At 37.6% G+C, this 55033-nt stretch overlaps 2 protein-coding genes across 2 annotated transcripts; both read left to right on the top strand.

Annotated features, from left to right (window-relative positions):
- Nucleotides 1-853: 853 nt before the first annotated feature.
- On the top strand, nucleotides 854-34260 carry LOC121423200 (neurogenic locus Notch protein-like). The gene is made up of 28 exons (XM_041618520.1): nucleotides 854-914; nucleotides 1330-1413; nucleotides 2340-2438; nucleotides 3246-3365; nucleotides 3844-4131; nucleotides 4288-4411; nucleotides 5109-5239; nucleotides 5647-5766; nucleotides 7828-8121; nucleotides 19590-19713; nucleotides 20381-20502; nucleotides 21011-21307; nucleotides 22118-22241; nucleotides 23141-23271; nucleotides 23982-24278; nucleotides 24934-25057; nucleotides 25932-26062; nucleotides 26600-26896; nucleotides 27560-27683; nucleotides 28230-28360; nucleotides 28760-29056; nucleotides 29547-29670; nucleotides 30140-30270; nucleotides 31035-31331; nucleotides 32031-32154; nucleotides 32497-32630; nucleotides 32942-33226; nucleotides 33946-34260. Exons 2-28 carry the CDS (start codon nucleotides 1353-1355, stop codon nucleotides 34071-34073), a joined length of 4659 nt encoding a protein of 1552 aa, XP_041474454.1. The 5' UTR covers nucleotides 854-914; nucleotides 1330-1352; the 3' UTR covers nucleotides 34074-34260.
- An 8241-nt stretch (nucleotides 34261-42501) lies between these two features.
- On the top strand, nucleotides 42502-49661 carry LOC121423230 (serine-rich adhesin for platelets-like). Its single transcript, XM_041618550.1, has 7 exons — nucleotides 42502-42612; nucleotides 44563-44655; nucleotides 45702-46331; nucleotides 46902-47156; nucleotides 47509-47671; nucleotides 48179-48291; nucleotides 48578-49661. Exons 2-7 carry the CDS (start codon nucleotides 44592-44594, stop codon nucleotides 48829-48831), a joined length of 1479 nt encoding a protein of 492 aa, XP_041474484.1. The 5' UTR covers nucleotides 42502-42612; nucleotides 44563-44591; the 3' UTR covers nucleotides 48832-49661.
- The last annotated feature ends 5372 nt before the right edge of the window (nucleotides 49662-55033 follow it).

Here is a 55033-nt window from a genome sequence, read left to right as displayed (position 1 = left end):
AGAAATAGCAAAGAACGGTGTCACTGTTACCTTGTTCAGACTATCTCCCGCTTACCTGGATCGACATCCTCCGGAAAACACAGTGTGAACGCTCGAGAGAAAAATCCACCGTCTCCTGTTTTCTTTACCCGGGATTTTAGAAAGATAGGCGACAAGAGAGATATGTCTCGGTAAGCGGGAGATAGTCTGAACACTATACTTGTTTTTTTTTTCTTTTCATAAAATCCACAGGACGACAACAATGAGTCCATTATAACGAAGGTATTTAACAGTTGGCCAAGTGCGTTGTAAGAGCAACGTCTCAAAATGCTTCCAAGGAGAACAGAAAGGCTATTAGCTCTATAACAAAGATAACGGATTCCAATGTCAACTTTTGATTAAAAAAAAACGCGCTGTTTGGACATAAGGTATCGTGACATGGCCGGTTTTGATCTGTATATGCCTATATGCACAGAAACGCTAAACACGTTTCTATGCTGCCGGTACTGGGGCCCGTTGCAGAAAGAGTTGCCACCAACCGTAACTCTAAAAATCATGCGAACTTCATTTTCAACCAATCAACAGCGCGCATTTGGGACTTGCGATTGATTTTGGGCTTGCGTTTTAACGCAACTCTTTCTGCAACGGGCCCCTGGTCAAAGCGATATCTGTATCCCACTATTTCCTGATATCTGGAATGCTCACGTAATTTCTTGCTTTGAAATCTCAATTGAATATCAGTTTCATTGTTCACTTTGAACGCACAAGAAAATGCATTTATTTTTGTAATGCATTTGCTTTTATTCTTGGTTGTATACCAATTTAACAACTATTCAATTAGATATAATAAAGATGTTATTATCATTTGCCTCTACCATTGATTTTGCCTATCAAGGACACACCAGCAATTATCATCGCCAGCCTGATCTGTCTCCGTAAGTTAATATTCATTCTGGTTGTTCTTATTTGAATGAATGCGTTTTACATATTGATATAGCAATGAGTGCATTATGATGCTAAATGCTTAATTAAGCTTACGCGAATATTCCTTATTAATACTTTTAAAAGTAATTATAATAGCAATCTATCATGTCTATCATGTCTATGAGTTCCATGCGGCTTTTAAAACATCCACGTGAACATGGTGAAGAATTCCATGTTTTGGTATCACTATAAGATGCTAAGAATCGATTCATAAACAGATATATTTATCGTTTTGTGACAGAAAATAAAATGCATAATTTAAAAGTAAGCTTAAATATCTGACTTAAGTTCGATCTATACCAGTGACTGTGTGAAAAATAATGGGTGTGATCGAATCTATGACAATTTTTTTTTTTTACCTTAAAGTATTTGGATTATCGGTATCTGGAATGTCAGAAATCACGTGTTACGATGGTGAGACTGGAGGACGTCGAAAATGTCAATTTTCAGGTGAGAAATTATTATTGCTTTTCTTCAAGCTTTGCACTTCCGTGGTGAAGTCGAGTTTTTTAATCTAATAAACGCATGTTTCAATTTCTATTTATTTATATTATATAATAGAATATATTTTGCAATCTCTCCAGGATTTTAGTTGAAATTTTTGACAAATTGAGGAAATTACTTCGTTCTGCCCCGATCATGTCACTACGTCATAGGCCTATATATATATATTTTACATCGGTAACAGATTTACAAGACCAAATACCTCTCTTTATGTATCATTGTTTTCGCTTTTCCTTTTAATTCTTCCTTTCTCCCACAACCCCCCCCCCCCCCTCTCTATCTCTCTCCCTCTCTCTTTCGTTAAGACTCGAAATCGTCTCACCCCTATCAAAATACCCTAGCAGTAGCACCACTCCTGATTTCACATTCAATATTCAACCTTGCAGAAACTGTCTGAAGTTGATAGATAGTAAGCCAACGTGGAAACAGGCCTGCTTAAGTGTGTGTGCGGGTGTGTAAGAACGCCCATGGGAAAACTTCAATCGGGGGTGCAATTTTCATCAAAATCCATAAAAAGAAAATTTTGTAACATATCCTTTAATCTTACTATTGCATAATGCTTAAAGAAAATCCATCATGACAAGGTCCAAGGTGGTGACAAAAAATTACTCGCTAAACCCTTTCACTCCAGGAAGGTGAACCCTCTAAGATTTTATCCCCCATCCAGACGTTTTACCTTCACACTGTGTTTTCAAGTTATGTTCCACTTGTCAATGTCCCAGTGGTACGTTTTAAATTAATTTATGTGTACCTGTCAAATCCCATTGCCACTCAAAGTGCATGAATTTAAATTACTATACATGCATTGATATTTTGTACGTACTAGAACTATCATGTACATTTTCAATCTAAATATATTTTTATCATATTAGATTGCCTGAGACGTAAATGCAAAAGTACTTCATGTGAGAGGACCAAAGATGCTTCTGTCATGTCAAGGTTTGGCGAACAATCAATCAACTGTGGACGAAGTAAGTATTTCCACGCGATCCACCTCATGAATGAATGTATGTAGTGCCTTTTCATTATGAAACGCAATGCGCAATGATGATGAAAATCAATTCTACGAATCGATAGGGATGGTTTTCTGAAATATAAAAAATCGATATACATAGTCAAGACGAGAGGTGGAAATAATGTTCAGATTGTGATAAAAATAATAAACGAAATAAATGAATGAAACTTGGCACACATGATCAAACAACATTCTAAACATTCAGGGGGTGCCAAAATTAACTCTAAAAAGTATAGCAAGGGTTTCTAGGAAACATTTTTATTAGCAACCAGCACATAGGATAGCTATAGACCAAAAATATTCAACAATTAAGATGCGTTTTGGCATTTAAAACTAACGATATAGGGCGGGAGTATTAGTCATCTTCCCTGATATTTCTAGTTCCCTTGGCAATTTTCTTTCGAGCATAATTGCACTTGAATAAGATCCATATACATTTTTTCTCTATAACATTTCTCTTATTAAACTGACTCCACACAATAATCAATTGCTAAATGTCATAGTTCCATATTAGTGCCATCTGATCAAGCCCCTCTTGCTTTGAATATTTGATAAATGGCGTGTGTGTGACTGATGATATTGCCCCTTTTTTTCTTTCATTTTCTGAGCAATAATTGCTGTATTTTGCACCCTTCGCCTAAATTTACACAGGAAATGGGGGAAATGAACTGCTTAAAAGTTCAATTTTCAAATAGTATTCACCTTGTTTATATCCAATCTCCGACAGAGACTTCTAATGTATGAATTTGTGTTTTTTTAATAGCCGTTCTAGCTTGTGACAGTAACCCGTGTTCTCACATGCTCCATGGACGGTGTGTCAACACTGTCGATGGGTATATCTGCGTTTGCGAGGACGGATGGACAGGATCTAACTGTGATTTGGGTAAATCCTGTTGCATTTATCAATTTTCGCCATGGCTTTCTCACCCTTTTCCCCATGTTTTCTTTGCTCTAACACTTGTAGGAGGAGGAAGAGGGTCAAAGTGACCCAGATCCGTTAGACTATATGACTTCTTCAAAACCACAGAAGATTTGAAGTACGGGTGCTTTCAAGGGCCATTTACTTGATAATATACTTCTTATATTGAAACATCCAGGTACATTATCCTCGCAAGTCGATAATTTAGATTACGTGTTAATTATGATTTATAATTTTGTCTTAATAATATAATGATATCAATAATTATAATTCTATCTTGCGTACAAGCAAATGTAAGTAACTGGGAACACCAATCGATCTCTTTTTTGTGTCGATCAGGCTCTTTTTCGTTTGAGACCATCTCGGACTAACACTGATTGTAAAATCAATAATTACTCATGTATGATTGCTCATCTGTGTTCTCCAAATGATCCACTTTTAGATTCGTCACAATGGATATGTTCTAATTCAACTGCTAGATGCTACAATCACTCACCTGCAAAGCTTTCTTACGAAGCTGCACTTGCCTACTGCGACGGTAAGAACCCAGTGTCACCTATACCAGAGACAAGAGACGCCTCATTGCTGTTTGTGAACACAGAGATCGGACAAGTCGAAAGCCTTTTAAGCATAACTGAAGATTACGTTTGGATCAATTGCAATGACAATATCACCGAGGGCGAGTTCATCTGCGTAATCGATGCTGTTGGCACCACGACACCCACAAGAAGTAAGACAAATTTCATGCTCCAACTTGCATTATTTTTTTATCATTTGGTTGTGTTTTGGGGCAGTCATTCTGCTCTGAGAGTATAAATCTGAATGTTAATATTTTTATTGAGACGGACCTAAATCAAAATAATTATTGCATACTCTATTGCTTCAGACTGGAAATCGAACCAACCAGGCGGTGGTTTGTCTCAGCAGTGTGTTGCTGTGAGTACTGTTCACACTGAATGGGAGGATAAAGCATGTTCAGAGGTGTACGACACAGTCTGCCAGATACATATGTAAGTATGGTTACAGTTCAAAGTAAAATGATATCACACAAGCAGATTCTGGATTTCCAAAATCTCTACAAAAGATTCGTTTGTCAAATTGCACATCATACCACTGATTGCGATATTAAGGGGAATATTTCAAAACAGTTTTTCGACTTTAGGAAGATATGCTCTTCAGTAATTCATAAATAGGTAGTTTATGAAATACTCTCTTTTCTGGACTAAATATATAAAATTTTCAGCCTTCGCTCGGATTATTATGTAAGTGGAATATAAAGGACTATCCTATTCATGATTACGAGATCTGCTTGAAGTGATCTGTTTTTTGTCAAATCTTTTATATGTCAGCTTGAGCTTTGCATGGTCATTAATTAATTGGAGAGCTATATCTGTGCTTTTAGTGAATCCCGAAAGAAATAATCTTTTAATGACCCCATTTTGTATCAATTTATAGAGAATTTTCAGCTCGCGCGTTATGCTCGTATTGTTTGTGTAGTGAAATACGTAGCATGATTAGAAATGGTTGTTTTACTTGTCCTGTTTTCAAGTGTGAGTGTAAAATTTAAAATATAAATATGTTTCAATTCTGTTACTTTTCGAAAAGTTGAATGAAATAACTGATTGCCGGCAAAGCTAACAGTGTACTTGTATACTTATCAAAAGTACATATAGAATTCACAAGCCGAGCATTTGATTTTAACTGCAGCTCTTCTCCGCTGGATATCGACGAATGTGCAAGCAACCCATGCCAGAACGGGGAGTGTACAGATGACGTTTACTTCTTCTCTTGCTCCTGCGATGCAGGGTGGGAAGGAGAACTATGTGACCAACTTATTCGTAAGTATGAAAAGGGGAAGTTAACCCTGAAGAAGTTGGTTTTAATGAAAGCAGACCAAAAAACAAACGTTTTATATCCCGAGAAAAATAGTCAAAGAAAAACGAATTCATGAATTTTTACAAAAATGTTGATCTTGTGACGTCACAGACGAGCAGGTCCTCCATATATCGTGTGATTTAATTTCTCCCAAATTACATTTTCTCAGACAATTGAAAGCGATTTTATTTATGAGGGGGGATGTTACATCTGTCCATCCCTTTGGTCCCATTGGTGCTTTGCTTGTGTGCCCCCCCCCCCCTCCACCAAATTGACAAACGCAACTGGTTGAAAAGAAATAATACAAAAGAAACAGCCTTCAATTATCAGTTCGCATACATGGTAAACATAATATAATCACACTCCTCAGCTGCCAGCGTTTGTGACAGCAACCCTTGTTCATACATGTTGAATGGTCAGTGCACGGAAATAACCAATGGATACACATGTGAATGCAACACTGGATGGACAGGAGTCAGATGTGATTTAGGTAAGTGATTTCATCAACTACCACATTAAACTACTCGAACATTTAAGAAACACAAAAGCGTGGAGGAGCCGTGGTGTAGTGGTTCTGACTCTCGCCTTGTAAACAGAGGGTCTTGTGTTCGAATCCCACCGCGGTCTGGCGTCCTTTGGCAAGGCGTTAATCCACACTTTGCCACTCTCGACCCAGGTGCTAAATGGGTACCCGGTAGGATGTGAAAGTCATTGTAGCTTGTCCAGTATTGTGTGCGCCTCACAGGCGACTGACTGGAATACTCCCCAGTGAGTGGAGGATGTGCACACATTGTGTGCGGGAATGACTGATTGAATCCGATGACCGGGGTAATAATATATCTGTAAAGCGCTTAGAAACGTCGTTCCGATGGATTAAGCGCTATATAAAAGCGGATTATTATTATTATTAATAAGATCTGAAGCAACATGGTGTACATTAAACTCATAGCTCCAAAACTGGAGCTTTAGATTTCATATATGATGCATGTTGCTCCCTTATAAAAACAATTACATTATCAAAGCGTCATTGCAATCGAAAAAAACTACAGCACAAGCGTTTCTTTTTTCACATAGTATTTTGATCTCTTCCATGAGATAGTGCTATAATTGTTGTCCTATCTTTTCTATGTTTATGCTCGCAGGTGAATTCCGAAAAAACCTGTCACGTTGCGTTCGAGGGACAGGGGAATGAAAAAAACTTGAAAAAAAACGTTGCTTATGCCGAGTGGATCTGCGGACATTAAATTAGAAAAAAAATTATATGTTTTTCCTCTAATAGACATATTAAGCATAAGCGTGATAAACAATAATAGGGAGCTCACTTTTTTCATACATGTTGCTTTTTATTTTCACAACTTGGCGTTGTATCCCTTAAAAGGATAAAAGAATAGATAAATTCACCCTAATCCATTCCGTGTAACATGTAATACAGGTACAAAGCTAGGGAAACATGTTGAGGAAAAAGGTTAGAAATGAATCGAATCAATCTTTTTAGATAAAGTTCATTTCATCTTAATGAAAAATGTCAATATTTATCCATCCAAGTTTTACACGGGTCATTTTATACAAACTTTTGTAAAGATATTGTTGCTCACTCAGGCGCAAGATTCTCAATAATCTTTTTGTCATTCATTTACCAATATTATGAGGAGGATAGCTTCACGATATTACACATATATCATTTTTCATAGAATTTATTCAAACTTTTTGGGGGGAGCACTGAAAAACAAATAGTAACATGGGCTTTGTGTTTCTTTTTTTTTTCAAATAAAGTCTTTATTCAATATTTCTCCACAACACATATAAACAAATGCAAAATGAATGTGATACATCAAATTCAATATCATACATATACACAATACATAATTTAAATAAGCTCGATGTGCCTCGATTCATCAAGATATACAATAAACTTATTTTGTTGCATATGCATTGTTCGTTCTATCTCATGCTGATACTTTAAATTCTTTTGAAATGATGAGAATGATAAGTTTCCTTTTAAACATTTAGTTGAAAAGATATAATATTTGGCATGTAAAATATCAAAATTAAAAGAAGAATTTCCAGCTGGTATGCCAAATACAAAGTCATTAAAAGATAATTTTATTTCACTTTTAAGAGTGTATTTTTCAAAATCATCTAAAAATCGACGAGTAAGGGGACATTCCCAAAATAAATGAGCAATAGTTTCCGTGTTTTGTGTTTCTTAATGAGCTTGGTGCGATTCCAATATATCAATTTTTGTTCTTCCTTAAGAAATAGACGGTTTAATTCAATTCCATATGCCATGCATAAATAATTAAGTCATTGCATTACAATAACTTTCAAATCAGACTAGCTTTTCAAAAAGTGGCTAATGAAGAAAATCAAGATATTCCTGATTAATGTCCCAACTTTTTTATGTGTATAAGACTGTAGCAATTAGTTTCTTTAAACTTATGTGAACAGCCTACTGCTAGATTATGCATCACTACCGATCTGTCTACAAGGGATTCCATTTTATTTGTAACAATCATCTTTATTTATTCCGTTTTTCCTGTGTGCTTTCTAGATGAGTTACAGTGGCAGTGCTCTGAAACAACGGATAGGTGTTATAATCGTGCAAGTTCAAAGTTTTCTTACGATGGTGCGCTGGCCTACTGTGATGGTATGAACCCAGTATCGCCTATAGATAAAACAGGAAATACGTCACTGCTGTTCGTGAGCACCTCGGCGGAGATCGGAGATGTTCAGACTTTATTTGGTATTACAGAGGAGTACGTATGGGTCAACTGTAACGATCGGTCCGTCGAAGGCCAGTTCGTCTGCGTAATCGACGCCAATGGTACAACCACCTCTGACACTAGTAAGATTTTTATTTTTATATTTATGATGAGTTTGGCACGTTTTTCTCCCTTTTTTCATTGGGCTCCCGTAACACGAAGGTTAGCGATCAATGTACGTTTACGCTTGATTTTTACGTTCAATTATACATTATAGTCCATAACTATACATTATAGTTAATCAATCGTAGAATAATGTTCTACGATCATTGCTAACGTTTGTGTCAAGGGCCCCAGGTTTGCAATTGATCTCACAAGTTAAAACAAAACTGTGTAGGCATACTGAAGAATGTACAGGTCATAATGTGTATATGCATATATCATCACCATCATAACTACTAAAGATAACCATCACAATGTGAATATTTAGAATAGCTTAAAACACCTCAAATAAATCAGACACAACATGAGTGAAACCACAGGTGGGTCTACGGGGGGGCACAGCCAGCTCGTGACCCCCCCCCCCTTTTTTTTAAAGTGAGGACTTTTTCCTTTTTTTTTGCTTCTCAATATTTTTTGTGGACGAAATGTACTTAATTTTTGTTTGAAATGCTTTTGGGGGGATTATCCAATTGTTCCTCCCCCTTTGGGAAAATCCTGGATCCGCCCCTAAGGGAAATTACGTAGGAAACCGCGCCTAACACACACATATTCACTTTGTACGATAACCACAAATCACAAAAATTATCAACATTTCTGTTGAAACTGGTAATTTTCCTCATGATTTCAATAATAATAATAATAATAATCCGCTTTTATATAGCGCTTAATCCATCGGAACGACGTTTCTAAGCGCTTTACAGATATATTATTACCCCGGTCATCGGATTCAATCAGTCATTCCCGCACACAATGTGTGCACATCCTCCACTCCCTGGGGAGTATTCCAGTCAGTCGCCTGTGAGGCGCACACAATACTGGACAAGCTACAATGACTTTCACATCCTACCGGGTACCCATTTAGCACCTGGGTCGAGAGTGGCAAAGTGTGGATTAACGCCTTGCCAAAGGACGCCAGACCGCGGTGGGATTCGAACACACGACCCTCTGTTTACAAGGCGAGAGTCAGAACCACTACACCACGGCTCCTCCACAAGCAAGCACTTGTCACTCCTCTCTTGAAAAATCCATCATTAGACTCAGAGGAATCAAAAAAATATAGACCTGTCTCAAATTTAAAGTTTGTGTCAAAGATATTAGAAAAGGTTATTTACATCAATAACTGGGATATACCCATTTGATTTGCTAGTTCATTACGATGAACCTGCGTGCCGAATATAGAGTACACAATTTTTCCTGCGCGCGCGCTGCATCTCCCTACCAACGCACTATCCCAAGATCGTCGCGCAATTTGGCGTCCATTTCCTCTTTTACTTTCGCCTGCGGTCGAGTGCAGTCGCAAGCTAAGTACACTCTCAAAATTGCATTTCTGTTTTCCGTTTGGATACTTTATTGTGCAATTCTTCCCTTATTTCAATCTTATTTTCTCTCATCTAAGATTGTTATAGGATTATCACGTCGCGCGGAGCTTCCGTGATATTATTTTAACGTTTCTTGTCCCTCTTCGTGAGTTTGTTTTTTTAAAGATACGTTTCTCACAGGCGGGTTGTCTTCACCTCTCCGCCCCATAGCTCCGCGCCTTCCTGCTCGGGCGTTGTCTTCGCTCCTTTTTAATCCTTTTAATTCTTTTTATTCACTGACTTCTTCGTTTATACGACTCGTCGTGAATTTAATTGATTTATTTCTCCACAGATAGGTTCTGTAGGACGTTAGGAGCGTCGTATTCCAGCCTCGTTTCAAGTTCTTTGTCTCTTGTTTCGAGTTAGTTGATTGTTCTTTTGTTTCAATCAATCCTTTGCTCTTGTATTTATTAATTGAATTAATTGGTTAATTGATTAATTAATTAATTGATTGATTCTTTTAATTCTTGACTTGCTCCTTTGCCTCGATTCAAGTTCTTTGTTTCTTGTTTCGAGTTAGTTGATTGTTCTTTTGTTTCAATCAATCCTTTGTTCTTGTGTTTATTAATTGATTAATTATTCAATTAATTATAAAAAAAAAAAAAAAAAATATTTTCTTTCCTTCACAAGAATACTTAGAATTTTTTTTAGGAAGCCGTCTCCTGTCAGCGTTCGTCGCCTTTGACTCGGCCTTCCTTCTCGGGAAAGCTATCTTTGTTTTTCCCCCCTTCCTTTTCAAGTCAGCTACCGGTCTCTGGACTTATAATTTTTTTTTTCTTAAACTTCTTGTTTATAAAAAAAAAAAAAAAAAAAAAAAAGAAAGGGAATCTTGCTCCCCTTTTTTCCTTAGCTGATCCTCACCTCAAGAAAAATTATTATTTTTTTTCTTTTGAACAGGTGGACACAACAAAACAACAACAAAAAAAAAAGAAGAAAACTTAGTGTTTTCTTCTTTTTAGATGCTTCCCCCCTTCCTTCTTTTCAGAATTTTGGCGGAAGCAGATTCTTGTTGTGATAATCAAATAATTAATTTTTCTAACGGACTTCAGGGACAGTGTCTCTTAATAATTCTCAATTATTACTGTTTCCTTTGTTCTGGGATTTTACCTTGTATCATCCTTGTGAGATCCGTTTTTGACTCTCAAAAGTCCGCTTTTTGAGGTCCTTGTCTTCTGGGTTGGGGTTTGTTCCCCCCCCCTACCCCCTTTGCTTCTCTTTTTTTTTCTATCTTACTACTAGATCACCCTACGGCAATAATGAGCCTTTCGGACTCTCTTTCTGAAGAGCCTCAGGCGGCTGCTGTTTCGGGGCCCGACACCGGGGTCTTATCCCCCACCACAGGTAGTATAGATAGCGAGAACAGAGTCAGAGCCCCGTGGGCTCTCAAAGGGGTGGAACCGTGGACGCGCGTTCACGTGTCCCGCTTAATAAGGGTGGAACCGTGGATTTGCGACCACGTGCCCGCACGGTGATGGCCAAGGCTTCCGTCCCGGAACCTGAACCTTATTGGGGAGCGTCGCACTAGTACAGAAAACGGCGACTCCTCTAGGGCTGTCAGACCCACCGGCCATCGGGTCACCTAAAGTCCGGGGGGAGAGCACGGGTCTCTCCACCCGGCAAAGACTAGGCTCGATGCCGTGTAAGACCCCTCTAGGGAGCGTCGGCAAAGGGCTACCAGCCCCTAGTCGGAAGAGGCACCTGAGTCCGACCGTGTCGGACTCTCAATTCAATCTGACGCCGTCAGATTCGGCCGACGCCTCCTCTCGCTCGGCTAGCTCTCCCCGTGGGAGAGCTAAGGAGAGGAAGACAGGCGCAGCCCAGCCTCTTGTCCCTTCTTCCGCTCCGGCGCCGGAGCAACCGAAGAAGAAGAAAAGAAGAAGAGGAGAACCACAGACGTAAGCCCCGCTCCGTCGGGCGGTCTGTCCTCTGATTCTTTTGATGGCCAGGCCTCTCAGCTTCTCAAGCTAATCTAGAGTGCCCTCCAGCACTGCGGGTTTTTACCCCCAGGCTTGCCTGCTTCAGCCGACGGTACTACCAACCGAGCGGATCAAGCAGACACCGGCCATCCAACACACCTCGGAGAGTCACCGGCAATATCATGTTTCGCCGGCTCACGCACCTGCAAGGGAAATTCCCGCTAATACACAGGTGCTATCGACATACGGGCGTCGCCCGCCATTATGTCACCAGACTCCCAATCATTATACCCTCTTCTGCCCCCCGGGGGGGCCGCATAGAAGAGGAAGAAGAAGAAATTCTAGGTCGCTAACCCCGCTGTGCGGGTAGACCTTCCCTTCTGATTCTTGTGCCGACGGCCAGGCGTCGTAACTTCATGTTACAACAGAACGCCCTCGAGCACCACGGATCTTCATCCTAATGCTCTCTGTCAGCTAAAACCGCCGTGTCGAGCACCAGGCAGGTCAAGCAGACAGTCGCCGTCTCGCACCTCGGAGAGTCACCGGCAATATGATTCGCCGGCCCACGCACCTGCAAGGGAAATCCCCGCTAATACACAGGTGCTATCGACATACGGGCGTCGCCCGCCACTATGTCGCCAGACTCCCGATGATTGTTCCCTCTTCTGCCCCCCGGCGGGGGCCGCACAGAAGAGGAATAACAAGAAGAAAGTCTAGGTCGCTAATCCCACTTTGCGGGCAGACCTTTCTTTCTGATTCTTGTGCCGATGGCCATGCGTCGTAACTTCATGTTACAACAGAACGCCCTCGAGCATCACGGATCTTTATCCTCATGCTCCCTGTCAGCTAAAACCGCCGTGTCGAGCACCGGGCAGGTTAAGCAGACATTCGCCATCTTGCACCTCGGAGAGTCACCGGCGATTTCATGATTCGCCGGCTCACGCACCTGCAAGGGAAATCCCCGCTAATACACAGGTGTTATCGACATACGGGCATCGCCCTCCATTATGTCACCAGACTCCCGATATTTGTGGGTCAGGCGTCGCACATACTCCCATGAGCAGTGCGGGTAATTCACCCACGCTTCATATCAGCTTCAGCCGCCTTGCTAAGCACTGTGCGGCTCAAGCAATCACCTGTCCTCTCACACCGGGCATTTATTGAAACGCTGTTCACCTACACGGTGACCCCCGTTTCTATGCAGGTGCTTCCGACATACGGCTTTCAAGCATCAATATGTCGGCAAGCTCTCGGTGACCGACGGCTGGACTTTGCATCCGTTCAGGCTGCATCTATGCGTCCCCGAGCATTACGGGTTCTTATCCTCGTGTTCTCCGTCATTATAAGACCGCCGCGGTCTTATTGCTGGCGTCGGGTATTGAGCGGATTGAGACTTCTCTCGCCAACCCGCACTCCGGGGAGCCATCGGCGAGTTACCTGCATGGGTATTCCCCTTTTTATGCAGTTACTCCCGAATTCGCCCTCTACGTCAAGCCCACGTACGGCGACGACTCCTTCAGCGGTAACTCTCTCCATTCTACCCCCTAAGCGGGCCCGTAGATTGGAGGTAAGAATCTCTTACATACCGCATGCCGCACTTCTCTCGTGAGAATGTTTGGCTGCTTTGAGGGGGCAACCTATCACGTCCGCGGTCCGTCCGCCCAGGCGACGGGACCGTCGGTTTCTGGCCTGAACCTCACTTTCTATTCGAAAGTAAGGGTGCCCTGTCTTACTTAGCTCCTACCCTTGCAAGGCCAGAGTCAGGGCTAGTACAGACACCCGTCCTCCAGCGATCGCCGCTGAAGAGAGGGCGACTCCGATATGAGCACCATCACCGCTCAGCGGTATGTCTCACTACCTCATAGCTCTCCGAACTTATGAGTATGTATATCGGATCTGAATGTCACGGCGATTTAAAGTTCTCCTGTGCTTAGTAATCGCTACGCCTTCACCACCCGGTGCATTATGGTTATGTTAACCTATTGTCTCGTATTCGGGCGGCTCGTTCGAGCCCTGCCCGAGCTGCCATCACCGGTCGTCCAGCCGGACACCGCCGAAAGCACCCGCACCGAATACCTGGAGGGAATCAGCTTTTCATATGCTAGATATCCCTCCTGTTGACATTCACAGCTGTTCCCCGAGTCCTTCCCGGTCGGGTAAGCATCATCTCGGAGGAAAGAAACCGCCGTACATCTCATGAGATTATTGGCTATGTACGTGCGTTCAAGCTTGTTTAAAGCCCCAGACTTCTCTGTCGGCATTCTATGCCTATTTTCTGGGCACACCCACCGTACCGGGTCGGCGAGTTTACACCAAACAGTACGCCTTCAGACCATCGGTCGAGCTCTAACAGTCTATGTTATAGACTGCTCTCTATGTGGGTCAAGCTTGCGGGCGTCTCCGCCGTTTCCTCCTTGTGTGGAGTGGTCTACGGTGGATGTCTTACCGTGCCCATTTGTCGAATCGTCTTCTTATTTAGAAGCTTTTTCACTCGGCACACTCGAGTCACCTCGCATGCTGCTTTCATCCTCCCTCCATGCAATGCATGTGGCCATGGTCACCGCACGACCGAGGATGATGTAACCGTGGATGCATGTATGCTTATGCCTACCTAACCACAATCACTACGACCCGCTTTTTCTCGGGCCGACTGCGGATGAGTCTCTCCATGTAAGTGATTTACTTCACTGGAGTTCTTCTTTTAGAAACTTAGATGCTCATCCCCCACTGCTTAGGGCGTCATTTTTGCCGCCCCCCGCAGCTTTTTGGAACTCCTTATTCTCCGATATCGGACTGTTCCACGCTGCCGCAACCGGCGCCGGCGGTGCTTGCTCTTACGATCACCTGAGAGACCAGGCCTTGTGGCTGTTTTCATAAACAACTGGTTCTCACCGCAGACTGATGGAAATTTTTGTGTTTATTTTCCTCAAGTCTCCCTCCTTCGCTTGTTTCTTCAAGCGAGGACATCGACACTCTTAGCCAGTTTCCGTCCCTAACTTGATAGGACAGGGCCGTTGCTACCTCATTCGATTCCGTTGGGAACGTACTGTTGAGGTATCATATCTGGCGATGTCTGTTCGTTAGAACATCTCTTGATTGTCGCCTTCACGTATGATCATGACAGAGACTTTTCGCCAGCTCCCTCTGGCGTACACTTGCTGCTGCTAGGGATTCCCCCGCCCGGCGGTCATCCATCGCAGCCTAGCCTCACGGGCTCTCTCGGCAATGGTGGCTTGAGCCAAGCCACCTCTTCCACCGCGGGCACTGCACCCTCAGATGGGTGCTTCGATCAGTACGGGAGAAAGGGGATCCTGAGTTCTCTCTCGATCACTCGGTCTATCACACTTTTGTCGTGATGTGTACCGCGCTGTTTCTCTGACACGCCCGGTTGAGCTATTTTAACCAGACTGCTTTATTCTACATAGGCAGCAGGTCCGCGGTATTTCTTATTAAAAGGATGGCACTCAGTCGCTTTCTCGACCCTTGACTGCCTTACGAGTGGTTTTCTTAAATCCCTACTCTCCGTCGTTCCTAGTCCCCTTCGGACCGCTAGTAACTTTCTGCCACAGCTCTCTATCAGAATTCTGCAGATGTTCTGCCCTCACGCATTTGAGACGGATATCGAATTCTGGGCGCTTTCTCCCACGCGGAGGCTTCTGAGATCTCTCGCCTTCTCAGATTGTTCGATGGATCACTTACTGAGCCTTAAAGCTACAGTTTTCCGATCACGATTCTTGTTGAAAATTTCAACAAATTCCGAATTTTACGCTCTAGTCAGCTGGTGATGTTGTTCTCCTGACACTAGGCCGAGGGCCCATGATACTTAGTATCATTCTTCTTGGGCTCTTTCTTGGAATCGTCGTTCACGACTTCTCGAGGTCCGTCTATTGACGCCCCTCTTTCCTTCACTCCTTGCTCTTAAGGACTTCTTCACATGAGGCTTTATCGCCTCCCCTGTCCGTAAGGCAACGGCCTTTGTGTCTTCATCTCCCTATTTTAACGCACTTCTTAGTCTAGACATGCCTCCCTTCACGTTGAATCCGTGTTGGTCTAGCAAATCAAATGGGTATATCCCAGTTATTGATGTAAATTATGAAAATACTTACCATGATTTTCTTATTTACGAGATAACTGGATATACCCATTTGAACCCTCCCTCCTACCCCTCGCCTTGTGTGACAACATGTCTTGCCCGCAGGCTCATGAGAGGAAATGGACGCCAAATTGCGCGACGATCTTGGGATAGTGCGTTGGTAGGGAGATGCAGCGCGCGCGCAGGAAAAATTGTGTACTCTATATTCGGCACGCAGGTTCATCGTAATGAACTAGCAAATCAAATGGGTATATCCAGTTATCTCGTAAATAAGAAAATCATGGTAAGTATTTTCATAGTTGCTGTGCGTCTCACAAACTATTTCTTGGATAATGAATTGTTTGAACCTTTCCAATCTGCATATAGGAAATGTCATGGGGTAGAAACTGCTTTGGTTCGTGTATCAAATTATATTCTTCGTGCTGTTGATGACAAGAAGGCTGTTTTCCTCCTTCTCCTTCATCTTTCGTCAGCATTTGATACTGTTGACCATGATTTGCTATTGGATCGGTTGAAATATTGTGGCATAGAAGGAGTTGTTATTGATTGTCTTTTATCTTATCTTCATGATAGATCACAGGTTGTCAAGATTGGTGAAAATATGTCGTCTCCTGTTAAACTTCCTTTTGGAGTGCCCCAAGGTTCAGTCCTCGGGCCATTGTTTTTTGCCATCTATTCCAGTCCTCTTGCAAAAATTGCGCATAAACATGGCATAGACATTCATATGTATGCGGATGATACACAGTTGTATGTGTCGTTTGATCCAACTGACCCTGCTAATGAGTTGTCTGCCAGGCTTCGTTTACAAAATACAATAGATGATATGCGGTCATGGATGCTAAACAATAAGTTGAAATTAAATGAAAGTAAAACAGACTTGTTGATTATTAGTTCTAAATCACAAAGTCATTTGATTAAGGACCGGACTATACAGGTTGGGGACTCCTTGATTAAAGCCTTGTCATCAGTTCGAAATCTCGGTGTCGTATTTGACGAACATATGTCTATGGATGCACAAGTAAAGAAAATATGTCAATCAGTATACTATAATATTCATAATGTTAACAGCATGAGGAAAGTCCTTGACCATAAGTCTGCTGCTATGCTTATACACTCATTTGTACTATCTCGATTAGATGTTGGAAATGCTCTTCTTTTTAATATAACCTCACGCAATGTTAATAAACTTCAGTATGCTCAGAATACAGCTGCCAGGGTTTTAACTGGTACATCAAAATATCAACACATCTCACCAATTCTCCAAAAGTTACATTGGTTGCCAATCCGGAAGCGTATAGAATTTAAAATACTTCTTCTCACTTGGAAAGTGTTTAATGGTTTGGCACCAAAATATCTACAAGACCTTGTCACGCCTTATGCACCAGCTAGAAGCCTGAGATCATCACACCAGCAACTTCTTAAGACTCCCAAGACACGTGTAGCATATGGTGCACGAGCTTTCTCTGCCTCAGCACCTTCTCTCTGGAATAATTTGCCATTAAATTTAAGAATTATACAATCACTGGAGACCTTTAAATCCAAACTGAAATCTTATCTTTTCTAACAGTATTAGTTATTGGCACTTTGACACTCATCCAAACTTTCTCATTCTTTCTTTTCTTGTGCGCCTCGGAATAGAATATTTCTAGATAGATGGCGCTATATAAATGCCTATTATTATTAACCTGGGTAACATGTTGCGTTAAGGTCTGAAGGAAGAATAGTCATTCCGACGGTTCGCTGAGGCATTCGTGTGTATAAAACCTGACATGGCCATACCAGAGTTAAGATTCGTCAATGTATATAGATAAATATTAACCATGAATTATCTTTATTCAACAGTCATGGACATAGATGATGCATCAGTACAGACATATTTCATTCGAAATGAAAGATATCAAACAAAGCTTGCGATTAGTTCACATCTTCACAAGACAGAAAAACCAACAAGTCATTCTAAATGGATACACTTACATCAATGTCCGTGACAAACTCATCAACAATTATATTAATTACAAAAACCATTCAGAGAATGATGATGAATATTCAAACTAATGGAAGATGTATAGATACAATCATAGATTCTTTTGAATAGTTTGATATCTACGCATGATAGCACTATATGTAAGAGACTGACTAATTCGAAGATGTGCTCTATAAAGCTGATGTTGGAAAGAAAAAAAAACTCCCAGACAGATACACACACATGCGTGTGTACACATTCCCTCACACGCACCCCCCCCCACACACACACACACACAAACCCACACTACTGTCCACCTTGGACGATTGACATGAGTAACGGGTTGCGTTTATGTCTGAAGAATTATTTTTCTCTTTTGTGTGTATGAAACTGGTCATTCCAAATTATTTTCATCACTGGCACAGATGATGCATCCGTAAAGACATATTTTATTCAAAATGAAAAATGAAAAACAAAGCTTTTGGTAAGTTCACATCTTCACAAGACAGGAAAACCAACAAATCATTCTAAAGGGATACACTTACATCAATGTCCGTGACAAACTCATCAACAATTATATTAATTACAAAAACCATTCAGAGAATGATGATGAATAATCATACTAATGGAAGATGTATATATACAATCAGATTCTTTTGAATAGTTTGATATCTACGCATGATAGCACTATATGTAAGAGACTGACTAATTCGAAGATGTGCTCTATAAAGCTGATGTTGGAAAGAAAAAAAAACTCCCAGACAGATACACACACATGCGTGTGTACACATTCCCTCACACGCACCCCCCCCCCCACACACACACACAAACCCACACTACTGTCCACCTTGGACGATTGACATGAGTAACGGGTTGCGTTTATGTCTGAAGAATTATTTTTCTCTTTTGTGTGTATGAAACTGGTCATTCCAAATTATTTTCATCACTGGCACAGATGATGCATCCGTAAAGACATATTTTATTCAAAATGAAAAATGAAAAACAAAGCTTTTGGTAAGTTCACATCTTCACAAGACAGGAAAACCAACAAATCATTCTAAAGGGATACACTTACATCAATGTCCGTGACAAACTCATCAACATTTATATCGTATTATAAAAGGAACCCTTCAGAGATTAATGAATACTGATAGCAAGTAAACTGGATAAATATCAAAATAGATTATTTTGAATAGTTTAATATCTACGCATGATAGCACTCTATGTTAGAGACTGACGGATTTAAAGATGTGCTCTTTAAAACTCATGTTGACAAAGATATCAGTCAACCTCCCCCCACCCACACACACACACCCTCACACTCACGCATGCGCGCCCAACTACCCTCTAAACATCACACACAATAATGTCCACTTTACAGGTTGCGTTAACGTACACACATAAACCCACACCTACACACCCACAGTGCTATAGTTATCAAACTGAGAATGAATTCAGCCTCTGAAGTATAATAAGATGGAAGTTTGTAGTCAATATAATGACGAATTCCTTCAAGAACATAATTATGTTTTTTCTTACACTTTTGTGCATTATATTTTACAAACATGGATTATTCTAATTGTCAATCATTGACACAGATATGATAGAGAGAACCTTTCCCAGAATAATGATGAATATTGATTACAAAGAAAAGATGTATACATGTCATCTCATATTCTTTTAATTAGCTTCATAACTACTCATGATAGCACAGTACGTAAGAGACTGACTGATTTGAAAATGTGTTCTATAAAGCCCCCCCCCCCACATACACACATGCGCGCACAATCTATGAGGTCTGTCTCTCCCGAGATGCAAAAATTTATCTGTCTAAACTCCACTCACATACGAATCCAACTCAGTTCCATTGATACAATATTCTTGTTCTTTCTATACCTTCACAAGATTTCCATCAAAATTACCTCTTATTATCTGTAAACACCAATACAAATGTCAAAAATTAGACGTTTATTTTAATCCCTTTTCAATGAAATTTATAATGACACACCCTTCAACCTTTAGATGATTTCTGATAAATAAAAAAATGTTGTTTTTTTAGATTGGAGATCTGGACAACCTGGTGGTGGTTCATCCCAGCAGTGTGTTGCTGTGAGTACTGTACACACTGAATGGGAGGATAAAGCATGTTCAGACGTGTACGAAACAGTCTGTCAGATACATATGTAAGTTCACTCAGTAGAAGAACAAAAATTATAACGCATTTACTAGTTGATGTGCGTCTGGGCAGGAGTATAACAGATATAAAATATTAATAATGCTAATAGTGGCTATTATAGCTGGGCATAGGGCCACCTTTCGATGGCTCATAGCGCTTAATAATTTTCTTACATTTATCATTTATCCTTCTATATAATCATATAGATGAACCGTACAATGATGTATATTATAATGAAATAGCCTAAACGAATTTCAGTAAACTACCTCATAGCTCAGTATTGTACTTTTTTCACTTTGTTTCACTTGCTGACGTCCTATATGTGATTACAACTTTATCATATTCATCCAGCCTTTTAAGTGTGTACTAAGGACACAGAATTAGAATGTGATTTTTATTCAATTGTCGGTCGGTCAAAATACCAATAATAAGAGCAATAGATCAATCGAGCAGCAATTATCTTACTGAGAAAAACAGCTGATTTTTGCTTTACAGGTAAATAAAAAAATCCGATCAGATTATCGTAGTTGAGGACTTAAGGTAGTTATTTGCATGGCTGCTGGTTCGTTTACTAGCTTTGAAAGATGAAGAGATTCATCACTTTATTCTTGTTGAATGACTCTCTAAGAGTAAATAATATTAACATTTATTTATTATATCTTCACCTTTTACAGACCTCTTACAGACTTGGATCCATGCACAAGCAGCCCATGTCAGAACGGGGACTGCGTCGCAAGTGAGGGAATATTTACATGTACATGCCATGAAAGCTGGTCAGGGAATCTTTGTGACAAAGGTAAATTTGAATTAATGTGGTCCTGTCACCAACACTGCTCTCACGATTCCGCTTATAAACAGTATTACCTTTCCAATACCTATCCAAAATGTTTCCTCAGCTGGTTTACGATTACATACCTTCACATAATTGGGTCTGCTTTATTTTTGGTATGGTTCAATGTAATTGTCGGTAATATATGTCCTTCAGTCGACAATCAATAGGGACTTTTCGTTTTGCATGTTTGGACTGCAACGTGTGTACGCCATAATAATCCACGTTTGAGAAATTTATGGATATGTTGTGTAGTTACTCTTGTACATCAGCTTCGTTGTGGAAAGAAAGCTTTTTTCATATCGCCTTGGAAATTAGTTGTTTATTAATAATTATTCATTATTTACTAACATTAAATAAATGTCATCAGAACCATTGTCATTTCAAATTATCAGATTCGAGCATTCTCATTTTGAAAAAGGAAACAAAATTCAGAATTCTCACATTTTTTCGCCCTTTTTTTCCTCTCGTCTAGAATGGAAATGCACAGCGAGCAAGTGTTTTCATCTTTCCACCGAAGACATCATTTTCAACGATGCAGTTGCCTACTGTGATAGTCTCAACCCTGTCACTCTAAACCAAACCATCGTAACTGGGACCAGGAACGCATCTGTTCTCTTCGTTGGTTCCGACGCAGAAATTGCCGAGGTTGAGGGTCTATTCGATTATTTCTCATCAACTCGTCAAGTCTGGGTGAACTGTATTGATGAAGACTCAGATACAAATTATGTCTGTACAATGGATGACGTAGGAACATTGACGAGTTCTAGAAGTAAGTGAGAATTTTATTTGTTAATGATTTAGATTATTACATTCCATTTTTTTTGTCGCTAGTATATTTATAGATAGATGGATTGATTAATGGTATTTATCATAATGAATTAACTTCGCAGCCAAATTAACATTTTCAACATAAATATATAGTTGAGCAATATCGAAAGATTGGATTGTATGAAATAAAATTACATTTTCCTTTCCTAGGGTTAGCATGCGTCTTCAATCCTTTTACCACTGTTTTTTTTTTGTCTTTCTTACATCTTCTTCCCTTTCACTCTGTAGCTGCAACTGCTTCTTTTCAAATCGTATTCCAAGTAAAGCCATTTTACTGTATTTATGCGTTTAATGCGGTATGAAAAATTTATCTAATATGGCAGCTTTGTGACTGAATTTAAGCACACCTTACATCGATGATAATTTATAAATACTACACACGCAATCACAGGTAGCATTTAAAGCAATGACATCCCCCCCCCCTCAATATTCAAGATATCCTATTCAAAGCATGTTGATTGAAGGATAAAGAACTAGTGATTTTATTATATGAGTAATAATTCATTCTTTTTTCCTCTATTCTCTCAAAGGTGCTATCTAATTTTGTCTATTATCCTTCATACTTATATCTCGTTTCACGCTTTTCATTTTGATACTTAACTATTTGATTACCTATATTAACTATTTTCTTGTAAATGATTAATATTTTGTGGTATATCTTACATAGTATATCCAGGAACCCAACGAATACGTGTTAATCCAACCGATAAAATCACGATTGGCTGATAACACGTTTTTTCCTCATTCTCAGACTGGAGGTCTGACCAACCAAACGGTGGTGGTAGTCAAGACTGTGTTGCTGTGGAAACAGATGATAATAAATGGCAGGACAAACGGTGCACTGATACCTATAACACAATATGTCAAATATACAGGTGCGTAGGTATGGCCATTTAAAGGACAATAATTTTTTTTTTAAGATTACAAAATGGATATAGTGTGAAATAGATAGACAGATTGATAACTAAAGGCCTGGTCCCACTGACCGACGGACACAAAACGTACTCATAACGGATACAGCGGACAAGCAAAATTTCGGGGTGGCTCCATCCGTTTTCATCCGCTTCAGACAATGGACAAAATTGGCGAACAATGAATTCACAGTGTACGGATGCTCGATTGATATAGAGCGTATGAAACACGTTTGCAAAGAGTTCACAATGGATACATAACGTTTTCCAATGGATGGCAAGGTTTTTTCCCGTTTTACATCCTCTCTGCATCCGTAAGTGCAGTGGGACCAAGCCTTAATGAAAGAGTGTTAATACATGTGCATGTATATCATCAAATTGGTTATCTTATCATCGTCGGCCTGTTTACTAGACACATCAAACTCTGCAAGCTGGATGAATCCTCTAAGGTTTTCAAGGTTAAGTATTGTCATTGGTTGTTTGAAACAATCGATGGCAGATGTGTGTGGGTGTGTGTGTTGGGAGTTTGTGAGGATGTGTGGTTGTCTGCAGGGGTGTATTATGCGTAGACGGGTGATCTCCGTAGGTCGTAAGGATGTGAATGTGTGAGCGTATGATTATGTGCGTCTGTCATTCTGTAGAGAGGAGTGAGTGGCGTTGAATAATCAGGGTAGATTGTGTTTATTTCATAACGTGTATTTGCATTTCTTAATTGCATAATAATGGTTATTGGGCATAATGAGTGTTATTGGGTATCATGAAATACCTCGACTGAATTTACTGGTTCTGTAAGTAAAGACATAGGATGAAGAGGTCAACATGGTCAATGAAAATACTGTTTGTTAACAATTTGCTATTTAAAGAGTGCCTGTTGCCGATATTGACGAGTGTTCCAGTAACCCCTGTATAAATGGAGTATGTACAGACGGTCTTGGGAGTTTTACCTGTACTTGTGATGAAGGATGGAGAGGAGAACGATGTGATACCATATTTGGTAAGTTTCAGTGGCGTAATGAACAAAAAAAAAAACGATGAAGGGCCAGGCAATGGGTATGGAGAGAATTCATAAAAGCTGCGAGCGAGCAGAACGAACGAGTATAAATTTTGTACTTTCTAATGCAGAAATCTAACTTGCGATAGATTTTGGCATACTTTTTAGAAACCGATATCATATTCCTCCGACCAAGATACTCCTATAAACCAGTGGGAGTATCTTGGTTGGAGGAACGTCGGAGTAACTCTGTCCAGACTGGCACTATTCTGACCTTTCCTTCAATCAAAACAGTCCACGTCTGAGTCGTGATAAGATAAATATCGTTTAATTTCAATCCGTGTTAATTGAAATCTTTCTCCGACCAGGATCCGACGCGTCTGAACAAGGCTACTGCTAGTCTTCCGCATGAAAACATTTTTTGTACATATTTTTTTTGTTCGTGCTTGTTTTTTTTTCCTCAAAAGTGAGCTTTTTTCTCTCGAAGACCGCATTGAAGATTTTAGACAGACCTATAAGTACATGAGTCTTTGGTTATATTCGTTGTCTTGTGATAAGTTTTAATCAGTCTGATCATTCCGAATAGTGATGGTTGTCATTAGTAATATAAGTTATAGTCGTTATTGTTATCATTATGTTACTAGTATTATTGACCTAAATGCACTATTATCATCGTTCGTATTATGGTACTACGTTAATGCTTGTTTTAACAGAATGGAAATGCACAGCGACAAAGTGTTTTCATCTGTTCACCGATGACATCATTTTCAACGATGCAGTTGCTTACTGTGATAGTCTCAACCCTGTCACTTTAAACCAAACCATCGTAACTGGGACCAGGAACGCATCTGTTCTATTCGTCGGTTCCGACGCAGAAATTACCGAGGTTGAGGGTTTGTTTGACTATTTCTCATCAACCCGTCATGTCTGGGTAAACTGTATAGATGAAGACTCGGATACAAATTATGTCTGTACCATGGATGACATAGGGACACTGACGAGTACTAGAAGTAAGTTAGCGTTTTATTTATTACTTTTTTTTTCTTTATTTATCGTTTATCTTTTTTTATGTCTTTAGATATTTATTTCCGTCATTTGGATTGACATGTATGTTGATTTCTTAATGACAACTGTTCTTTTTTTTTCTTACATATTTTTCCCTTCGCTCTGTAGCTCTATTCGCAACTTTGTAAATCGTATTTCAACTAAAGCCATTTTTACTGTATTTGTCGGTTTATTGAGGTATGAAAATACATCTCACACGGCATCCTTGCGACTGAATTGGGCACACTTTACTTTGATGATAACTTATACAAACTACACGCAAAATACACAAGTAGCATATTACAAAAGACACATAGCATTTAAAGCATTGAAATAGTACATTTATAACACCCCTTCCATATTCTAGATACCCTTTTCAAAGCATAATGATCATGAGATAAAGAAATAAAGATTATATTTTAAGATTAATGACTTAATCTTTCTTCCTCTATTCTCTAAAAGGTGCTAGATTTTACATATGTTAACTCATTCCTTGGTAAATGATTAACATTTTGTGGTGTATCTTGCGTAGTACTATATCAAGGAACCTAACGAATACGTGTTAATTCCAATCGATAAAATCATGATTATGGCTGATAACACATTTTCCCTTATTCTCAGACTGGAGATCTGACCAACCAAACGGTGGTGGAAGTCAAGACTGTGTTGCTGTGGAAACAGATGATAATAAATGGCAGGACAAAAGTTGCACTGATACCTATAACACAATATGTCAGATATACAGGTGCGTATGTATGACCATTTAAAGAACAACAATTTTTTTTAAAGATTACAAAATGGATATAGTTTGAAATAGACAGATTGATAACTTAATGCCTGGTCCCACTGACCGACGGACACAAAACGTACTCATAACGGATACAGCGGACAAGCAAAATTTCGGGTTGGCTCCATCCGTTTTCATCCGCTCCAGACAATGGACAAAATTGGCGAACAATAAATTCACAGTGTACGGATGCTCGATTGATATAGAGGGTATGAAACACGTTTGCAAAGAGTTCACAATGGATACACAACGTTTTTTCAACGAATGGCAAGGTTTTTCCCGTTTTACATCCTCTCTGCATCCGTAAGTGCAGTAGGACCAAGCCTTTTAATGAAAGAGTGTTAATATATTATTAAATGGGTTATTTCATTATGGTCGACCTGTTTACTAGACACATCAAACTCTGCAAGCTTGATGAATCATTCAATGTTGTCAAGGTCAAGTATTGGCATTGTTGATTGAAACATCGATGGCCGATGTGTGTTTTGGGAGTGTGTGATGATGTGTGGGTGCCCGGTGTGGGGGTGTATGTGTGTAGACGGATCTCCGTAGGTCGCAAGGATGCCACAGTGAGTGTGTGAGCGTATGATTATGTGGGTCTGTCATTCTGTAGAGAGGAGTGAGTGACGTTGAATAATCAGGGTAGATTGTGTTTATTTCATAACGTGTATTTGCAATTCTTAATTGCATAATAATGGTTATTGGGCATGATTGTTATTGGGTATCATGAAATACCTCGACTGACTTTACTGGTTTTGTTAGTAAAGACATAGGATGAAGAGGTCAACATGGTCAATGAAAATACTGTTTGTTAACCATTTGCTATTTAAAGAGTGCCTGTTGCCGATATTGACGAGTGTTCCAGTAACCCCTGTATAAATGGAGTATGTACAGACGGTCTTGGGAGTTTTACGTGTACTTGTGATGAAGGATGGAGAGGAGAACAATGTGATACCATATTCGGTAAGTTTCAAGGCCTTATGAGCCAAAAAAAACCCTTCAAGGTCCAGGCAATTTAGGTATGGAGAAAATTCATAAAAGCTACATGTATGAGCGAGCAGAACAAGCGAGTATAATTTTCAACTTTTTAATGCAAAAAAAATAGATCTTGACATGCTATTCAGAAAATGATGTCATGTTTAGCCTTTTCTCTTTTTTTTTCTTGGCATAGTGAACTTTTGTGGAGCATGTCCCCAAGCCTCCCCCTGTGCGCCGTTGGTTAGTTAGGCTCATACAGAGGAATTTAACCTTCTTGCGTTCATTAATATTAATTCAGTCAGCTGATTCCAGACACTGATGGCGTACTTTCATCGATGTTTAATGCTCCCTTGAACAGTGATGTTGAAAAAGAGTTATTATTTGGTTGCGGTTTTTTGTAAATCTCTTGATTTATGAACAATTAAATGAATAAAAATAATCCTCTTGCAATTCTTCTTTAGTGTAATATTTTTGTGAACGTTTCTGTAATTTTGTCATCGCTCTTGTCATTATGATTAACAGAATGGAAATGTACAGCGACCAAGTGTTTTCATCTGTCCACCGAAGACATCATTTTCAACGATGCAGTTGCTTACTGTGATAGTCTCAACCCTGTCACTTTAAACCAAACCATCGTAACTGGGACCAGGAACGCATCTGTTCTATTCGTCGGTTCCGACGCAGAAATTACCGAGGTTGAGGGTCTATTTGACTATTTCTCATCAACTCGTCAAGTCTGGGTGAACTGTATAGATGAAGACTCAGATACAAATTATGTCTGTACCATGGATGACATAGGGACACTGACGAGTACTAGAAGTAAGTTGACATTGATTTTTTTTTGTTCTTCATCGCCATTTTTTTTCTATCTTGACATTTTTCATTTCTTAGGGTTGACATGTTAATCCCTCTGTGACCTCTGTTCTCCCTTTTTTTTTTACATCTACTACCCTTCACTCTGTAGCTCCATTTGCTTCTTTTTAAGCTCCTATCTTAACTTAAACCTTTTTACTATGTGTATATGTTTATTGCGGTATAAAAATTCATCCCGCATGGCAGCCTTGCCTCTGGATTGAACACACTTTGCTTGCTTGCTTAAGGGTTGCTTCTGCCGGGATCTCACATGGGTCCTCCACACTTTCTTGTCAACATCAAGGTCGCCAGCTCGCTGGTGCTTGTCACTCCCGTGTTCCTCTTCAGCACGTCCATGTCCAATTTACATCGATATCAATTTATACAAACTACACATAAAATAAACAAGTAGCATTTAGCAAACACAAATGGCATTTAATCTAAATACCCTTGTTTACGCTTTGCATTTGCTTACTTAATAATTCCTATGCTATTTTCTTGCTGAATGATTAATATTGGGAAGTGTATCTTGAATGGTATAACAAGCGAACTCAAACAATAGCCTATGTGCCGATTCCAGATTATCACGTTCATGGCCGATGAACAGTTTTTTTATATTACTCTCTTTAGACTGGAGGTCTGACCAACCAAACGGTGGTGGTAGTCAAGATTGTGTTGCCGTGGTAACAGATGATAATAAATGGCAGGACAAACGATGCACTGATACGTATAACACAATATGTCAAATATACAGGTGAGTATGTACATTATGTATTTTCATTGTATATCAGGACATAAAGGAAAAGAGAACAAATGGATATAGTTTTGAAATTGACAGACACGTTGATAGGTATTTATATATTAGACAGCTTATTTTGGTGAGTTTACTATTGTGAACCCGTTTACTTGAAACATTAAACTCTGCAAGCTGGATTAATCATTTAAAGTTGTCAAGTGATGGAAACAACCGATGACCGATGTGTGTGAGGGTGGGTGTGTGTATGTGTGTGTGAGACAGAGAAAGGGTGTGTGTGTAGTTGGGTGTTCTCCATAGGTCTGCAAGGATGTGAGTTTGTGAGCACGCATGACTCTGTGCGTTTTTCATTCTCTGTAGACAGGAGTGAGGTTGAATTATCCTGACAGATTGTGCTTATAATTTAACAAGTATTTTCATGGGGAGGGGTTATCATGGTTATTGAGTATCATGAAACACCTCGATTGAATGTACTGGTTCTGTAAATAACGACAATTTATGATGAGGTTAATGACATACTTAATGTTAATCATTTGCTATATAAAGAGTACCTGTTGCCGATATCGACGAGTGTTCTAGTAACCCCTGTATAAATGGAGTATGTACAGACGGTCTTGGGAGTTTTACTTGTACTTGTGATGAAGGATGGATAGGAGAACAATGTGATATTCTAGTTGGTAAGTGATAGACCAACTAGGTGCATAAAGGGGAATTTTTGAACTTACGAGCGAACAAATCGTGCGACTATAGATTTTATTTTTAATTCAAACATGTAGATTTCTCATGCTATTCAGAAAATTATATCATGTTTCGCCTTTTTCTTTTTGTTCTTGAAACTTTGGGGATCATGTCCCCAACTATCCCCCCCACGCCATTGGTTTTTCAGGCACATACAGAGGAATGAAACTTTGTTACTTTCAATCATAATTTAGTCAACTGATTCTAGACATTGATGACGTCCTGTAACCAATGATTAATGCGTAATGATGTTGTTGTGTAATAATTGCTGTTATCATTTTATTAGTATTGTTAACGTTTATGTAATTTTATTATCGCTCTTTTTATCATTTTAACAGAATGGAAATGTACAGCGACCAAGTGTTTTCATCTGTCCACCGAAGACATCATTTTCAGTGATGCAGTTGCTTACTGTGATAGTCTTAACCCTGTCACTTTAAACCAAACCATCGTAACTGGAACCAGGAACGCATCTGTTCTATTCGTCGGTTCCGACGCAGAAATCACCGAAGTTGAGAGTCTATTTGCACATTTCTCATCAACTCGTCATGTCTGGGTGAACTGTATTGATGATGACTCTGATACGAATTATGTCTGTACCATGGATGACATAGGAACTCTAACAGATACTAGGAGTAAGTGGGCTTTTAAGGCAATTTATTCAGGGTTATTTTTACTGGAAACCTGAACACATCTTTTTCGTCGGTTGCGACGCAAAAATCACAGAGATACCTGTTTGTTTGTTTTTTAAATCGTTATGCCTGGATTTTCTGCTTCAATGAAGAGGCGAATAACTGTCAGATGACTGTACCGAGGATTAATCAAAGAAACTGACCTGAAGAATACAATGAATTTCCTAAGGGTGATGACATTATAGAAGTCAAGAGCTTTGCCAATAAAGTCAGAATCCTCTGAAATCCTGATTCAATTACAAGTGCTTATAACACAACGAACAAAATATTGAATATAAATTTAAAAAATGAAGCATTCTGGCCTTTGTTTCTTTCCTTTCGCCTTCCACTCAAATAGAATATTTTGGTAATGTAAATGTACTTACAAGCCGTTCTTAAGCACAAAATCCGCCTTAACTTACAAATTAGAGCTTAATTACTTTTCACTCACCAGACTTCAGATATGACCAGCCGAATGGTGGGGGGAGCCAGGACTGTGTTGCCGTTGTAACGAACGACAATAAATGGCAGGACAAAAGTTGCTCAGAAACTTACAACACCGTGTGTCAAATATACAGGTATGTCCATGGACCTGGCTACGGAGGATTTCTATTGTAACTGGGGTGCAATGAAAATTTTCAATAGAATAATCATCCTTGCACAGAGCCCTGGGTATGTCATATCTTGTTCGTGTGTTCAGCTGGAGGTAGCGCATTTAAGACAATGGGTGACTACTTTTCATCCTTATGTTCATCAGTAGTATCATTTAACGAAATATGATTCTTTTTTTTCATATTGAAATAAAATTTATATGAATCCGGTCTTGTTTGAATTGTTATGAAACTTCGTTTTGCATTAATTGCCCCCCTCCCCTAAAATACGTCAGAATTGAGGAGTCTTTATATTTGTTGTAGTTAAACTCAATACATCATCTAAAATAATTGATCTGACTTGATCTGAATATGTTTTCTAAAAGATACACACTTTCTGTGATCAGTACATTCTTTTAATATTTTTTCATTATACTTGTTTCCCCTCGGTTTACAGAAATCCTGTTGCTAATACTGATGAGTGTGCAAGTAATCCTTGTCAGAATGGCGTTTGTAACGATGGTCTTGGATTGTATTCATGTACGTGTAATGAGGGATGGCGCGGAGATTTCTGCCATATCGAAGTTGGTAAGCCTTTGGTCAATACTTCGAAAACAATGGCCCGTAATCTGACCTCGTGTTTAATCAAAACTCTGGGCTATAGTTGTGGTTTAACTATGGATGTGAAATTGTTACACAAGTCTTTAACAGATGGTTCACTTTGTATTTTACTGTATACTCTTTATTTAATCACGGTAAAACTTGCATTCGGTCATAACAGACTGCTTTTCAGCAAGTCCATGAACATTAAAAAACAGGTAAAAGTGAGGCAATACGAAAATATTCAAACGTATTACAAGTAACATATACGTACATTTTGGGGGTAATTTTACTTATTAGTCACATTTGGTGCTCAATTCTATTTTAAATGTGTGGGAATAATAAATGAAATGGTTTTCTCTGCCATTGAAGTGTGTGGAAAGAACGCAATAATTATGTTTGATATTTGCGTTGATCTTTTAAAAGAACCCGTCTTATAAAATTATGTCCTGATTTTTATAATATTGATCTAAATCTGTTTGATGTCAGAATTGTATGATTAAAGTGGAAATTCACACTGACATTCAATTTGGTTCTAAGAAAAGCAGAAAACTAGATTATAATGAATATTGACTGAAGTTTAACGAAAATTCTTCAAAGAATGACAAAATTATAAATTGTCAAGTTTTTTGACGTCACATTTAGGCAGATGCCAATGTGTCGATCATGTTTTAAAGCTACCAAGTTTGACTCGACGGTAGACTTCCCTTTTGATAGATATATATGTTTCTGTGGTTATTTCATTCTCCCAGAATGGAAATGCACCGATACAAAGTGTTTCCATGTCTCACCTGAAGAAATCACCTTTGATGACGCTGTTGCTTACTGTGACAGTTTTAACCCGGTTACTCTAAACCAGACCATTGTAACTGGTACCAGGAATGCATCTGTTCTATTCGTCGGTTCCGACACAGCCATTACCGAGGTCGAGGCTCTTTTTGATTTCTTCTCATCAACTCGCCATGTCTGGGTGAACTGCATTGACGAGGATTCGGATACACGGTTTGTCTGTACGGCCGATGATGTAGGGACACTGACTGATATCAGACGTACGTTCCACTCCATTTTAAATGAAGATCTTGCTTACCATGCCTAATGTGATACGTAAAACATTAGAACATTAAACACATAAGATTTTATCTGCGAGTGTTGTTTATACCTTAGGTGTTCTGATGGACCTATATACACTCTAAATTCCAAGGATTTTATATAAATCCATATCGGGTGTGAATAGCGACCAGCCGAATATTATATTTAAACCTTGTTGATTCAAATATAAATCTAAAAGATTCGAATTATTGGGAATAAACACGTATTCGTTGGGTTCCTGGATATAGTACTACGCAAGATCCGGGCGCAAGATGCACCACAATTATTGTAACTTTGGCATTATGGCAGCTACCGTAGTAATATGAATCAGCAGCCATTCACCATGAAGATTTCCAAAGAAGTTACAAGAATGCCAAATTTAGGATTCTTCAACGTCATCATGAAACTGGCCCCTGATCTAATGTTTGGTCACACGTATGAAAGATCATGACTCATTGTCACTATGACTTAATAACTACAATTCCATAAATGAATTAGAATTTAACTTTATTCATGAATGCACATGAACATGATGACAATTACAGAAGTTAGGTGTACAATTATTATATTTCGGATTTGGTGGTAGTAGTGGAGGCATGAATCTCGACTCTGCTTGGTCAAGATTCCATCTAATCTTAATTACTATCTTGTATTAATAGATTGGAGATACGACCAGCCAAACGGCGGGGGCAGTCAAGACTGCGTTGTTGTAAAAACAAGTGACAACAAATGGCAAGACAAAAGTTGCACTGGACCATACAACACTGTGTGTCAGATATACAGGTAGGTATGATTTTCGATGATTGCCCCGTTACACTTCAGATCCAAAAACATAAAGACTATAAAGAAGAGTGGTAGTGAGATGTATGTTTGTTGATAAATAAGATTGGTGCTGAAATGACTCATTATGTAAACATAGGCCAATGTAGCCGACTTTGTAATATCTTTATTTGCTTTCGAATGAAGAAAACAAATCGTTTTTTTAGAAGTCATGGCGATATATCCCGATATTTCCTAAGAGCTGCCTACAACTGCAATATTTACAATTTATTTTTTAAAGTTACAGATCATGCGGTTGAGATTGATGGTGAAGTAAGTAAATCATTAACATTTTTCCAAAATTAGAGTTCCTGTTGAAGATATAGACGAATGCACTCCCACAAACCCGTGTGTAAATGGAAATTGTGTAAATGGCATAGGAGGTTTCAACTGTAGCTGTAGCCAGGGCTGGATTGGGGATATATGTGATGAAGCTGTTGGTAAGTAAATTCTTATAATAAAAAGAATAAATAGAAGTGGAAACGCCCCCTTCCGCATCCAATTTTCATACATGTGTTCACGTGCTGGATTTTGTACTTAAACAACCTTTGAATCTGGAATTTGACATTAATAACGAAAATATACTATACTTAAACACTTATCTATTTCATATCATCCACATTAAAGTTACATACGCATTTATCGTCCGAAAGAAAAGGATATAGAGTTGGAGTATGTGCCTAGGAACTTAGGAAGTTCTTTCATCGAACATTTTGAAATATCTGCTTCCTCTGTTTTTACTTCATATAAGAATGGAGATGCTCGCAAACCAAGTGCTACCACCTGTACCCTTACTACCAACGATTTGACGAGGCTGTTAGCTACTGCACCAGTCTCAGCCCAGCGACAGTGAATGCAACCATCACGGGGGACTCCTCACTCCTCTTCGTTGGCTCTGATGACGAGATAGTCGAGGTTGAAACTTTGTGGGGAATATCATCTACTCTGTTCATCTGGGTCAACTGCAATGATAGGCAGACAGACGGGGACTTTGAATGTTTCTCAGACGCGGAAGGTACACTTACCGGAGAACGGAGTAAGTTGTGCGATAGTACTATGCCCTATCCATTGGCGAGCTTACTTTTGGAAAGCCAGCACCTAAAATTTGAAACGTCCTCCAGGGGAGTGTTTCATGAAAGGACCTGTCGGACGTTTTATCCGACAAGTCTTGTTTTATCCGACAGTTACCATAGTAACAGTGCTTCTCAGCCAATCAACATCAAGGAAAGTTGTCAGATCTGGGTCCGTTGCAGAAAGAGTTGCGTTTAAATGCAAGTCAAAAAATCAATCGCAAGTCCCAAATGCGCGCTGTTGATTGGTTGAAAATCAAGTTGCGCATGATTTTTAGAGTTGCGATTGATTTCAACTCTTTCTGCAACGGGCCCCTGACTTGTCGGACGAAAGTGTTGATGAAACGCCCCCCCTTGTTCTTTTTTGTCCATTATTTAATTACATTTCCCGCCAGCTATCTTATATCATGTATATTTCTCGTTTGCAGTCTCCATTGTTATTTTGTTTCAATTGTCTTCCAGTAATGTTTGATAATGATTTTTTGTTCCAAATGTATTGAGTCCAAAATAACGTTCACATGATCTATGTGAAGCTAGTTTTCATATTGCATGGTCCTTCGCTTGCTTGGGGCTTTCACTTGATATCAATCCGACTAAGTTTAATAGTTTATTAATTTCCTGTTTAAAGTAAATTGGTTGATTAAACACAGTCATAACCGTTCGTGTTGGTGATTTTATCATTCAGATTGGCTGTCTGGCCAACCAAATGGAGGGGAGAGCCAGGGATGCGTTGCCGTGGAAACAGACGACAACAAATGGCAGGACAAAGAATGCCATAATCTCTACAATACCATCTGTCAAATACTAATATAATATATTCAACACATGCATAATATATAAATATGTTTGTACATTCTGGTAAATAATCATTTAAAACAAGAATAAACATAACTTTCATTCTGTCTAATATTAAGAATATGACAAAACATCGAATGGTGACCCGACCCCTTAATAAAGTAGTACAAAGGCAAATGTATGCAATTGTTTATCATGAAGTCTCACATCTCTCTCTTTCTTTTTTTTATTTCGCCATATGCGCTGTGTTTTATAGGGCAGATGGACTCCGAAAATATCAAAATACTTTTTATCTTATTTGATTTATTTCTGCATTCGCATCAGTATCAGAATTACAAAATGCATATATACAATATAAAAAAGTAATACATATAACAAAATAATAATAGTCGTATAGTATAAATATTGTAAATAAATATCAAGAAGATGTGTTATGCATTTTTTTTCAAAACAAGATTATTTAAATGAATGCAGGAGACCGCCATCGTGAGCGATTAGGCTTGATGATGATGGAGGCCTCGTAAAAGGTACATAATAGTTCTTCATTGATCAAGTGGGTGCGGTGCAGGTGTAGGCCTAGGTGCGGTAGAGAGCAGTTGAGATATTAACTTAAAGAGGGGGCTGCATAAGATGCAATAATGTTACGTTTAATGTTAGCTTTCAAGGAGTAAATTGTTGAACATGATTTAATATTGTCTGGAAGATTGTTCCAAATATCGGGACAATAATGTCGAATGGATTTATTAATAATTAGGGGTTACTTTTAGCATATTTTTTACGGGGTAAATAATCATAGATATTTACGAGTTGGATTAGGGTAAATAGTTGAATATATGTTTTCAAAGTATGAGGCAAACACTTTGTCATAAAACTCACCACAGAGACAAGTACTTTCATGAACAAGTTTGAATTGATGAATATGTTATTACTCCTAGTTTACTAAACTCACCCACACATAATTTTACCCCAAGAATACGAAACGCTCCTAACCCAAATTTGTGATTTAGAAAATAACGACAGGACAAATTCAGGAGGAGCACCATGGCTAAGTGGCAAGACGACCTGAAAGTGACGTAATTTCTTTAATTGCATAATAGGCAAGGTTTATTTCCAATTCGTTTCATGCCAATTCGTCCAATTGCCAACTCGTCTACTATGGTCTATACCATTAGTTCGTCCACTCACCACATGGTCTACTTCCATTTAGTCTAATGCCATTCCGTCTAATAACCAGTTGATCCAATATCCATGAGTCCATATACCATTTGGTCTAATTGGACTAAGTGTTTAATTGTGCAAAATGAATGAAAATTAAATGGATATTAGACCAACTGGTTATGAGACGAAATGGTGATTAAACGAAGTGATGATTGGACCATAATGGATCAAATGGTTGTTATACGAAATGCTGATGGACGGAATGGCATTAGCCTAAATGAAAGTATACCATGTGGTGAGTAGTCGAGTGGGCAGTAGACGAATTGGCAATTTACCTTAGGCAAATAGGGGTAATAAATATTTCTACGACACCATACATGTGGATAAAATAAGCTATCCACCTTTTTGTACTGTACCACTTTTTCGGACTCCCTTTTTTCTAATTTCTTTTTTTTTTACTTTTCATTTTCCCTATTTAATGAAATTTAACAGGGGCATTAGCCCCATAATCACCCCCCCCCCATCTCCTGATGAGCAGCCCCCGGAACAATTGTCACTTTAAAATGTGTCTGTATGCTTCAAACATGTCCTAGAATCATCTTTAAGATTATATAGATGCAATATCTGCGGTGTAGATTCGAACAAATTCAAAGTGTTAATCTGCAATTGCAAAAATACATTTAATCATTTGCAATGTCATGCTGTGATTTTGTTTGAATAGTGTTTATTTGTAGACATCTAAAGTGTGCATTTTAAGGATTTTCATCAGAGTAAAATATTTTGTTTATATCATCATCGCCGTGGGTCATGTACATTGGCAAGGTGTCACTGTTGTTGTTAATCTGTCATTTCATCACGTAATAGTGATAAATTGAATTATAGATAGCCAATAACATTGAATATAATGTATATAAATGTTTATTCAGAATCTGATTTTTTTAGCTAATTCAATACAATACTAAAGTCTTCAAATGCGTAAGCGCCCAGGCAGCCCAGGTAAAGCCATCGCCCTGAAAAGCGGGGGTGCTGGGGTGAAAGCACCCCCAAGATTTCCCAGGGGGTGTTGCGTGTATTATTTTCCGTAGGCAGCATCCCTTGGAATTCTGGTGTGTCAAATAAGAGAAATGTATGGTGTTTAACCCTTTTTTCTCTCTCTCTTTGCTTGTCGAATTTACTTCAGCACCCCCAGCTAAAAAAAAATCGTTCCCAGGGCCTGGGTAAAGCCGTGCTAAGGGCCCGCTGGGTAAACGATTAAAAGTGGCAAACCTGGGTTAATATGGCGTTAATATCTTTATATCATTATTCTATCATATATTTATATACTTGTTTATACTCTCAATAAACCTAATTTCTCTAGGTATTTGTAAGTTTCCTTTTGTTCTTCTTTCATATTCATTTTGATAATCATAAATGAAAATCTTTCTTTCTCTACCCCCCCCCCCCCCCTCGTATGATTGTAATCTGTCATCCTGTCTCACACTATCACCACCCTAACGCACAAACTTCCAATCACGACATGAACTCAGATAGACTTTACCGTTCGACCTTGCATGCTTTAATTGACATTGTTAACAATAGATTATTAAGTATGTTCTTAAAGAGAAATAATGTTGGGGATACACATTAAAGGATCTATTTTTCGTTTAATTTCCGCTCTCCTTGAATTGACGTAGGCATAATAACATCTGATTTTTTTTTTATTGAACTTCATTTAAAATTCTGTAGAGCTTAATTGTGTTGGGAAAATACTATAGCTCTTGGTATGGAAATATTTGCATCAATTTCTCTTTTCGTTACTACGATTTTGATACTGGTAATTAGGACTTATGAACTCTATTCTTTTACTTTATTTTCCTTGAACGAATGGGAGGGATAAATGAAAATATGACAATTGATTAAATCAGTTGTGCAAAATGCTCACTCAGTGCTCAAAGGGGAGAAGATAGTGCGTCACTTCAGCTCTGAATAGATCTATTGAATACATCGATATTAGCAGATGGGCAGACTGGAATACAGATTTTAATATCATGTAGTTTATTCTTGCAAATGCAATGAAATAAAGTGAAAAGATAGTATTACATGGAAATGGAAGAATAGAAGTCATTAAGGAAGAACAATTATTAAATTTTGGAGGGCATTATTTTATTTTTAAACACTTTGATCGTTTTGACTTTTTAACCTTGATGTAAATTATAGTTGTGGATGAAAGAAGAAAAAGGGCTCTCGAGCCATAAGTCTACAGTGAAACCTCATTCCACTTTGGTGCGTTTTTTTTATGACTGTATTTAGATTTATAGAAAGGACAATCTGTGAAAATCAATCAACATTTTGAAAAAGACTTCTTCGGTATTTATAAAAAAAAAATATAGAGCCTTTAAGTAAGAGATGAATGTATGGATCTGGATGGAAAATATCTCTCAGGAAAAAGACTAGTGAAATGAACGTGAGACAATGAGAACAGAGAGGTGTGGGAGTAAGAAATAAACCACGATCAGACCATGGTCTCAATGCCCACACATTTCCTCGTCCACCCTCCCTTACACATACACACGCATTAGTTTCTATTGGTCGATGGCCTATATGGCTTCCCCGCCTTTACATTTTTCATAATCTTGTTATTATAATGATACCAATTAACAATTTAAAGTAACGTTTCAAATATTAATCAAAACCACGGCTTGATTACAGTATCAGAGTCACATTAACGTAAATCGATTTGTAACAGAGGGGAATTAATGGAATATGTTATTGTAAAATAGTAAATTAATTATGCCCAACGCGCACACTTAATACGACATCCTCGCACAAACGCACACCATCACACACACACACATACATTGATATCCCTTTTTAGAGGATTCCTCGCACTAACCAGCGGACCCCTAACAAAAGACAGAGAAAAACAATATAGCGCCCCACCCGTTCCCATCTAACTATACATGTACCCTGTATGACACACCCACTCGTCAAACACAGGGACACCCCCACACTACTACCACTAGACGATCAATCTTTCGCAGTCTGTCTCTCTCCCGGGCCTCTCTTAATTCTCCCGTGGATATCGTGATAATTCCTGCTCACGTCCTCACAATTCTTTTTAATGACCATTAATTGCCATTTATTTTATTTTTCTACTTCAATCTTAATATTTTCTTGTGAGAAAATTGAGATTAGTGAGATGCGTATGTTAATCATGATTACAATGACTGCAAAAAAATGTTTCATGTGTTTAGATGTAATTCTAACAAAATCAGCAAGCACTTATATTGGCACTCAAATCGGATGACTATGGTGAGATATGTATACTCTTATTTGATTCCTAAAAAATAGTCCTTAAACTGTCCCCGTTTGGGGTCAATATATACAAAAATTTCAGCTCGCGCTTCGCGCTCGCATCGTTTGCTTAGCGAGACAGGTACGTATCATGATTACAAAAATTTGCTTTACGTCTGAATATAAAAAATTTTCAGCTCGCGCTTCGCGCTCGCAATTTTTGATCAGGGAGATACATATCTGTTTAATGACACAGTCCTTAAAATTTCTCTATTTAAGGTCAGTATACCTGGCAATTGAGAGCGCTTCGCGCGCTCACTAAGTGACTCATTTTTGTTTTTGCTGGTGCCCCCCATGCCGTAACCCACGGTACGCCACTGCACACAACACATGTCCTCACATAAGCCTATTATTGCCGTCAAACGCACGGAGAATCAGGTGAAGTATTGCGGGCTTTGATTTTAAAGATGCCGTTTCAGAAAACTGACCTTGATGCTTTCCTGATCGAGCTACCTAAAGGTTTGGATTGTAATTATCGTTCAGTCCAATAAGGGCGTTTCTGCGAAATGATGGCAGCCAATCACAAATAGTTCCCATATGCATCCTGGGCAATCATCTCTCTCGCTCGCTCTATCTATCAAAAATACTATTACTGCAACATGATCATAGATAAATGTCATCACCGTTTCTTCAGTGAGTTTGGTCGAACCGTCAAACATACATAGAACTGTGTATCCTTCCCTTACCTATCTTATAGTGCAAACAGCTTGAAATAGTACAGCACTAAATAAGAAAAAATATGGTGAGTATAATAGTTTTATTTTATTTCCAATAATCTTGGCATTATGCTAAATCATTTATTTATCATTTTTGCAAAGGGAATGTGGAGATGTATAAAGATTGTCGATAAAAAACAACTCGAACTCCGAAAGGCCCTTTAGTCTTTTATTTCAGTTCGTATCTTGTGCGAGAAAGAGATAACCCTTTATTTTACCAGTATGAATTATGTGCTTGTGTGGGTTATCTAGTGACTGTTAAACTTGATCAGCATCATTTCTATTATCGTTAACTACCTACAAAATTCAAAAGTGCAGACAGGTCTGAAAATTAAAAATGACACCTATTTGCTCCTGCAATAGTTGCATTCGTTAATGTTTAAGAAATAGTCAAGAGGAACGTGACCCATTTATCCCCTGTTTTGTCGGAAACATTTGGGGTGGATTCTGTCTAAGGTAGGCCCAATGGTTGTTAAAATACAGAAATGGGTAGTTATGAGGACCTATGTAAGGTGTTGATTTTTATATAAAGTTTTTGTATGGCCTAACCTTTTCATTTTTGTCTCACCTGCATAGCAGAGTGAGACTATAGGCGCCGCTTTTCCGACGGCGGCGGCGGCGGCGGCGTCAACATCAAATCTTAACCTGAGGTTAAGTTTTTGAAATGACATCATAACTTAGAAAGTATATGGACCTAGTTCATGAAACTTGGCCATAAGGTTAATCAAGTATTACTGAACATCCTATTAGAGTTTCATGTCACATGACCAAGGTCAAAGGTCATTTAGGGTCAATGAACTTAGACCATGTTGGAGGAATCAACATCAAAATCTTAACCTGAGGTTAAGTTTTTGAAATGTCATCATAACTTAGAAAATATATGGACCTAGTTCATGAAACTTGGACATAAGGTTAATGAAGTATCACTAAACATCCTGCATGAGTTTCACGTCACATGACCAAGGTCAAAGGTCATTTAGGGTCAATGAACTTTGGCCGAATTGGGGGTATCTGTTGAATTCCCATCATAACTTTGAATATTTATGGATCTGATTCATGAAACTTGGACATAATAGTAATCAAACATCACTGAACATTTTGTGCAAGTTTCAGGTCTCATGATTAAGGTCAAAGGTCATTTAGGGTCAATGAACTTTGGCCGAATCGGGGGTATCTGTTGAATTACCATCATAACTTTAAAATTTTATGGATCTGATTCATGAAACTTGTACATAAGAGTAATCAAGTATCACTGAACATCCTGTGCGAGTTTCAGGTCACATGATCAAGGTCAAAGGTCATGTAAGGTCAATGAACTTTGGCCATGTTGGGGTTTTTTGTTGAATAACCATCATATCTCTGTAAGTTTATTGGTCTAGTTCATAAAAAGTGGACATAAGAGTAACCATGTATCACTGAACATCTTGTGCGAGTTATAGTAGTTTTCAAAGTCAGCACTGCTGCTATATTGAACTGCGTGATGCAGGTGAGACGGCCAGAGGCATTCCACTTGTTGTTAGATAAGTTTTCACCAGAGTAATTATGGAATAGGATGTAATTAATATGATCCATCAAGAGGAAAGGATCTACAATGATCAACGTGGTCACAGTTTACGGTTAGTGAAGGCATTATTAGCTTTTTGTTAGTCATGTGCAACAAATTTGATATATTAATCAGTCTTTGTCCTAAACAAAGACATGGCGGCAGTTTGTCGTGCTTGTGATCAACCTTCCCCTTTAAAAGGAAATGTTTTGAAGAAAAATTTAGTTAGTCAGTAAGCCTAAATGTTTAACTCCAAATTGCAGATTTCTTTTCTGTTTGGATCACGTTAGTATGCCTCGGGGCCCGTCCCCTTTAAATCAAATCAAATCCCAAAACAAATATAATAGACAAAAACAGGAGAATCATATATGGATGATATGGGAACAGGTTATTGCCATGTTGTATGCTTAGGTTTAAGACGGATATCTGACATGTAAATTGTCTTGAAAATAGTTGTGTATGTATTTTCATTATGACCTAATCGATTATTCAAAATTTGATAATTTCCCTCCTATTTGATATAATAATTATAATTGGTAAATCATCGATGTAATATAAATTATTTACTTGAATATTTTTTTGTTATATCAGTACACACGGTCGGGTTTTAAGTTTGACTTAAACGATTTCATTTACTTTACTCGTTATTTAGAACTTTTTCAATGATGCCGTCATGTTCTCCACTCGTTTCTTCATCTTGATACTCCGTAAGTGTTAATTCAAATTGGAATTTTACCCTGATATAAAGTCGTTTTTTTTCTAATAAAATTAGAAAAAATATAGAAATTCATTGATAAAGGTTTGGCTAAAATCCATCTAAGAATAAACAGAATCGTGAAATTTGTAATTTTTGGATGTATGACGTAGCAGTCATGAGAGAAGCTTCCCCGTATGCCATGTAAGATAAACTCTATAAAATAATTGTACACGTACATTTGATATACCATTAGACAGGATATTTGTCCACACTCTTTTATGGAAAGAAAATATTTCTAGTCATCATGATTCTGGAAATTGATGGAATGTATATTGATGCAACAATTCACATGTGAGGTCACATGATTAAATTCAAGTTGATTTCAGAGTGAATATTCCCTTTATGTCCTAAGTAGGATAAAAAAATATTTAGATATATATAGAATATATCAACGTGGGATATATACAGATTTCTTTTTCATGTTGTGACATATCAATCAATCGAATGATTGAGTGATTATTGAATCAATCTCGAGTTGAATTCATCAAGTACTTTGAAAATTAAAGTACAATGACATTGTTCTGTGTTGAAAGATTAAAGCGGACATTCGAAAAGATTCATGATAATGATTACTGAACCTAGTAGCAGAGACACACTTTCAACTTTGAAAAAAAGGAAATGAATTTGTGGTTACATTTATCGTCAATATGGCTGTAACTGATACCGTGATCTTACTTCATTTAAATTTGTGATTTATTGATTGATTGATTGATTGAGTGAGTGAGTGAGTGAGTGAGTGAATGAGTGAATGATTAGTTGATTGATTGATTGATTGGTTGATTGATTGATTTGATTTATTGAGTGAGTGAGTGGGTGAATGAGTGTGTGATTCAGAATATTCTAAGCCATTGTAAAACAAAGGCAGCATATCCTGTACTTAAAAATCATAAAAAATGATATTGATCATTACCCTAATGTTTCATATATCATGCTATACTTCTTTCTTCGTCATTGACTGTTTAATTGATCTACATCCAGTCTTACCCTTTGGGTGTTCTTTGAAGGCCTCGGCTCTTAACAACAAGATAGATGTCAACCATTTTCTATCAGGTAAAGTGATGTCATTCTCTGAACATCGTTGAATTTATAGTCTTGTGTAGTTCACTGGTGTCTTTTGGTGGATGGATTATTGTTTGACTTTTAGATGTTGATAAAATTCACTTTAAGCCCAGCACACACTATGTTGATAAAGTTCGCTTAAAGCCCAACACACACTATGCGGATCACTGTGATCCGATTTCAAAGAAATTGTAATAACATTTGAAATGAACTAGCAACAACAAAAAAAAACTCCTCGAAAGTTAAGAATACTGGTAGGCATACTTAAATCGAAATTCGGTCTCGTTCGAGCCTCCCTGTGGAAATATAAGCAAATTAAATTCAAAATCGTAATTACGGCACCATCGGCTGCGACCTAAAGCCGATTTCGTCTTTACTCCGACCACGAGGCTTGCCGCAGTCCAATATTATGATTTCTATAGGCCTATTCCTGTCAATATGCCGAACTTCAAATAAAATAATTTTACTTCTTGGAACTTTCATACTTAATCGAAAAGCGATTTATCAATTAGTTCGGATCGCATAGTGTGCGTTGGGCTTTAATATCAGACAATCACAATGATTTTTAATTTTTATGAAAGTACGAATAATTCCAATAAGAATGTACCCTGGCAAGCCTTTTTTTGTCATTTTTACGTGTACAATACCCACTATTGAGGAGAGATTTTGTATGCTATCATGTAACCTATATTCCATAATCAAGACAAAAGACCGCTGCTCTTACGTTTCAAGTCACATCACATTTTCTGAAATCGATATACATTAACCATGTTACCGCCCCTTTAAATAATTAATATCCTGTCAAGTCGATGAAAATGTGAGACTGTGTGTACTCCGCTCCGAAAGCAGTTTACTCAACCTCCATAATTTGTATCGATGTATTTTTTCTGATGCATTTCTATGGAAACATGCATGAACATCGGAAAAACAAAAAAACAAAATAAAAAAAATTGAAACCTGATTATGATCAGTTTTCAACTAATACTTCATATCAGCTCGATGATTGCCAGAGGAGAAAACGTTTGTTTGATATTTGTCGCATTCCAGATCGGGTTGCTGACTTAATGGGGGTATATAATCAGATTTACATATAAAGAGTCTATTCATTGAAAGCAACGCATTTATGATTACTGATGTAATCATTATGCCCACTTGAAGCAGGCTTAAACTATTATCAAAGAACATGAAGAAGGGGGAAAATCATATTCTTATATTGCAAAGTCAGTGACCGAGATTTTTTTTACGGGAGTAATCATGGCTGAAAAGCCTGCAATAACCCCAACACTACTTTTCACTATCTGTACTTACCTATTTAAGTTAACCGAAAGGGTAAATCATTATTATTTATCTCATAATTACGATTCCATTCACAAAAGGTGTTTTCTATCCTTTTACTGTTAAAATTGACAGTTTCGTGTATACGTCTCTAAAAGTAATTCGTGCATACTTTTTGTTTCACTTGCATTGCACGGAATACATCTTAATACATCGTTAAATTATCAGTCGTTGCATATGTATTTACGTTTCTAAATGATGCATGAGCCACTGGTGTACAGATAGGGGCCTTTGGCGCCTGCCCCTCCCCCAAAAAATTAATTATATATATATATATATATATATATATATATATATATATATATATATATATATATGTATATATACATGTCTATATATGCCTATAGTATATGTATATTCATGGCCAAGAAAACAAGAGAAAGGTAAGAAAAGGAAAGAGAAAAGGATATGATAAATATATTATTTTCTGAGTATGTCAAAATATATCACAATATTATTATAAATTTTACCCGATGCGCCATATCTTGCCCCTAAATTGTTTGTCTCATTACGCCACTGCCATAAGCTATCGAATCTCTACCGAATTGAATAATGACGTAGGCATGCAACTACTTACTGAGTTGTTACAAATATCATTTGTTTCAGACTGCCTTTTGGTAACCTGTAAATATACAATGTGTGCAAGGAATGGAGATCGTTTAACTGATCCGAGTATGAGAATGAATGTTTGCGTAAGGCGTAAGTATTGATTGCTTTCCCCTTTCTCCACCTCTTTCTTCTCTTGGATACCCCACTTTCTTATTGAACAATTTCCTTTCTTTATGAGACCTTCGTTCTGCGAATTCTTATCCAACAGGAGACAAGTGGCTTTTATTCTTATCTAGGACTTTTAATCCGTGTAGTATCCGATGAGGCTCAATCCTGGCCAATTATCATTTATCATAACCTGTAATGTTCTTCTTACAAATTCAGATTAATTTGCATATACAATCCAAAACGCAGATAGTTTTGTTTGTGCACTAACACGGATAACTCGAAATTGATGTTGAAAATGAGTTTAATTTTTTACCCAGATTAGTAAAATGTTTATTTGAACCTTATACCCCCAAAAAATTTACAGGTTTCACAAAGTTGAACATTTGACAATACGATTTGTCTTGATGTAAAAGAAATGTGTGATTTCCGAATCACATAATTTCCTTTGTCTTGTACTTTTGATAGTAGTCAAACCAGTAGGATCATCGCCCGGGATCATGGTAGTATATTACAGAAATAAACTTTTAAAAAAAACTTGTAATGCATGATATATCCTTGATTTTTGTCAACTTTAATTGAAATAACATAATTTCATGAAAGGAAATATTCTTTGGGATTTATCCCAAAACTCAATTTGGATAAATAGTTTGGAAATACTTTAAAACGAATATTGTAAATGCATACAGGTTTGCATTATATCATTACAGAACTTAATTTTATATTCTTAACTACATTGTATTACTATTGTTTTGAAATATCGGCATTTCCTTGTGCATTTGCCATTTAATGATAGATTTAATTACGATGTAATATGCATTCACACACTCTTAAAATTGTTGGGCGATATACTACTCAACAACTGATTCAAACTATCCAATTCTGGGTAGTTTTAAACCAATAATGTTTGTTTTAGGTGAAAATAGTAATTTACTAGTAATTCATTGTGACAAATTTTGAACAAAGATCTGCAAAAAAAGGTAATAATGAATCTGAACGTATTTTGATTATTGTGTGTTATATATCAATAGGAGGTTCGGTCGTCTCAAGGACTCATTCTTCTAACGTTACGTCCTTGCCATTAAGTTCGACAATATATCCGGTAGCGACTATGACGCCAGCTGTGCCTCTGTTGACAACTTCAAAAACAGAAAATACAGCAACATCAGATCCGACGATACCAAACAAGCCATATACTGACACGGAAACCACAGACATTGAAACGAATTCGGCAGTAAATATTTTTACTTCTTCAACACGTCTGCCAACCAAGTATCCACCTGCAACAAGTGAATCGACAACCATGCGGATTCTTTCATCCAACGCATCCATAAGTACAACATCTTCAACAACCACGGTGACACCTACAGAACATGCTCCAGATGTGGTTACAACATTAGTTCAAACTACGGACACAGAAACAACCAACGAACCTACAACTGCAAACCCTACAACTGAACCCACCGCTAGGACATCATCAGTGAGCAAGGCAACTACGAATTATCTGCCAACTACACGCCAACCTACGACTACAGAAGTTACAACATCTCCAGGCACAACAAAGGGATCTGTTACAGAATCAGTTAGTACAACTGAGACAATGACCAAATCAAGCACATCGGCAACCACAAACGAACCAGAAACAGTTGATCCGTCAGTTCGTAAGAGCCTGTATACTATCATTATGGATAAAGAAAGTGTCCCATACTTTGTTTAAACTCACCCAGTCCGAGATGTTAACAACCCTTAATTCGTGTATCTATTCATTGGTCTTTATTTATTCATACTTGTGTTCGGTTATTTTTTAGTCATGTAGTTGTACGTGATTGAACAACAACACAGAAACCAAATACGGGTTTACATTGGAACCGGACAAAAAAGTGATGAGAAAAGAAAAACTTTAAAAATTGTAAGACGGAATTTTAGCTTCCAAAAGCGATCTTCATCTAAGTTTTCAAATCCCGCTGGCCCTAAGATTTTTTATGACTTAATATTCAGATCGTGTATACGATTTCATTTACTGGTTATCAGGTTTCAAATAGTTTATGCGTGAACTATCGATTATGTAAAAAAAATAGTACTAAAGATGAAAGAATAGCTCAATCAAAGTCCGTGAAAAGCCAAATTTTTTAATTCAAGCCTCGGGTTAGAAATACAAGACCAAAAAATGCCCTTATCAAAATTAATGAGGTTGATTTTTGTTTTCTGTTCTTGTCTATTTTTTTATTCAGCTTCGCTAAAGATTTTAGCCGTTGATCAATGCTCCAATTCCCTTCAGATATCAGACCTCCCTACAGTCGCTTTTCAAACACTCAACCTCCTTATTAATAACAAACTCCAGTCTGTCACTTACGATTCAGTTGACAAGGAGGTATTTTGGTCAGACATCCTGCTAGCAGCTGGAACACTGGGAATCAGTCAGGTCTGCGGTTCAAAACTCGATGGGACATCCAGGAGGTGTAAGAGCATAGACGATTATTGTAAAGGTACGTATTCTAGGTCTTGAGGGGTTTGAAATAGTGAATTTGGTGAATAGCCAAAGTGACCAGTCGAGTACTGAATTGAATTTCGAATCGAATGGATTCACTATTAAATCTAAAAGGATGTTTAATCATTTTTTTCAATGACAAACGAAAGAAGGTGAAAAAGACGGGAAAAGATGAAGAATGAGAAGTGGAAGAAGAAAAACACGAAGAAGAAGAAGCCGTAGAAGAAGAAAAAGAAGAAGAAGATGGAGGAGGAGGAAAACAAAACGAAATAACATTGATTGGGTTTTTTTCGGTTACCTAAATTCCAATAGCTTGATCTCGTTTTTTCTTGTCTTCATTGTTTTTGAAGGTCCTCGGAAAATAGCAATTGACGAGACTGATCGCAAGCTCTATATTGCTTGCTCGTCTAACTCACGGATTGTAATGACCAACCTGGTGTTGACAGATTACAGCTTGCAAACCCTTGTCGATACTGTACCTGTCAATGTGCAGTTTATTGCAACCATCCCAGGGTGAGTTCCAAAGTTTTCAAAGGACAAGTCGTAGAGGGCGTCACGCTTGCAGAAATGATTGTCTCGGTTATTTGAGCGATTTCGCTACTAATAGTATGAGAGACTAGCAAGCCGCCTTCTAACATACAATGATCCACATGGAATATCAAAATGTCCCCTTCTTCCTCTGTTGAGGTAGGATGTAAGAACATAATCATGATAATAATGCTGCAAGGGAAGATTGGGACATGGTCAAGGCAAACATGGTGACCATTCTAGTTATGGATAAAAAATATCGCAGGATTGCCAAGAATAGTCCCTTTCTATATTGACCTTACTAAAAGTGTATATAATTCCCTTTACCAGCTCTGGACTAATTTGGAAAGGATGTAAATAAAATGCGTGATGTTGCAATCTTTAATGACTATAGAAGTTCATAGAAGTGCTGTGCAATATGTTTCTCGTTGTAATCAACTTGCTTTCGAGCAATGCATTAACGCAAGTGAGGTTCATTTTTAATAATGGCAGAGCGGTGGTCTACGCTACAGGACAAGAGATACAAAAATTCACGACCAGTTACAGCAGAAGTGTGCTGACTCAAGAATCTCACGCGATACAAGGCTTGACCGTTGATCGTGCACGTAAGTCATCTCTTCTATCCCCCCCCAAAAAAAAAAACTGCAATGATTTCCTTTAGAAATACATTCAAGGGCTTGGGAGAAAGAAATTCATTGAAAGAGGAGAAAAATAATAATTGAATAATAGTTTAAACAGATTTAATGTGAATATCACATTATAAGAGTGAAGAAAATAAGAATAACCTGGGCCTAAGAGGAAGTTGTGGCGTTTTTTTTTCTTCTGTTGTTCACCCTTCACAATCCCTTGTCTACATTACTATTTCTCCCTCAAAACGGGCTTCTTTTACAGAAAATAAGATTCATTATGCTGTCGGAACGATAACCGCTGCTACAGACTGGTACAAGATGAACTATGATGGCACCGGAAAAATGTCACACGCCACAAGAGTAAATTCACCAAGTGACTTGGAGTGGTTCGACAATCAATTCTACACGGTTGAGAATGGGGATATCTACACCGTCGATGAACATGGTTCCGTGACTAATTGGAATTTGAATAGTAATGAAATATGCATCATGGACATTATAATAGCAGTTATTTAACCCAGTCAGCGAGAGATAACCTTTACGGGCCTAAGGTATGTTTCCTAAAGTTTATTGTTAAGTGACTGAAGACTTAATGGAATTGACATTTGCATGTTTTAACATTAAAGGGCAAAATATGTTTTATTGCCATATGAAGTTAATTGAATAAAAGCCAATATGACATTGCATGTTTTAACAATATGAGCTAAAGACATAAACTAATATATAGTGTCTGGATCATTAGTTACCCATGACGCAACAGTCAAATAATATAGTCTTATAATACAAGCCATTACCATGATCAGAATGGCAATCACTATTTCAGTACCGGAACTTTCACCAAAAAACAAAGTCTTTACTTTGAGGATGTAAACATTCCTGCTCTCTTTCATTTATCAATAATTCTCTTAATCAAAATGTGTGATCTTTAACTGAAAAGTATATTATGTATCAGAACTATTGTCAAGTATATGATCCCATGGCAGAACCTCCACTTTGCAATGGCATTTCATAATCCAGTTCAGTAAGTCCTGTGTAATGATTCAAAGAGCTTTATGGACAGCCCCCCCCCCCCGAGACAATTTGCTGTCTACACATGCTAAAACATAGATGCTCTAGACGATATGAGGCTAAACCCACCCAAACAACAAATTATATCTTATACATCTCCACTCAAGGAGATTCGATCTTTTAATTTATTTAAGAAGAGATCCAAAGAAATCATTCTTGCTAATTATCATTTGCTGTGAGTTATTTTTCTAAATTTGTTTTATTTAGCTCTTGCCCCCCCCCCCCCCCATTTGTTCTGTTTTGTATTTCTTTGTATTATTTTGTCTTAGGTACTTTTACAACATTTATCATATAAGGTCGGCCGTTAGAAGGGTCTTTTCCTTTCTGGCTGCATCCTGCCAAGCATTTTATTTATTGTACCAATGTAAATATTGTATTTTATTTATGTGTATTATGTTATTGTATTTTAATGCTTTGGTCAAATAAATTGAATATTGAACAAAACCAAACCAAGCTTTACCTTACCAAACAAATACTTAAACATTTAAAATCTCATATCAAAGAATGCAAAAAAAAATCACTAGTAGTAATATGGTTTTTTTTACTTTTCTCTATTCATTCAAATAATCTTGTCGATTTCATATTAAAAATTGCAAAACAAAATCACTGTTAGTAATACAGTGGCGCTCAAAAGTTAGAGAACCCCACCAGAAAATGAATATATTTCAAGTGTTCAAGTTCTGCCATATTTTAGATATTTAAATGTGAAATCAGGGGATAAAATATTACATTCAATGAAGTTTGTTTCTCTGGGCTCGCCTAAAATTGTAGTGTTGTTTTCTACATTCTACACTCAGCATAAACAAGTGCATTTTGCGGTGGGATTCACTAGCTTTAGAGCACAAGTGTATGCTTGTTTAACTTTTCTCTATTCATTCAAATCAATTTGTTTTTTGGGTGAGCTTAAACTTTAAGACTAGGAAGACTAGACAGCTGTGTAAGGAAAGGCCTTCAAGACAGGTCAGATGTGGTTTGTTCTTATATAAACCTTGACGATAGTTCTTGTGACATATTATAACCCTAACCCAGAAATAAAAGCATTTAGCGATGATTTATCCATAAATACAATAGACAAATGACCTACCAATGTAAAGCTTAGAATCTCCTCTTTCATCTGATATTACTTGGATTATTCCTCATTCACGCATGAGTGAGCAAAAACAATTTGACGAAAGGATGCCAAAAACTCATTTGGCAGGGGTATCTGAATTTCAAAAAGAAAATCACATGACTTAAAAGTTCAATATCTGCTCTTTTGTTTGATACCTTAATCACAGAAAATGGTCAAGAAGTAAAAAGGTTATGATCCCTCGAAACAATGCTTGTATTTCCATAATCTCATTCAATAAACTTGTTTTCACTGGTTTCCCACAGAAGCCATCGCATGGTAACAAAATACTTAATGCATGGCTGATCGTCAACAAAACGGGGTGTCGAGTGAGTTTGAAAACGCTAGCCTATAAAACCTCTTCATTTTATGAAATTATTGAAATTCAAGCCTTATTTCAAATTAAAGAGCAGATATTGAATTTTTTATGTGGTTTTCTTTTCAAAACCCAGATACGGCCTGCCAAGTAAATGTTTGGTATCCCCTTTTCAAATTGTTTTAGCTCACTCATGCATGAATGAGAAATAATCTAAGTAATTTCAGGTGAAAGAGGAGATTCTAAGCTTTAAAATGGTAGGTCATTTGTCTATTGTATTTGTGATTAAGTTATGATAAATCATCGATAAATCTCGGTTTTGTTTTTTGTGGGACTCACTGTATATTGCTTCTCTCCCTTGACTTTATACTGTATTCCATAAATACGAGCATTCTATTAGTTGATATGCAATTCTGATACATCCTATATGTATCATACAATGTACTTCTTACAGGGAAACTCTCACAAACCTAAATCCATAGCAACAACTGTCAGATTGTAAACATAATACAATCAATCCACATTGGAACATAAAACTTTGATACAAAACAATATTGTGTTCATGATATCAATGCATGTTTATTATCTTGAAAGTAACTTGGAATATACTTGAAAGATCTAATTGCTGTTGAATAGTAGCTCACGGCTAGTTCTTCTCTAACTGCTATACAGAAATATACTAAAATGTTGTATTGCTAGCACACAGAGTAACATCAATCGTTTTGAATACAATAAGGTTTAGTTCAATTATCTGTTACATACAACATGGAACAAATGTAGCTTCAAAACAAAAAAAATAAAGCAAAGTACTCTCAGAATGGTATAAGGGGTCTGTTTCATAAAACTTGTTATAACAAATTTACAACAGTTAAAAGCTAGTGAAATCCTTCAATCTGATTGGCTCATAGTAAACTTTTAATAGAAATTGTGCGTTTTTCTTTATTACAAGTCTTTGTGAAACAGGGTCCAGGTGTAAATGATGGTAACTCATAAGAGAATACAGTGCAGTAAATTATACTTGACATTTTAATATTTTAAGTACAATGAATGCATTTTTTTCTATTTGCGAAAAAAACACAAATCTAACATACACTCTTTGAAAAGAACTAATGTACATTTTATCATTTTTTTCATAATTTTTGGAGAAAATTAGTCCCTATTAGACTATTGTATCATACATATATTCATTGTGTATTGGAAGAAATAAGTCTTTATTGATTTATTAAAAAGTGTAACAAGATTAAAGGAGAATAAAACCATTGGAACAAGATAGCTTGTGTGAAAACAGAAAAATCAAAGAAACAGATCAACAAAAGTTTGAGAAAAATCGGACGAATGATGAGAAAGTTATGACCATTTGAATATTGCGATTACTAATGCTATGGAGATAGCAAATTGGCAATGCGACAAAGATGTGCGATGTCACTTGTGAACAACTCTCCCCATTACTTTAGTATATATTTCACTTGTATTGCCTCTTTTATCACATCTATCCATAGATCATGTGTTCTTTCTACATGAGGGCATGTAATACATAATTTTTTAAGAATACATCATGGATAGAGTTTGTATCATCATAAGAAAAAGCAAAAAGAGACATTTTGAGGGTATTTTATAGTCCACCAAAGGGAAAGTTGTTCATCAGTGACATCACACATCCTTGTTGCATTGCCAATGGGAGGATCTCCATAGCATTAGTGATTGCAATATTAAAATGCTCATAACTTTCTCATTATTTGCCCGATTTTTCTCAAACTTTCTTTATTCTTATTCTTTGATTTTTCTGTTTCTACACAAGCCTATTTGTTCCAAAGGTTTCATTCACCTTTAACAAAAACTAAATTCCATAAAAAAACAATACATGTATGTTAACAATCAATCTTTCTGCAAATTAATATCTGTATATAAGTGCAATTGCCCTTACTACAAATCCTACTAATACATGAATAAAATAATAAATAATGAATAATAAATGATTACACACAAATGAAAGACCAATAACACCTAGCAGATTTTCAGTGCTATTTTATTAGAAGTTGAAATTAAAGTATCTGGTGCATACTTTGGGTTGAAAAATTATAATTTTTTTTTTGGGGGGGGCAAGAACATCTGCCCCCACCCTCATTCAAGTTTGTGGCCCTTTATTACTTTCCATGTGTCAAAAAGGCTAATCAAATGCATGGTATTAATTTATTATACATGGCAAAGTTGAAATTACTGATATTTTTCCCAAATGGCCCTGGTTAAAGCTTTATTCTGCATAGATGCATGCACTGCATTGTAAATTATTACTCTGTGTAAACGTTCATTGCAGTAGGAAAACAAATTGGATTTGCTAATTCTTTATGAAAATGCACTTTAATAATTAAGTTGATGTTGTTCCAAGGACAGTTGTATCGACATCAAAGAGCCTTTGCTAATTAAAAACCTAGATGAATGAAATGAGGTGGAACTAGCAGCACCTTTCAAGTTTAATAAATTTGAGAATCAATAATTCATTTCCAAAGTAATAAAGCGTAAAATGAATAGATTAATGGTGACCATATTGAACTCTGATTAATAACATTTTACAAGGGTGATACATCATGTTATCAAGACCTAGAGTATATTAAAATCAGTCGAACAATAACAGTCACATGCATGATTTTATCATTTCTGTGAAACAGTGATATACATACATTCAAGTGAATTAGCTCTTTGGTGATGTAAGCCTATTCTCCCTGTTGAATTCTATCATATGAATAATGATAATAATAAATCTTTATATAGTGCAAATTACAGTTAAGTCTATTATCAAGTCTGAATATTTCACTTTCATTTAAAGAAATGCTTCTATGAGGTGTCAATTATATGGTTACATGGTTCTTTATACCGAAGGTTCGTAATTCTGAAACACGTAAATTGCCTATACCTCGATGTTTGTTAATCCGAAAACATAAAAGGGTTCATTAATACGAACATTTGTGGCGTTATTCCGAAGGTTCGATAATCCGAAAACGAAATAAGGTTCGATGTTCCGAAAGTTTGTAAATCCGAAAAAAAATAAGGTTCGTTGTTCCGAAGGTTCGTTAATCATTTTGTTTTCGGATTAACGAACCTTCAGAATTACACCTTATTTCCTTTTCGGACTAACGAACCTTTGGAAATGCGAACCTTTGGATTAACGAACCTCAATTCGTATTCGGACTAACGAACCTTCGGAATTACGAACCTTTGGAAATGCGAACCTTCAGAATAACGAAGCTTCGGAATTACGAATGTATGCGCAATTATATAATGGTAATCAGTGGCAGCATCAGTTGGGGGCTTGGGGAAATGTCTCTCAGTAAGGTTATATGATAAATAATAGAAACAAAAATAATAATGACAAAAATAAGACTGAAACAAATAAATTAGTAAGAAGGCTTTGATGCCATCTTATGTATTGTACTCAAGCCAATAATATAAGTGCTCTTTCACTATTTGAATTTGCAAAATTTCTTGCTTGTTGTTTTATGAGACGGTTGATTTCCAACTATGAAGGTAGAGGGCAAGGGGGAGCCCCCCTCCCCCCTCAATTATGAGACTCTTTGCCTCCGTTTGCCCCATATTGATGCCATTACTGATAGCAATGACATTTCTACAATTCATGAGAACCCAAACCAAGATTTACATTCCTGGAGAAGAAAAAAAGAAAATACTTGTCATATTTAAGAGAATAGAAATAAATGTTTGTGACATTGCTGACCCACCGATTGGCACACATTGTCAATTGTTTGGTCTGATTTTAATTAAATAAAAACCTGATTTCTGGCAGACAACCTTCCCTGAATTTGATTGGTCTAGAACCAATATTACTATGGTAACTGTCAGATAAAATGGGACTTGTCGAATAAAACATCTGACAAGTCCTTTCATGAAACGCTCCCCAGAAGTGATTTTTTTTAGGATACTAAGAAACATCTATTTTTTGGGAAAGGGGACTTAACTTAATTCAACAAATATAAAATTGTCATTATTCCTGAGAACATTTAATTCTGAAATAAGTTTTTAAGCTATGAGATAAAGTTTACTCTGATGTTCAAATGTTCTTCACTCTCTACATGTAAAAAATTGATTGTATGATTAATCATATATTTCCTGCTTGAGTGCTAAGGCTGCCTGACACTTTAATCTGAATAAACTTTCAAAATAATGATAGAAAACGGCATGACACAGTTGTCTTCTATTTCTTCATGTGTGAAATA

This window comes from Lytechinus variegatus, chromosome 10 (genome assembly GCF_018143015.1).
Source record: "Lytechinus variegatus isolate NC3 chromosome 10, Lvar_3.0, whole genome shotgun sequence".
NCBI lineage: Eukaryota > Metazoa > Echinodermata > Echinoidea > Temnopleuroida > Toxopneustidae > Lytechinus > Lytechinus variegatus.
Note: the sequence above shows the minus strand (reverse complement) of the source record. Positions and strands in the feature narration are given on the sequence as shown.

Coding starts and splice junctions, on each gene's coding strand:
- LOC121423200 (XM_041618520.1), top strand. CDS start 1,353: ATGTCAGAAATCACGTGTTACGATGGTGAGACTGGAGGACGTCGAAAA. Junction 25,058..25,931: donor ACAATATGTCAGATATACAG/GTGCGTATGTAT, acceptor TGCTATTTAAAG/AGTGCCTGTTGCCGATATTG. Junction 29,671..30,139: donor ACCGTGTGTCAAATATACAG/GTATGTCCATGG, acceptor CTCGGTTTACAG/AAATCCTGTTGCTAATACTG.
- LOC121423230 (XM_041618550.1), top strand. CDS start 44,592: ATGTGTGCAAGGAATGGAGATCGTTTAACTGATCCGAGTATGAGAATG. Junction 46,332..46,901: donor AACAGTTGATCCGTCAGTTC/GTAAGAGCCTGT, acceptor TTTTTTATTCAG/CTTCGCTAAAGATTTTAGCC. Junction 47,157..47,508: donor CATAGACGATTATTGTAAAG/GTACGTATTCTA, acceptor TTGTTTTTGAAG/GTCCTCGGAAAATAGCAATT.